A 60948-nucleotide genomic window follows, 5' to 3' on the forward strand; every position below is an offset into this window, starting at 1 on the left:
TTGGGTAACCGTAACAATTGAAAAATCGGTCGAAGAGCTTACAAACACTGCGTGTTGTTTTATCTCCCAAACGATCAGAGCAGATGAATCCGGAATACGCATCAATTAGAACTAACCAGTCATGACCGCCATATTCGTAGATGTCTGTCGAAACTCTTTGGAACGTATATTCCGGAGGTAAATCCTGCACAAGTGGCTCCTTTTGATTATTCCTTCGAAACTTCTCACAAACTGTGCAATTGGCGGTTATTTCCTTTATGTCATTAGTCATTCCAGGCCAGAAAAACTGTATCCTTGCTCGAGATAACGTTTTTTCCGCTCCTAAGTGCGGTGCGTGCAACCATTTGCATATGGTTGTTTGAAGTCCAGTCGGCACCACCAATCGATGATCCTTGAAAAGAAGTCCATTTTCAAAGTGGAGCTCTTCGCGATACTTGTAAAACAATTGACTGAAGTCGTCCAGTTTGTGATATGACGGCCATCCATTCTCAACATAGTTGACGATACGCAGAAACCGTTCATCTTGATTCAGCTTCTCTACATACAGATCGAAATTATCCTGCGACATGCAAGCTTTTTTAACGAGGGCATGAACAATGTTATCCAAATCTTCTTGGGCTTCACCAGTGTCCGGCAAAGCAGCTCGCGAAAGGCAATCGGCCACCAGCAAACTTTTTCCAGGAGTATACACTAGAGACAGTCCAGGATACTTCAGCAAAATCAAGAACATACGTTGAAGTCGAGGTGTAACGTCATCAATATTCCTTTTGATTAAAGTTTCAAGCGGCTTGTGATCCGATTGAACTACAAACTCTCGACCGTAAATAAAGTAATGAAATCTTTGACACGCAAATACCACCGCCAGCAGTTCTTTTTCTATTTGGGCCCATCGCTGTTCGCTCTTGGTTAAAGTTCTTGACGCGTAAGCTACGGGACCATGGTCCTGAAGCAAGACGCATCCCAAACCGTCCTTGGAACTATCGGTCTGTATAATGCAGGATTTTTCTGGATCAAAAATTGCCAAACTTGGTGCACACGAAATTGTTTTCAGAAGATCATTCATTTCGCTTTCGTGAACCTCACCCCAATCCCAAACAGCATCATTATGGGTCAACCTTCGGAGATTTGCTGTTCGCTGCGAAAGGTTTGGAATAAATTTAGCCAAATACTTGCATAGACCAAGAAATCGTGTGACATCTGCAACATTTTCCGGCCGTTGCATTTCAGTAATTGCCCTAACATCCTTCTCTAAGGGCTGCACCTCACCATCGTCTATGACATTTCCCATAAATTTTACACGGTTGGTACGAAATTGTAGCTTATCCAAGTTAAATTTGACATTATTTTCCCGAGCACGCTGCATAACCTGCGACAAAATGTAATCATGGTCCGCCTCATCCGCCCCAGTAATTGCCAAATCGTCAAAGTATATTTCTACACCCGGAATATCCCCGAAAATCTGAACCATTCGACGCTGAAACATCTCAGGAGCATTGTTTAGCCCAAACGGAACTCGCGTCCAGCGATACCGTCCAAATGGAGTCATGAATGTTGTCAAGTCAGAACTTTCTCTGTCTAATTCCATCTGCCAAAAACCACTACTCAAATCAAGCACCGTAAAAACACGCTTGCCCGAAAGACGACTGAACAAGTCTTGTTGTGTTGGGATCAGATAATGTTCACGTTTAATGCATTGGTTCAACGGTTTTGGATCAAGGCAAATTCGCAACGCACCATTAGATTTTTCAACCACCTGCATATTACTGACCCAATCGGTAGGGTAATCAACACTCGCAATAATACCCTGTTCCTCCATTCGTTTAAGCTCCGCCCTTACTCTGTCATGCAATGCCAATGGAATGCGCTTTCTGTAACACAGTGTGGGGACGGAATTTTCTTTTAGTACTATTGCACACTTGCCGGGAAACTTTCCAAGCCCCTCAAAGACATCACGGTACGCATCAACAAACTCGGCTTTAGTATTGGGAATCTGAGTAGAATTCTGCACCACACTCAATCGACTGATTAGCCCAAAGTCAACGCAAGACTGCAATCCCAAAAGTGGTTCAAACCGAGAATCGACTACCAAAAACTCAGCACTATGGAGACTGCCCTTGGCAACATCGGAGCAAAGCAAATTAACTACTCCATGAATTTTAACTTTATTTGAACTATAATCCAAAACATTGGTATTGCTCACATTTTGCATTGGTATGCCAATCTTCTTCACTACATCAATCGGGATACAATTCACGTCGGCGCCGGTGTCTAGTTTGAATAATACTCCCACACTTCCTACATGGTAAAGCTTTCGCCACGCCCTTGAACTTTTGCTCCCTTCGCAAGTTGAGTTTATTCTATACAAAGCAATATCATCATTATAACATCTCACACATGCATTGCCAACCTGATCTGTTATCAAACACTCACCTGCGTCACTCCAATTTACCGCGAGCACTGATTTTTGTTTATTCTGTTGTCTCATCTTCGACGGCTGCTTTGTTGCGTTGTCCTCCTTCTGTTGTTCACCCGATTCCAGTCGACGACGGCAGCACTTGCTGAAATGGCCTGCACCACCACACGTAAAACATTTCACACCAACTGCCGGGCAGCTGCGACGGTGAGCTTGGTTGAACGGCTTTCCACAATTGTAGCACTGTTTACGATTGACGACAGCTACCTCCCTTCCTCCTTCATCCAACTGCTTCTCGACTGACTTTACCTCTAGCGGTCTCACTTTGCGATCCAGAATCAGCTTATTCTCCGACGCAGCTTCAAACACCTTACAGGTCTCAATGATTTTTGCCAGCGGGTCATCTCGTCCATCGAGGAGTTTTAACTGCAGCTTTTTGTCTTGTACACCAATAATTATCCGATCTCGCAGCATGCGATCGGAGTAGGATGTTTGACACTGTTGGCACTTGAACTCACAATATTGTATTTGTGTGCGGAGTTCCGTTTCAAACTCGGTGAATGTTTGCCTCTCTTTCTGTGCGATGGTGTTGAATTTGAATGCCTCCATCGCGATGTTTTTCCGTGGAAGGCAATAATCGTCGAATGCAGCGATCACCTTTGCAAGAGTGTGCGAGTGCTCATTCACTGTTACATTTTCAACGGCATCATCAAACGCAGCATCTTCTTCTTCGTTGCCACCAACACCAAACAAACTATCAGCACTTGCGCTGTCGGGGTAGAGCGTGTTGAAAATTTCGACGCCGCGAGGCCCGATCAGCCACAGAAAAATGGCGATTTTGTTCTCCTCACTCTCCGCTATCTTACCGTTGGCACGCAAATAGATTCCGAATGCTTGCTTCCAACGAGGCCATTCTTTGGCTAGGTTGGCACAATCGAGAGGCTGTGGCAGTCGAAGGTCGAATCCGGATGCCATCTTCGGAAATTTTCTCACAAATCCGTTTCTTTAAAATTTCGTTTGCACTAAATCGCGATAAGCTTATCACGTACACACGAGTCCGCGAACTTCTGACACCATGTTTTAAGTTTGGTTTTATTCGAGGATTTTATTCGCGTCCGCGCGGTCAGAGTATGTACAGCTAACTGAAAAACTGGTGAGTGACGCAGTCCTCTCTAGCTTAACAATGTTTGGCCCTATGGCAATGCATGGTATGATTGTGTGTGTGTGTGTTACAGAAAGTGGGTATGATTATGTTAGGGATGTTTAAGTAAACAATTATTATTACAGAAACTCATTTCATTGCAAAAACCAAGTCAATGCCATACGTAAAGGGTCATATTATAACAACAGATTAAGATTAATTGAAAAAACCATTCGAAATCTTCAAAATTTCAGCTAAAACAAAAATCGCGCCGTTTACTCGCATTACCAGCAAACACGTCTGGTATTTAAGCCATTTGCTCAAAGCTATTAACACCATCGGATTTGTTTATATTTGTTAGCCAGAGTAATTCTGCTATGCGATATATCAAAAACCTAGTAAGAATATACATTTTAAAATAACTTGTAGCTATTTTTTCTAAATAGACAATATGAAGTGAACGGCTTAAAAACCAAGCAAACATTCCGCATGGTAGTTAAGGGCGCCAACAAAGGACTTAAAAACCACTATGGTGCAAATGGTTCATGTGACTTTCACTCAAAATGGCAATGAATGTGTTTCTTAAGAGATATTAAGAGCCAGTTCGCGAGAAGCGCGAACCCCTTTCCAAGGGAGGTTGCAACGATGTTCTCCGATTTGGATGAAATTTTCACGGTTTGTTGCAAGAGAAGACATTTTGCCAATTTTCAGATTTTTTCATTGAGGGGAAGTGGGGTAAAACGGCCCTTCAAAAATTATTGTTCAAAAATTGCCAAAACCAAAGAAATGCAATAACTTTGGCAATGACTGACTGATTTTGTTTAAATTTTGTAAGCCTTTTCTACTCAATTAGTACTTTATACCATGTGGTTAATATGGTTATAAAGTTGTTTACTTTTGGAGAAAATGAACTTTTTCGATAAAAAATTGTCGTTTTTCCAAAAGGAATATTTTTCACCAACAGATCTAGGATAAAAAACTAAACCCGTAAGGCAAATAAGGAACTAAAGAGCTTTCATCCCATATATAATTCAGAAGCGCCAACACAAGAATTTCTAAGAAAATCGCAGTTTTCTGCAACACTGTTTATTCAAAAGAAAGTTCGCATAAATTTCGACCCTACTTATGTTGATGTTTTCCGATCTGGTGAAAACAAAAATTTTTTGTCTACGTAGAAATTTAAAATCAGGATTTTTATTAGGGGAGTGTAGGGTAAAATAGCCCTTCAAAAAAAAATGTCAAAAAATACATCAATTTTTTATGTGAGTTCTGGCAGAAAATACATCAGTTTAAAAACACTATGTCTTCTTCCTTTCAATTCATCTATATTTTTCATCTCAATAGATACGTATATCCTTCGCTGATCTATATTAAATAGCAAACTATTTGCAGAAGTATTTTCAACAGAAGTAAAATAGGACCAAAATAAGTGCCTTAAACATTAGCACGTCTTTCGCACACTGAAACAAAAATGAACGGATTCGGCGAAAGTGCTTGTCGCTATTTTTTAATAAGCTACAATTACTGTAGGTACCGATACTGATGTTCATTTTACAGCTATGCGAAAAAAAAACAATTATTCTTAACGGCAAATGAGCAATTTCGTTAAATTGGGTAAAATAGTCTTGTTAAAATAAAATGTCAAAAATTCATAAATTTTTATATGTGAGCCCAAGCAGAATATACATTAGTTTAAAAACATGACGTATTTCCTTTCTAAGGGAAGATCCATTAATTACGTAACGCGAAAATTGGACTTTTTCAACCCCCCCCCCCCCCCATGTCACACTTTTTGTATGAAGCTTCTGAAAATTTAGTATGAATCGTCGCACTTCACTCAACGCCCCGCCCTCTCTAAGCGTTACGTAATTTGTGGACGTTCCCTAACTTGAAAATTTATTGAAACTTATTTCAGTCCGCCGAAGAACAATCAATCAAATTATAAGTTTCTGCACACTGCACTGTTTGTTTGCAAGCCAGTTTGTGAGAATCGCAACTTTATCGATGTTTCTGCATTTTATCGATGTTTCTGCATCTGGCTGAAACTTACAAGGTTTATTTCTATATGTTGATGAAACTATTTGGCAAAATATTATGATGGGCAGAGAGGGGGTAAAATAGATCTCCAAATATAAATAATGTTACGAAACTGTTACGTATCGTAACCACACTTCTTAGATTAGATTATTCCGACCCAACTGGCAACTAATCTAGCGATTTTGCTAGTTTGCTTCGAAATTCTCCCAAGCGTAGTAAAATAACATGAACTGGTTATCTATTCATGTCATTTATATAATATTCCAGCGGAGGTATTGTAAACTTAGCGCCGTTCTTCACTGCCGTTCACAAATATTTTCCCACCAGTTCCTCCATATATGAGTGACGTCTTAACTGCAAGAACGATGGTTCAAGAACGACGTAACGCAAAATCCAATGCTTTAGCTAGTTTCCATCCATTCGGAAGTGTGAACATTTATTTTGTTACTTCAACACGGTAGTCTATTCCTCGGTGGAAAAAGCAATAGATAGATTTCTCAAAAAGTATTGCAAGCTGTTACTACCCTAGTACTACTTCTTAGCAAACCACCCCTTGGATGGTTGGTTGGAAATATGTTCATATAAGGTTGGAAAAGATTTTAAGAGAAAAAGGCGGGTATTCAAAGCATCCTTTTTACACATCAACTACACAGTCTCATTGAGGTACTCAAGCACTTACAGGTGGTGTAAATTAAGCCGAGAATAAAACAATTTTGCTTGGTCATCTTTTAATTCATTGATTAAGCGATCTACAATTTATATACTTTATCTATGAGAGTAGATACGTGTATCCTAAAATTTTAAGTATTTTCATGAGGGGTGTGCTTTAAAATCGTCAGACACTAGTATACTCTATCCTATTCAATAGTGTACACGTTACATTGTTACGCTCTCCGTGTAAAAAAAATCAGCTCGTTGTAGAAAAAAAAGTTTTTTCTCGTATCGTGCAAAATGAATGCAACTTTGTTAAACTTTGGAGTGTTTTGCACACAGTTGTGTAAACTTAGAACTGAGGGTATTCCATTACCTATGAGATCAAATTGGCCAACCCTTGAAAATATATACACCCGATTAGAACTGGTATAGTCCATTCAGTCAAACATTTTGTTTAGATTGTATTTCTATAATATTGGCTAGCAGTTTGAAGGTTAGTAATTTAAAATGTATGAATGGTAAACGGTTTGACGTTTTTTGATAATTGATAATGATGGAGGATGAAGGAGAGTTATGAATACTGCACAATGGTTACAAGCTACAAAAACAAGCCTATAGTACAGAAGAAAAATATAATCTGAGAAGCAGACCCACCAACAAGCTATGTTTAAGGTGATTATACAATTAAACCAGAAATCGGCCATTTTGTAAACCACGTGCTTTTCCAATATTTTTTCAAGAGCACGAGATGAAAGAACCATAACGCGTATGGGGCTGAAATAATGGTAGATCGTTTGCTTAGTTATGCTGAACAATCATAATTTGAGTTTCGGCACTGTACGAAAACTATTACGCCAGATTTGGGGTTTTGGAAATGTATGTGGATAAACGTGTGGTGAATTTGAAATTCACCACGGGCTTCATTCTATAATCACCTTAAACACTACGAAATTGATCATTTGCCGTTAAGAATAATTGTTTTTTTTTTTGCGTATAGCTGTAAAAGCAACATTAGTACCGGTACCCACAGTAATTGTAGCTGATTCAAAAAATATATCAACAAGCACTTTCGCCGAATCCGTTCATTTTTGTTTCAGTGTGCGAAAGACGTGCTAATGTTTAAGGCACTTATTTTGGTCCTATTTTACTTCTGTTGAAAATTGTTCTGCAGCGAAGGATATACGTATCTATTGAGACGAAAAATATAGATGAATTGAAAGGAAGAAGATATAGTGTTTGTAAACCTATGTATTTTCTGCTAGAACTCACATAAAAAAATTGATGTATTTTTTGACATTTATTTTAGAAGGGCTATTTTACCCTACACTCCCCTAATAAAAATCCTGATTTTAAATTTCTACTTAGACAAAAAAGTTTGGACAGTTTTCACCAGATCGGAAAACATCAACATAATCGAAATTTATGCGAACTTTCTTTTGAATAAACAGTGTTGCAGAAAACTGCGATTTTCTTAAAAACTCTTGAGTTGGCGCTTCTGAATTATATATGAGATGAAAGCTCTTTAGTTCCATAATTGCCTTACGTGTTTAGTTTTTTATCCTAGATCTGTTGGTAAAAAATATTCTTTTTGGAAAAACGACAATTTTTAATCGAAAAAGTTCATTTTCTCCAAAAGTAAACAACTTTATAACCATATTAACCATTTGGTATAAAGTACTAATTGAGTAGAAAAAGCTTGCAAAATTTAAACAAAATCGGTCAATTATTGCCAAAGTTATTGCATTTTTTTTGGTTTTGGCAATTTTTGAACAATAATTTCTGAAGGGCTGTTTTACCCCACTTCCCCTCAATGAAAAAATCTGAAAATTTGCAAAATGTCTTCTCTTACATATGTGAACCAACCCTGAAAATTTCATCCGGGGTCGCGGGGTCATCAAGGGGTCGCGCTTCTCGCGAACTGGCTCTTAAGCGCTGTTGAAAGTTCTTCATTTTTTTCATCCTCATTTTCGTCATCGTCCTCATCATCTTAGTCCCGGTTACCATTTGCGTATCCTGTTTGCAGAAACTCATCCTCCAACTTTTCTAGTGTAGCTTGTTCAGTGTCATAAAACTGTGCGAATTCTGCCGACTGTTCGGCTATTAATGATTTGGGGACTATAGAAGAAGTTTGATTTTCACATTTTTGAATATTTTTTGTCGAAGAGCTATTTAATTAACTTTTCTTTTGAAAGATCCACTTGACTTGAATTTTTTCATCGTTTGGGTTCCATTTTCGACAGATATCAATTAGTTTTATTCTAGAACGTAATAATTTAAAACAGACTTGAAAGATTCATTACAGTTTTAATGTAAGTTTATTAAAAAGTAACATTTTATTCCAGTGTATCAAAAGAACTCTATAAGAAGCATTGTTTTGAAATTATTGTTCAAACTTTTATTGTATCTTGGAGAGTGTTTTAAAAACATTTATAAAAGCCTCCGCGCTAGATCAGTCATAGTTTTTATTGATAAACTGAAGAGACTTCCTATACTATTTTAAAAATCATAAAACTTTAATGCATCATTTTCTTATTGATAGCTCTTTTAAAACAAATCAGTATTTTGAAATCATTCTTAAAACCACTTCAAATTATGAATAAATTCAAATGGTTTCCGATTTGTTACTTGGGAGCGCACCGCTCAAACGTCAAACGTCAATGATGAACTCGGTGCATTAGGTTCTGCAGCATGACGTCACGAATGAATTCGGTCCTCGTCGAATGAACTTTTTTAACAGTTCAGTAGTACTATCCAAGATGAATACACCACTAGGTGTTCCAATCTGCCAAATTCACGATTCAGCCATCTTGGATTTTAGTATGGGAGAGCCAGCCGGTTTGTTTATGTTTTGCACCGAAAATGAATTTTTCACCCCCGCCGTCTTCTCGTCCATAAATTGGGCAGATTGAAACACCTAGCTGTGTATTCATCTTGGTACTATCCACTGACTCATTTTCATCAAAATCATCTGTCATTCCCATACAAAATCGTGTTCCAAACGAGCAGGAGACCTGTCAAAAGCGGCACATGTCGCCACTCTAAATTACATACACTCTGCTGTAAACCTGGGTGCTGCGGATAAAGCCGCTTTTCTGCGCTCAAGCGAGTTGAGGGATATTTTGAAATCACTCCCATAAACAAAATTATTTTGCAGTTACTTGGCTGTCAAAAATTTCCCGCTCTTCGAATTTCTCTTTTCATGCTGCATGAGGGCGCACAAATGCGCTAGACTCGACATAACTTTACGATTGTTTACATACATTCCTGCTTCAATCAGCTGCTGAATCTCGTGAAATTTCGTAACGAGTGCTTTTTAGTTGCATTCCTACTTATTTTCCACTCGAAATATAATGTGAAAATATGTTTTACAAAGAATACCAAACACAAACAAAGTTGATTTTTATTTTTTCCCCAAATAATAACAATACTTTTCAATATTAGATCGTAAACGAACATAACCACAATCTTCAATGTTTGGCTCCGGCACAATAGACAATTTTGGCTTCAGTTTGACAACCAAATCGATTCTATTCGCACAACCCAGCTGTAAACATCTTCTTAATTAGCAGTATTGCAATATCATTGAACATACTTGACACAAAATCAATTATACTGCTCTTTTTGATAAGAAAATTATTTTGAGCTTTTTAGTGGAATGTCTTCACTTGTCATGAGACGAGTTTATACAATCCCATTGAATTCCACCACTTAATTGTATTTTGACAGATACGTATTTCGACCTCAACAGTAAGGCCGTCTTCAGTGTCTCGTACTTGACTCGACTCAACAGAAGTCGAGTCAAGTACGAGACACTGAAGACGGCCTTACTGTTGAGGTCGAAATACGTATCTGTCAAGATACAATTAAGTGGTGGAATTCAATTGCATTGTATTAACTCGTCTTATAACAATATCATTAATTTTATTGTCACAACATCATTGATTACATTAGAGAATACCATAAAATGAGATGTAATTTTGCCAATAAAATCACATTAGCAATAATGGTTTTCCACCATAAAATGGATGGTAAATGGGACTTTTACAAAAGAAAATAGGGGTTGTTATGTACACAGAAAAAAAATCCATGGTAACGGTTACTATTTTGTAGACTACGCCATGTTTTTAAAACAACCACAAATTTTCAGTTAAATTAACCACGCATTCGGACAAATTCACCACTGATTCAGTTCATGCAACAACATTCCACCAGGACCACAGTTGATTTTCAATGCGCGCATGGTAAAATCAAACGGGTTTGTTGTCTGCTGAAAATCGTCGGTGCGTATTCTTAAATTAACCCTCGGAATGGTAGTTTCGACCGCAACATTTTTCTGCGTTTATCTTTACAATAAAATTTTCGAAAATTTTCCTTACAAAATTCAGAGCAAAACAATTGATTTTAATGTTGTTCTATGACATGATTTTTAAGGACAAAACAATAAAATTTAGTGTATTTGTAATGTTTTTTGTAGCTTTTTTTTATTGTATTACAATATAAATACATAAAGATTTGAAAACACTTGCCATAACACGAGTCAGTAATATCCCACTCAATTCCATCACTTTGTAATTTTACAGTTACGTATTATCACCAGTAAGGTCCAAATAAGTATCTGTAAAAATACAAAATATTGGGATTGAATTGAATAGTACATACATAGCAAGTGGAGGCTTTCCACTATAGAAGCTCTAACAATATTGCTGTTAAAATCAAATATATTCCAATATGACATAATTTTACTAACTGAAATTGTTACATTAATTCTAATATTGGTAAAGAAAAACATATACATTTATACAATGAAGATTGTGAAATACAGATGATGCAATATTATTTTAGTTTGTTTAAATTTTGATTTTATAATCTATATTCAATTTTAAATTGGGTTTCAATTTGTTATTATTATTAAAATCATTGTAAAACGTATTTCGGAATCAACAATTGGTAGTCACAACTCAGCTCGTCTTGGAGAAATGTGGTACTCAAACTGAGCTCATTACTACTTATACCATATAGTAAAAAGCAAACAATTTAACAATTTTCTATCGTTACGCTTAAAATTTAAATTAAAAAAAAAAACAAAATAGAATTTGTAAAATTAAAATTAAGTTGAAATTGAATAGAAATAAAACATAATTAAATTAAATTGAATTAAAGTTCAAAAAGAATACATTAATTCAAAATTCAAATTATATTAAATTAAACCACAGACAAACAGACATAACACTTGTCAAATTTCCATCGCTCACTGATTTACTGATCAATTCAAATAATCATTAGTTGGCCAATCGATCACTCGTGGCGCGCGCATCGGATTTGCTCTAGTTTGACGTTTGCTCACTACCGCCATCTGGTTCGTGATTTGCCCAACTAACTGAAATTAACAGATGTCGTTATTGTTTGAACGACGACGAATTTTACAAGTGAATGTTCAATGTGTTATGTCTGTTTGTCTGTGATTAAACTTTAATGAAACATAACTGATTGGTTGCAGGTCTTCTCCTATTTGTAATGTGTGTGACGCTAATGTTAAACATCTTTATGTAATCGACGCTGGACTTGGTATCGGTGGATGAAAATAACCGAAATAGGATAGTATGACCATTTCGTACATTTTTAACAGACAATAAAAAAAAAACAATATAAACATAATAGAATGAATTAGTAACCATTAAATGCATTGTTGTTATGACGTAAGTACAATAGATATATTTTTCTATTTTCAAAAATCTACAATAAATGTACAATAGATGGAATTGTCTCCCATATAAATTACAATAATCCAATTGGGTCCTAAAGCCCTACCTTGTTTATGATTACAAACGATAGTGCATCAGTCAAGAATACTTAAACCGATGTTATAAAAATTCTGGTAAAATTCTAAATCAGTAAAAATAATATTTTTGTGTATAAAACATTTTAAGACAAATTTTGGGCTGTGCAACATTTCAGAACGAATAAACCATTAGCATTAGCATTAGCATTGAGCAATTCGCACAAATTCGTAGGTGGTACAAGCCAAGACTATTGTATGAGAGTAGCATCACTTTCATCCGTTACCACAGATATTGATTTGGGACTAACCACTATCTCTTAGATGGAAGCAATGCACTTTCCAATAGTCGAGATCTGTCCTGGCCACGTCCTTGCGAATGCTGAGGAAGGGGAAGGATAGTTTGTTGAACACCTACTTAAGAGAGATGTAGAGAGCTCTACGACCTCTCATAGATGCCACGGGAGGTTTTGGGTTTGTTTGGAAGGTTATAACCAAGATGAATACACAGCTAGGTGTTGCAGTCTGCCCAATTTATGGACGAGAAGAAGGCGGGGGTGGAAAATTCATTTTCGGTGCAAAACATAAACAAACCGGCTGGCTCTCCCATACTAAAATCCAAGATGGCTGAATCGTGAATTTGGCAGATTGGAACACCTAGTGGTGTATTCATCTTGGTTATAACAGTAGGAATCGTTTTGGTAGAACGTGAAACACAGAAAGAACTAAGATAGAAATACAAAGTAGGAAAGGGACGAGCCTGGAATTGAACCCACAACCTCCTGCTTATAAGGCAGAAGCGGTAGCCACTAGACCACCAAGCTCGTTGCATTTCAGAACGAATAAACCATCAGCCCAAAACGTCAGGCCCATATATTAACTGTCAAAGGTTGAGTCAAGTGCCCTGCGGTGTTTTGCAAGTGCGTTTGAATCATTTTATTCCGTACGTCAAACAAGACCGAAAATGTCGAGGAAGCATTTTTCATCTATTTTTAAATTTCAAATCAAACAATGTTCTTTTCGATTTTTGGGTCGGAAGAAAAACTTGTTCGAACGTGTGTGAAGTTGTTCGAACAACCATTTGACAGTTGGCGGCTCGGTTGGGAAAAATTGAAACGGTTTGATTTTGGTTTGAGAATGTTGGTGCCGAATTATTCTGCTAAATATTAGGCTCTGCAGCATGACGTCACGAATGAATTCGGTCATCGTCAAATGAACTTTTTTGACAGTTCAGTAGTACTTTCCACTGACTCCGACAAGGGTCGAGTTCGTGATTGGCTAGCTGCCCCTGAGCGCAACAAAAATTACTACTAATCTGTCATCAGATTGAGGTTACAAACAGTCGCTGCAGAACCTAATTGGTACTAGTAACGGTAAAACTTATGTTTGGGTCTAGTCTTGTGTTTCGCCATTTAAATAATGTTGGTACAATCAATAACATAATATCTCATTATATCCCTATTTTAAGAAGTGTTACTTGGAGGTGGCAACGGTATCACCCTTTAGGCACTGATTGTCGACTCCAAGATGCTATAAACTAATCTTTACATTAAAATTGTGCACAAGTTTTACATTTCAAATCGATGGAAAATGGAAAAGGGTAAAAGGGAAATCTATACTACAACAGGGGGCCCTCCTTAGCCGTGCGGTAAGACGCGCGGCTACAAAGCAAGGCCATGCTGAGGGTGGCTGGGTTCGATTCCCGGTGCCGGTCTAGGCAATTTTCGGATTGGAAATTGTCTCGACTTCCCTGGGCATGAAAGTATCATCATGCTAGCCTCATGATATACGAATGCAAAAATGGTAACTTGGCTTAGAAACCTCGCAGTTAATAACTGTGGAAGTGCTTAATGAACACTAAGCTGCGAGGCGGCTCTGTCCCAGTGTGGGGATGTAATGCCAGTAAGAAGAAGAAGAAGAAGATACTACAACAGAAATTTTGAGATTCTGCTAGCTATCACAATACTAAAACAAATAGCGTCCAAGTGGTCAACATAGACTACACACTTAGTTCAGCTCGGCATTTTTTTTATTTTTTTGCCGAGATCCGCACAGCCGAGCACTCGGTTTGCGATTTTCTGCTGATATATCAGCTAAAAAAGCAGCCGCAAAAGCAGCACTCAAAGGAGCCTCCGTAATCATACGTCTAATCAGCCGATATTTCAGCTAACGAACTTTAACTGAAATTTGCACAGCCGAGATCGGTTTGCAGTTGACCAAACATGTCATATGGCCGAAAAAGTCGTTCGGCAGAAAGGGCGATGTGGTCGAAAATGTTGTTTCCGTTTCGGTCGTATGTTCTCTTTGGCCAAATGACATTTGCGGCCAATCCGTTTTGGGCTAATATCCGTTTCGGCCAAATAAAAATCATCGAAGTCATTCGGACAAATGGCTTTCGGTTGAATTATTTTTGGCCAAACTCAATAGATCAGTCCTATGGAAATCGTATAAGCCATTTCTCTCAGTGTATAGTATGTGTACTACGAGGAAAGGGTTCGATGGACACTCCAGTCGTAAAATAAGTGATAACTGGGTACTGTCCGTTTGTTTAAATGTTACACATTTTCTGGTATTCATTTTTCCAGTTCTTGAAGCTAACTCAAGTCCTTACGATTCAGATCGTAGTCTTGACTTTAACTTTTCAGAATATCTACAGTTTCCTAATATTTCTGCGTAATCCAGAGTCTGAGAATTCAAATGAGCTTTTGTTGATTTTTTTGAATCTCTAGATAATTTTATACTTACGGAAACTGGCTACATTCTTCAAAATAATCAAAACTTTATTCTCCAGGCTCAAAAGACCCTTGAAAGATTATTTTACAAATTTTCTCGATATCCTATTTTCAACAAATTTCACAAACTTCCCCGACTTAACAGATTCCTCATATAATTCGGGACGTTTTCCGGGACGCCTGGCAATGCGGGACAGGTAGGCTGAATCCGGGACTGTCCCGCATAATCCGGAACGTCTGGTCACTTTACTTTAAGACAGCTTCACTTCTCAAGAACCAAAATTATCACTTCATTAGTTTAACCTTTCTAGAGGATTGAAGTCTGTTTGGGCCCAGAGATGACTTAAAAACGTTGCAGTTTGGTAATGAAATTAGTTAAGTCTTTTACATTTTTTGACTTTTCATATCTTTTGAGACTAAAAGCACAGATCCGACTGCAGCAACCTTTGCGTGATCGATTAAAATATGAATCACAGAAACTCGTCTAAGACGAGTGTGCTACTAGGGATGCTTCAACAAAAGCAGATATACAAAGTGCATTGCAAGTAAAAAATTACCGCAACTTCATTTCGCTTCCACAAACTCATTTTTGAATCAATTTCAATCCTTTATAATCAAAGTGAAGGTATGGTTTCCGCGGATGTTGTTCCGGATTCCAGTTTGGCCATGCTGGTTCCTGAAATCGGTTTTTAAGGAATCTTTCAATTTTTTGCGTAATTTCGTGCGTTTCGAGTTATGGAAATGCTTACAACGTTCTGTAACAATGATCAAAAAAAATTACATTGTCTACTTCAGTGGTGCTCAGCACTTTGGGTGTTTTTTTCCTCAATTTGCTTGCCACACAGTAAAAATTAACTTTGACCATACAAATTAGCACTTGGTCGAAAGCTATCAAATATATCTATCTGCTGAGGGTAATAAAACTGATTTTGGTGCCTCACTCACTCCGTACGATACGATCAAAGCAAAACAAAAGTGCGGCCCGCGGGCCGCAGTGTAATTTTACTTTGATCAAGTCGTACGGAGTGATTTCAACACCATTATTTTTAATACCTTCAGCTGATAGATATACTTGAAAGCTTTCGCCCAAGTACTAACTTGATAGAAGAAGAGTTTTTTTCATTGTGTGACAAGCAAATCAGTGGGAAAAACGTCCAAAATGCTGAGCACCACTGGTCTACTTCCATGGCGTATTATGGTGCAACTCCGGGAGGAAAATACCATGCAATCATCAAAACCGATGCGAACACTCGATCGTGACCCAAGCGACAGTGCAATGGAGAAAACCACATCAGTTTCAAAACATCGGGATGGGAAGACATCCTCCAGCGCAACCCCATCGATGAAGACGGCAACTCCGCATCTCATACCATTCTGGCCAATAGGGGCACCACCTCTCTTCTGACATCAGGCAATATCAGCTGGAAACACCCGCCGTTGGGAAAAAGAAACCAACGAACGGAACCTATAACCTATATAATCGACTGCATTCTGGCAAATCAAGGAACATTCCATGGAACGATGCACATGTCCAGTTTTTCCCAAGCACCATGGTTGGATATTCCTAATAAATATTATTTGTTGTCCTAATTTATAATAATAAAGAATAAATAAAGAAAAATTTTACGTTTTCTTGGTAAAAACGCTGCGTTTCATTGATTTGTATGTGAATAACAAAAAGAAAAAGAAGAAAAGAAGCAATATGGTACCCACGTCTAGGAGAAATCTAGGAGACCCATGGTAATCGAGTCTAGAAGATATCGAGGTAATATCTAGGAGACCACACCTGTCAAATCCCTACCGGTTCAATCGGTCTACTCGTCTAAAATTTGAGGTAGACACCGGTTTAAACGGTTGTTGCATTTGAGGCGGATTTGAGGTCTGACAGGTTCTAGACATCGAAGAAAAATATCTAGGAGACTCATCTTTTTGTCTCAGAGATATCACGGTAGAAGTCTAGAAGATCTTTCCGAGCGGGAATTGTTTTCAGATTGAGCACTCACACACAAATATTATACACGGAAAATCAAATTTTTTTGAGTGTATTGAGTGTGAGAAAAAGATGACTGTGAGAAAAAAAATCTCGCAATACTCTTATAAAGTGCAAAAAGCGCAATACCTATCCAGCTTTTTACGAAGGCTAATGGCCGCCACAATCAAGCTCAGTTTTTGGTAGGGTGGACGCAGTTTGAAGTTTGGGTTGTGTCGTCTGACACAAAAACGATAAGTTTTCATCATCATGATGATTAATTCATAATGATTATGATCGCTACGATGTCAAACGACACAAGCCAAACGTCAAATCGATTGCACCCTACCAGAAAATGAGTTAAATTTTGGCGGCCATTACTGCACGTAAAATGCTGGATGGGCTTACTTTTTTATTTAAGCTCCGTTCGATGGTTAATCGATGAAATTATAAAATAAAAGCGAAACACGTTATTTTTTTTAATAAAGTCAAGTATCACCAATGATTATTTCTCACACAACTTTTCAAAAGGACCAAAGTAACATATTTAAAAAAAATCCAAAAATTTTAGAGCTTAGATTTCAGTCAATTCAAGTAGAATTTTCTGAATTGCTTAAAATGGTATTATTTCTAAGAATCTCATTTTTACCGGTATCGAATTGGTTAACGAATATCTTATCTGTTATATCTTTTGAAAAACATAGAGAAAAAAGAGAGTCAAAACAGATTTTTTTAAATATAGGTAATAGATCACATTTTTAGTTAGAATCTCTTAATTGAAAAAATGATGAACTAATATTGCTTTTGCATTGAAACTTTTCGTTTCGTCACTGAAATCATTGACACTTGTCTTCAGCGACTGCTTCCGCGATAGAGCATTTGCACATTTTATTCACTCATACATCTATATTACTGTCAAAATGTGCATTTGGCAATTAAATTTTCAGCTAAAAGCTCTATTTTTTGACACCGGTGCACTCACACAACCAGTCGCTGAAGACAAGTGTCAATGATTTCAGTGACGAAACGAAAAGTTTCAATGCAAAAGCAATATTAGTTCATCATTTTTTCAATTAAGAGATTCTAACTAAAAATGTGATCTATTACCTATATTTAAAAACAAATCTGTTTTGACTCTTTTTTTTTCTATGTTTTTCAAAAGATATAACAGATAAGATATTCGTTAACCAATTCGATACCGGTAAAAATGAGATTCTTAGAAATAATACCATTTTAAGCAATTCAGAAAATTCTACTTGAATTGACTGAAATCTAAGTATAAAATTTTTGGGTTTTTTTTAAATATGTTACTTTGGTCCTTTTGAAAAGTTGTGTGAGAAATAATCATTGGTGATACTTGACTTTATTAAAAAAAATAACGTGTTTCGCTTTTATTTTATAATTTCATCGATTAACCATCGAACGGAGCTTAAATAAAAAAGTAAGCCCATCCAGCATTTTACGTGCAGTAATGGCCGCCAAAATTTAACTCATTTTCTGGTAGGGTGCAATCGATTTGACGTTTGGCTTGTGTCGTTTGACATCGTAGCGATCATAATCATTATGAATTAATCATCATGATGATGAAAACTTATCGTTTTTGTGTCAGACGACACAACCCAAACTTCAAACTGCGTCCACCCTACCAAAAACTGAGCTTGATTGTGGCGGCCATTAGCCTTCGTAGAAAGCTGGATAGGTATTGCGCTTTTTGCACTTTATAAGAGTATTGCGAGATTTTTTTTCTCACAGTCATCTTTTTCTCACACTCAATCCCGCATTGAAAAATGTCTAAAAGCGAAGAGGAATCTACCTCAATAAGACACAAACCACCCTAGTCAAGTTTCATAACTAGTTTGGGCTCGAACCAAATGTATATCACATTTCGATTTTTGCGAGTGTGCTCATTTGTTTACTTCAACACAATCGCACTTGAATCGGTTTAGTCGTCAGTGTAGTTTTTTTGTGCTTTTTTAGCCGAAAAAAAAGTTAAAAAAATCTCGAGTTTCCCGGTTCTCGAGGTAGTTGAATAAATTTTCTTCGTACATGGCAACAATCGACCGGTTTATTCCACGAAAACGGTGTTCGGCTTGTGTATTTTGGTGAGGCGGCGGTGGCACTGGGAATTGTGTCTGCGCGAGTCCGTCGAAAGCGAAAAATGTGGTCAATACGAAGCTAATTCGTCGCATCGTTTTCGTACCGACAAAAAACGTTATGTTCCCGTACCGACGGAAAACCCGGTGGTAAGTGGAAAGTAAAAGTGATAATTCGACCTGTTTGTTTTTAAACTGAAAAACCCAGATTAATCCACCTAGCGGTGATGATGCCTTTCTCGCTCATTATAAAATGTTTCGAGAAAAGTACTTTAGAGGATTCAACATTGCACAAATATAAAGCAATTAATGATTTTTGACTGTCATATAGACTTCCAAAACATTTTGAATAATTCTTATTTTTTTTTTCGAGAGTTGACCAGTTGTAGTCTTAATAGACTGGTATCTCGGCTGGGCTCTCCATGTGATACACAATACTAGCAGACGACTCAAGCTATGTTGCTCACTAGGTCACTGCGGTCTGGGTTCGTATTGTGATCATACCGATACATTTCCCTTCCCGCAGTCTGTCAGTTTAAAAAACAAATAATAATAATAATGAAAGCTCATCACGCGCATGAATGTTTTCCGAATAATTAACATGTAAAGTTGATTTAATGTTTTCTTGGAGCCGACATTCAATACCGAATAGTAGTCTATGTTGACAACGGGTGTTACTGATACCATCTCCAAGTAAAGGCCGTTCTACAGCAATTAACGCAACGGCGCATCTTGACAGTAATTCTGTATTCTCTGTCAAAACGCGTCACCGCGCCCACCACCGCAGCCGAGCCATAACACTTTGATGTAATGTGATGGGATCATACTAGTGGACTTTGTTTCAACATGGAATAATTTAAATGGTATCGTAAATATACAATAAATTAATTTAAGTACTATTGCAATAAATCGACATATTAATCTGAGAGCTTCCATTATTTTGGCGGTTGATCAAGATTATGGCGTCATATCCTTCACAGTACTGTCTGATATCATAAATTTCAGTAGTCAAATGGTCATGTTCTATTCCGCTCTTCAAAATTCAAGTCTTTAAAGTCTGGTCCAAGATTCAGTTATCAATGGTATGGTAATGCTTCATTGCGTCTATTTCCTAGCTAAATGAATGAATTTTACGATTATGAAGCATTGATTTATATGAATAACATCATTAAAAATATGTACTACTCGTTGGATCTTTTGGTCACATAACTAAACATTGATATTTTGTTTTCGATTTTGTACTTTTAATGAAAACGTATTTTGAAACTAAAATATCGTATTACAATTTGATGAGTATCAATAATCGTCCAAAGTTTTGAAAATTACCTAGTGAAAGCAGTCAAAACTGAATCGAAAAGCCAAAATGGGCCACAGTTCAGAACCGTTCACCAAACAATCTTAAAAAAAATTGAGCCTGCAATTTTAACAACTACATATTTTGAACCTTGTTCCAAGAAAACGCCTAATACTATCTTTGTGGACTTATGACGGCCTTGCATAGCATCATCATCATCTCGGAACTAGATTCAGTAGGTAATGTTTTCAAACCATTTCGTGAACTTCCATTTGATGATGGGCTTAAAAAGACATTAGTTGATCCTCCTCACGACCTTAGGTGGTCGAACTATTAGGGCCGTTTTCTTCACCTCCGCTTAACTCTTAAGCGGTGCTTACCCATACGTTTAAACCGGGTTTAAGCACTAAGCGAAGGTGAAGAAATCGGCCCTTAGTCATGTAGAGAAAAGGATAGTGGATGAAAGCATCATATAGTATATTCTCATGTACATAGGTGGCTGTGGTCTCAGTTAAACGTGACTCTATCTCTTGTTTTACTATCTAGCGCTGATGATGAATTCATTCCCTATCGGTCATTTAATGTGTTATAAGGTTAGGGAAGATCCATAAAGTACGTCACGCAAAAAATGGCGATTCTCAACCTCCCCTCCCCCCTTCGTCACACTTTTTGTATTAAAACTCTAAAATTTTTGTATGAGTCGTCACGCTGCTCGGAACCCCCCCTCCCCCCTAGGAGCGTGACGTACTTTGTGGATGGCCCCTTATCTGTCTTTCAGAATACACTAAGTCACGTCTTCTATGTCCTTCAATTTTCTCTATATTAGAGTATGTCTTATTTTTTCCTAAACCGAAAAAAAATTAAAAGAGATACAGGTTTGTTTATACGTTGATCCATGCAATAAAAGTCAGAGTAAAAAAAAAAGATTACACAAAAGAAATAACAAATACATTCACCGTATAGAATGCAAAATAAGTAAATCTACAGTATCTACTTTTACTACTTACTGTATACTGAACTATGAACTACAATTGGTGCAATGGATGATCGTTTGCTTCCCAGTCTTTTGTGTTAGTATTTTGTTAGTTAAGACTGGTACTAGACCCTGCCGGAACCTCCGCAGCATATACTCAAGCAGATGTTGTTAGATCATGCGACACCTTCTCTAAGTATTTGCATGGAGGTATGATATATCAAGTGTTTAATTATTTTCTATATATTGGTAGAAATATTTGACGCGTTTCTGTTAAATTGAAATGTTACCGGGTTTAAAGTACTTACTTCAGTACTGCTTAATAGTGTAATCATACTCGGATGCAAATAAATTCATCTCGTTATCGTCTAACGGTAATGTGTTGGGTACTAATAATACTTTTATACTAGCAATGCGAACTATAAAAGAACAAATTATTTCACAATGTTAACAATATACAGACACTTGACTTATCAACGTTGACCCCATCATCCGTGGACAGGGAACATTTTGAATAATGCTTACTATACTTTTTAGACCTCCAAATTATTGAAATAATTCATTATAAGCAACAGGCGATGAAAATCTTTAGTTATTTTCAGTATTTTTTCTGAGAAAAAAATGTGGCAAAATTGGATCGTGAATAAATCATATCTTCTTCTTCTTATTATTGGCATTACATCCCCGCACTGAGACAGAGCCGGCTCGCAGCTTAGTGTTTAAGCACTTCCACAGTTATTAACTGCGAGGTTTCTAAGTCAGGTTACCATTTTTGCATTCGTATATCATGGCTAACACGATGATACTTTTATGCCCAGGGAAGTCGAGACAATTTCCAATCCGAAAATTGCCTAGACCGGCACCGGGAATCAAACCCAGCCACCCTCAGCATGGCCTTGCTTTGTAGCCGCGCGTCTTACCGCACGGCTAAGGAGGCCCTAAATCATATAAAAACTGTTATATAATCGAGTGTAGACAAAATCAGGAGTAGGCAAAATTTGGATATATTAAAAATCGGGTCTTCACATATTCAGTGGGGTCTCCAGTAGCCTTGTGAGCAAAGGCGTAGGATTGGTTTTTCGAACAGATATTTTAGTTAGATTGTCGCTTCTGTTCCCTTTGTTCTGCTGTCCGAAACATGTGTGGTACATACCTGTCCAATCGTATGGATTTTATCCTTCTTTGCCATTTAGGATTTAGCTCCCCTATCCTCGCCAGCAAAAGATGTTCCGGACAGCGACGACAGCGACAATCTTTATCTAGTAACTATCTATAAAATATCTAAAATATCTAAAATATCTTTTGTTTTTCGCCATCGTTTCATCGGAAACGAAAGATGATCAAACGTCAGCAACCCTTATACGATGGGATGGGAAGGGCCTTTTCATGTGACATCATGATGCTGAGACTGAACTTGTTTATGCTGTCAGTTTTGAATTTGTGTCTTGCACTGAAAACCAAAACTACCCAAAAGTGGGTTGTTTGCAATCAAAACCGTGGTTTGGGCCAATAACCCAAATTTGAGTAAAATGACTTTTCTGGCACTAAACGCTTAGTTAAGATTACCTAAAATTAGGTTTTTATTTTACCTAAAATTAGGTAATGGATGTTTACTAGAAATTTCGGTTAAAATTAGCGATAATTCTCGTTTCTTTTTACCTACTTTCAAGTATTTGACGTTTTCAGACGATGACGTTATTTTTTACCTAAAATTAGATTTTTCTTGACTTTGTAAAAACAAGTGCTTCTGCCGGGTCTTTTCCTATCAAAATCTTCTTGTTCCTGCCGCGGAATCCTTCGGGCAATATCGAGATAATCAGCGATTTGAAACTGATGGTAAGTGGTTGATTGATAAGGGACAACTTCCGGGATCAATATTGCTTTTTGCATTGAAACTTTTCGTTTCGTCACTGAAACCATTGACACTTGTCTTCAGCGACTGCTTCCGCGATAGAGCATTTGCACATTTGATACACTCATACATCTATATTGCTGTCAAAATGTGCATTTGACAATTAAATTTCCAGCTAAAGTTCTATTTTTGACACCGATGCACTCACACAACCAATCGACATCAGTTATCAAAATCAGGAGTACCAACTTGACCACTATCTCCTTGTCGCCGAGTCTGGCGCTGAGTGCTCGGCGCGGAAACCCAAAGGTGGGAATAAAATTTTGGGGCTTATGCGCAATATATTAACTTCTATTTATTTTCAGAATTACGGAAAATGGTTTTTTGGTCTCACATTTCCGAAAAACTTCCAAAATGGATCATGGCTCGACCGCCTGTCACCTTCAATAAGGTCTCATTTGCAGTGCACGTTGTTGGTTGGGAATGTCGGTAACGGGTTTGCTCGCTGGCATTCGGACGATGATCAGCCGCCCTTAACGTGGGAAACAGACGCTCCTACCATGAGGAACAGACGCTCCATCCATGAGGAATAGACGCTCGATCAGGTTAACACCGCCGGAGTGGAGCCAACCCCCTACCTGTTAGCATACGACCATAGTTTCTACCGGGATTAGTTACCTGATCTTCCCAACGCTTCCAAGACGCTCGATCAGGTGAGCACCTCCGGAGAGGAGCTGACTACACCCCCCCTTATAGCAGACGACAATAGTTCCCACCGGGGTTAGTTACCAAAGGTCTTCCAAAAGAGTGCTCGTATCCCGGCCAGCACCACGGGTAGGTAGGTCAGTGGCTAAGGACCCAGCATTTGCAATGCCATACAACAGGGATCATATTCCGGTGGAAATTTATTCGATTTCTGAATTCTTCTCAATAAAAAATAAATGAATCAATTGAAGAATTTTGTTTTTCTTTAAACAAAACACTAAATAATAACCGAATATTCGGTAATTTTCAACGTTTTTGTGTGACCAAAACAAACAACCAAAACCTATTTTTAGGTAAAAATAAACGATCGAAATCGGTAATTTTTAACGATAATTCTTGATAACCACCACTACCTAACTTTAGGTAATCGATGATTACCTACAGTTTAGGCAGGAACTAATAACCGGGACATCTTTGTCCCGAAGAACGGATTAAAAATTCATGCAACCTCAAAAGAGCTGACGAGACCAGCACCGCCAGAGGCGCTAGTGTATTTTACTCACATTTTGGTAAATGTATTTAGAAGTGTTTGCTGTGAGTTTTGACAGGTTCTTAACCTCAACACTTGTACCGCCAACCTTATTGTTTACGTTTATTTATGTTTTCCGTCCAACGTATAAACATTAAATTCCGGTGATGAAAGTGTATACTGGTGCTGGCTGAGTTATTCGAAGCAGAATTTCCAGCGCTCAAACTGAACTAGAGCGACCACTACGACCCATTCGATGCACCAGCTACTAATGCGCTACGCCAAGACTATTGCCGATTTTGGCACGAATATGTTGGATTTCTGTGCAATGCGTTGGAAATGCAAAGAGCTGGCTACCGATAATGCAGAACGTGCCGAACCAAATCACCGGGACGAACACCTGCGGCGATGGGAAATTACTGCAAGTGAACTATCAGGTTAGTCTCCGTTTTATAGTTTGGATTTAGTCATCCTGGGTAGATGTTTTTCTTATCCAATTTGAACCAAAATAATATTTCATGGCTGCTTCTGGAGCGATTGTTGTCATGATTTTAAGAATCTACCCTCTTGACGATTCTGCAAGCTCACATAATCACATCTACAAATCATCTTACATACATTTTATTCTTTTCGCAGCTCAATCTGATGAAGCATTCGTGCAAACAAGCAAAAACAGAGTGGACGCAACCCAAATTAAAAGCTATCTCTAAATGCAATTCGAAGAAAAAAAACGCGGTCTGACTGTCAGAAATTTAAAAGCTCAATGAAGGAACCTACCACCACAGTGAGATTGGAGATGCATTCGGTTCTGCAGGCTTTTTTTCGGTGCCACCAAAGTCGATTAAAAGACCAAACAAATAATGGAACAGGGGAAATTGGCTTTGAAAACTTGTCTCCGAAGAAGAAGTTTATTCAGTATCCTGCTAGTCCGGCCAAGAGCTCTACTGCAACGCCTGAACAAGCGCACAGAGCTCTCAGCTGAAAACAATTCCAGCGTTGTTGAACAAAGCATGCGAACCCTGGCCAATCAAGCTCCCACACTAGCAGTGAACCCAGGCAAGCATGTGGCGGCGGCCAAAGCAACTGGCTTTAGACGACCCAGAGCAAAAGCGCACGTTAAGCCGAGTTGAGGACATCCCTTAACAAGCAGAATCGTTTCGGCAAATTGGTTTGAGAAGGTTTGCCAAGAGGACAACTTTAAGCCACCGGTGCCCCCGAGTTCAACCACCGCTACCCGTAACCCGAAAGAACTTGTACAAAAGAAATCTGGCACAAATTAAAACCATAATAAACCCCAAACCTTCAATTACTATTCAGCAATCTTTCGCCCTAGTCTGCCCAGAGCCCTACCGATGCGCTTGCAATACTGAACCCTAGGTTTCCCCCATTATTTCGTATCCCGAACCCAAGGTTTGACCCGACCCAACGGCGATCTTCTTAGCAATTCATCAGCATATGGGGCCATCCAGTGTCGCAAATCGGCCACAAAGTGTTAGAATAAATCCGATTATTGTTGAACGATCATCGGTACATGTTCCTTCGATGTTCATAACTATTTACGCCACTGTTCCTCGACTGTCCCGATCGTTTGTGTCGTTGCGAATCCTTCAAGTCCTTCCAAGCCAAGTCCAATCCTATGATGATAAGTTTTGTGGCAGCAGACAAATATTACGCGTGGTTAACCAAAGACCAATTCCAATCAGAGTCCAGCAATTGAGTAACCACTACGATCGCTATTGATTGGATTTGCCCACGTTTTGATCAATATGTGGTTACATATTTGGTTGCAGTGCCTTACGGAGTTACCAAATTATACAACGCTTCAAGGCAAAATTGACTGCCCCGAAATTATTCTGAAATGAGTACTTGAATTTTCGACCTAGGACACTATGAAATAACGTAATGCTGAAGAAACCTGTTTGAAGAACAAATTACGGACAACGTGGAGTTGTTGGTTGGTGTACAACGGGCATTCAACGAGGTTGCCCCAGGGTTTTTCTGTTATTCTGTTATTATCAACGTATCCCCAAGCCTCAGCAAATATGCGAAATTTTAACACTAGCCAACTATCTTTGGAGTTCAGTGTAGGACCTGTGCTGAAACCTATCAGAACAGCCTGAACCACCTTCGATTGGTAAAATCTTATATAAATGACAATTATATTAATGTAATATAAGACAAAATCTTATGTAAATGTAAAGTGAAAGGGAAAATGTAATAATCTACTGGCAAATCTCACCAGTGATTGGTGATTGTTGCACTAACTCTCTAATTCATTGGTAGGTATCAAATGAAATTATATTTCATAAGAAATAAATTTAAGATTGGATAGTTACTAAAATTATTGATTGTGCTAGTTTACATCATTCTGTTTTAGAAAGTGCGTTTCATTGCATAGCATAAGGGTTTACTTTGCTTTTGGGATGGCCGCCTCCAACTTGCTGTCCAGATTATGATTTCTTCAACAGGATGTCGCTTAAAATAGAGTTATTAAAAATAAATTATTTGTGGCAAGAGTAATTAGTTAATTGTTCTTGACACTAGGATCTATTCGCTAAAAAAAACTTACGCGGATACATTCGTGCAGACAATCGTTGTAACTAAATTTTCAAATGGCTATATCTCAGTGGTTTTTCAACCGATTTTCTCAGTTTTTCACCAACCTCTTAGCCATCTCTTCTAGTTTGTGGAAATTACAAATTGTATCTAGGGAGTGAAGCAAAGGATTTAGAAAATGCGACTTTGGAGATATACCCATATTTTATTACCAAAATGATATAAATTTATATAGTGATGATGGCAATATTGAAATAACACATAAAATACATCACCTGGAACATAAGAACACATGCTGGGCATCCCTACGATGGAAATTCGGTACCTGATGGAACCACTTTGTACTACAGGATGTATGAAGCTTCAGAAAATGTTCTCAAGCATGTTGTCTTCTGTGAACTTGTTAGAATAAATGTAAACTATACACGAAACATGTGTGATAATAAATTATGATGATCTAGGATCTCCGAACTGTCCTGGAATTTGAATCAAACGGTCTACCGAATCAACCAAGGCTTCCATGATGTCCCCAGCCGCGGTATCAACCCAATTATGCCCTCCGAGTATTTATCTTTTACTTACGTCTCAAATCCAGGCATATGAGATGTTGTAAGATCTCCTAATGGTTCTAGAGTTTGAATCAACCAAGGCTTTCATGATGTCCCTGGCGCGGTACCAACCCAATAATTTCCTCCGAGTATTTGTCTTTCACTTGCGTCTCAATACCAGACATATGAGATGTTGTAAGATCTTCAAATTGTCTTGGAGTTTGAGTAAAATGGTCTGTCGAATCAACCAAGGCTTTCATGATATCCCCAACCACGGTATCAAACCAGTTATGTCCCCCGAGTATTTGTCCTCACTTGTGTTTACAATCCAGGCATATGAGATGTTGTAAAATCTCCAAATTGTCCTGGAGTTTGAATCAAATGGTCTATCGAATCAACCAAGGTTTCCATGATATTACCCGCTGCGGTATACACCCAGGTTTTTTTTACACGGTTTGGTTTTTGTCGTTTAAGACCTTCAACGTCAATGAAACAATGAGTTAGCCCCACAAAAAATTCGCAAAAAATCAAAGAAAATTCAGGTGGTATTTAAAAAGCTGTGAATGTTCGGGTTAACCGAGAAATTAAAGAATTCCAACCGAGTAAAAAAAAACCCTGGTGTACACCCAATTATGTCCTCCGAGTATTTGTATTTCACTTGCGTCTCAAGTAGAGGCATATGAGATGTTGTAAGATCTCCACATTGTCATTGAGTGTGAATCAAATGATCTACCGAATCAACCAAGGCTTCCATCATGTCTCCAGCCACGGTATCAATCCAATTATATCCTCCGAGTATCGCATCTCGCATCTTCATGTACAAAACATGTGCATGGGCTTGGAGGACGCGATTGGCTGCACACTTTTGCTAGAACATATGGCATTTTGAGGGACTTGGAACATGTCATTTTCATGAACAAAGTTTGTACATGAGCTCGGATGACGCAAATGGAAACACACCTTCGCTGGAGAGATAGTTCCAGGCAAGGCTGATTTGATTGACTGTTTGATTCCTGCTCTAGGGCAATTCGGAGGATCGCAAGTAAAACATGAATACTAGGAGAACACAATTGGAGTGATAACGTTGCTAAGGACATCATGCAAGTCGGGGTTAATTTGGTAAGAAATCTAAATACACTTAGCGCCAATTTCTTCACCTCCGCTTAACTCTTAAGCGGTGCTTATCCATATGCCTAAACCTGGTTTAGGCACTAAGCGGAGGTGAAGAAATCGGCCCTTAGTGGACATAATTGCGTTGATATCGTGGCTAAAGACGTCATGGAAGCCTTGGTTGATTCGGTAGACCATTTAACTTAAACTCCAGGACAATTTGGAGATCTTATAACATCTTATATACATGCTTTTGAAAGGTAAGTACAAGACAAATATTCAGAGGACATAATTGGGTTGATAACGCGGTATGGGACATCATGGAAGTCATTGTTGATTCGGTAGACCATTTTACTCAAACTCGAAGACAATTTGGAGATCTTACAATATCTCATATGCCTGGAATTGAGATGCAAGTTAAAGACAAATATTCGGAGGACATAATTGGGTTGATACCGCAACGGGGAATATCATGGAAGCCTTGGTTGACTTGGTGTGCCGTTTGATTCAAATTATACTATTTAACAAAGACAAATATTCAGACGACATAATTGGGTTGATACCGCGACAGGTGACATTATGGAAGCCTTGGTTGATTTGATAGACCATTTTACTCAAACTCCAAGACAATTTGGAGATCTTACAATATCTCATATGCCTGGAATTGAGATGCAAGTTAAAGAGAAATACTCGGAGGACATAATTGGGTTGATACCGCAGCGGGTAATATCATGGAAGCCTTGGTTGACTTGGTAGACCGTTTGATTCAAATTCCAGGACAGTTTTGAGATCCTAGAACATCATAATTTATTATCACACATGCTTCGTATATAGTTTTCATTTATTTTAACAAGTTCACGGAAGACAACATGCTTGAAAACATTTTCTGAAGACTCATATATCCTGTACCGTCGTCGGGGGTGACAACGGGTCAAATGGGGATGATAATGGGTCACTGTTTCAAGTACTTAAAATGCTTGTAGAATAGATTAAATGTATCTGAGACCTACACACTTAATTTTTTACTAAACTTTTACCGAGTTTCGCACAGCCGTGCCCCAGCAAACATGTTTTTTGCCGAGATTTCTGTCAAAATTGCTGAAAATCAGCAAATAATTTGCCGAAAATCAGCTAACAAACGTCATTTTTGCCGAGATATCAGTTTTTATTTTGCTGGGAAGACGGCTGTGCGGATTTTTGCCGAGCTGCAAAATTAAAAACTGAGTGTGTAGATACCTTGAACCATTTTGCTATCCGACCTCCAGGCTGCCGGTGAGAGCGATGACCTATTCTCATCCCACATACCCATTGTCACCCCCGATGGCGGTAATATAAAGTGGTTCCATCAGGCACAGAATTATCATCGTATGGATAGTAGGGATGCTCAAAATGTGTTCTTATGTTCCAGGTGATGTCTTTTATATATAATTCCAATATTTTTATCATCACTTTATGAATAGATATTATTTTTGGTAATGAAATATGAGTATATCTCGGGGTCGTACACTTAGTACGTAAGCAATTTTTCTGGGTTTTTCGAAACCCCCTCCCCCCTATGTAAGTTTTTTTTCATACAAATGAATTTTTATTAATATGGAGCGTAAGATATTGACCGCCCCCCCCCCCCCTCCCCCCATAAGTGCTTACGTGATATGTGTACGGCCCCTAAAATCGCATTTTTCTAAATCTGTTGCTTTACTCCCATAGCTTTAGTTAAAAATTGAACACTCCTAGATGCAATATTTTGTAATGTCCAGAAACAAGAAGAGATGGCTAAGAGGTTGATGAAAAAACTGAGAAAATCGTCAAGAAAATTATTTTGAGCTTTTTAGTGGAATGTCTTCACTTGTCATAAGACGAGTTTGTACAATCTCATTTAATTCCACCACTTAATTGTACCTTGACAGATACGTATTTCGACCTCAACAGTAAGGTCGTCTTCAGTGTCTCGTACTTGACGACGACTAAGGGCGAAGTCAGAGTAAACGCGACGTGCGATGCGACGCGACGCGACAGTGCAATTTGACAGCCTGTTGATAATGATTGTTATTCTTTTACGTGAGTCGCGTCGCGTCGCATCGCACGTCGCGTCTACTCTGGCGGGCACCTAAGTCGAGTCAAGTACGAGACACTGAAGACGACCTTACTGTTGAGGTCGAAATACGTATCTGTCAAGGTACAATTAAGTGGTGGAATTAAATGGGATTGTACAAACTCGTCTTATGACAAGTGACAAAATCGGTTGAGATTATGAGATATAGCCATTTGAAAATTTAGTTAATACAACGATTTTATGAACGAATGAATCCTATTGGTTATTAGGTTTTGAAAAAAAATATGGTGAACACAAATGACGAATGAAGTACATATACAAATAATCATATGATAAACATTTTAATAAATGTCAAAACCTAATCCCAACTGCCCCGAAACAGTTATCACCACACCGCCGCCACATGGCACCCATGGGCGATGCCCTCCACCGCCTTTGACGACCTTCAAAATTTCACTTGAAAACGAAAAAGGTACCTGACTACCCTGTCGGTAACATAAGGAAACACGTGACAACCATGCCTCACGCGACAGTGCAGCAAATCAGCAATACACCGAATCAGGAGCTGCCCACAATATACTGTAAAACGCAGAGTTTACACCCTGTCTTGCGTTATGCGATGCTGGAAACAAGCTCCTTATTATCTTATGCTTAGAAAATAAAACCTAGCGGCACAGAAAGTCGACAAAATACAACGCAGAGTTATACCACAAACATATTTAGTTATAACCTCTCTTGCGATATTTCGAAGATAGATTTGATATTATTATAAGGCAGCATCCATAAATTACGTAACACTTTGAGGAGGGGGGAGGGTTGCTCGAAATGTGACAATCCATAAATTTTCAGATGCTTCATACAAAAAGTGTGACATGGGGAGAGGGAGTGGCCAATTTTTGCGTTACGTAATTAATGGATCTTCCCTAAGTTTAGGATATTACATTAAGCAAGGCTTCAAAAACGAAATTCCTGGATTAAAATAAAACGATTCAATCAAACTATTATATAGGTATATGTTCCGTTGATTTATTTGTCCTCGCCCGGCGGACACCTGATCTGGGCACTTATTTCTTTCAAATATTATTTCAATTCTCGTATGCCCCCCACATTATTTATTTATAAGTGCTGACCACAATACAGAAGATTATGAGCAGAAAGGAGGTAGGCACAACTTCTAGAAATCAACCACCGCCAACGAGGTTGCCCCAGGTTTTAACAATGTTTTCATTATCATGACTTTTATTAGTATTAATTAGAATAAGCATCGTTAGGACCTGAGTCGTCTGTTGATGTATCAAACAACAATATGGTCCACGTCCACGTGTGGGAACGTGCCCGTTTCACCTCACCTCTTAGATATTTCTCAAAAGTATAATTTTGATATAAATCCTCAATACAATCTTTGAATACATTAAGGCAGAGCTTCCAAAACTTTTGGGTATGCGACCCACCTATCAAAATTATATATGTCTCGCGACCCACCTATAAAAAAGGCATTTTACCAAGTAGTATTAGGCATTAATTGAATCAGAATGTCATCTGTTTCGGCTTCTTCCACATACAAAATATTCACGTTACCTGTACAAATGCAAAAAATGACGAACATGGTATTGTTTGTCAAAATGTTAGCGTTTTTATTTTACTACATTAGGGGACAGCTTTTAGGCATAAATGTTTGAATAAAATAGCGTGGTGATGGATATTTAAAATAAAATGCGGTTTGAACTTGAAATAATGTTCCTGAAAAAATGATCAAAAGGTTCGGCATTCGAGCTGCAATTAATATTTGTTCTGCGCGACCCCCCTGGGGGTCGGGATCCACAGTTTGGGAAACCATGCATTAAGGTTTTGATCCTTGAGGATGATAGGGATTTATTTAGACGATTTCTATTTTAGAAGCTTAAATACTGTACCTAAAAAAATAGATCACCATGGCATTTCAGTGAATTCAATTATTAATAAACAGAGTATTTTTGAATTTTAGTAATAAAATATGTCGTACTCCTATTATCTGAAATAACCAACGATCCAGATCTCCCTGCTTGGGCTCACAAGTGACAGATGAGAACGATACCTGCAGAGCAATTCGATACGTGCGATCCTTTCCTCTACAAATGATCGGGAATGGCGCTGTTACGAACTGTCTTCTCAGGTAGGGATGGGGCCGGGTGCAGTCCCTGGAAAGTGACAGTGTTTACCACTTGGGCCAACTCCGGCGGCAGTTTTTCAATGTGCAGATACAGTCGCTCGGATGCGATACTCAACCAACGAGGTGGGAATCGTGGGCTTCCTGCTGTCCGATTGGTTGTCCTCGATGCAATCCTTGGAGAAAACTTTTCACTCACTGTGGCGGCCGTAGTTTGAAATTTGGACCAAATTCCTTAAAATTACTTTCTACTCATGTGACCGACAGGACCAACGATACATCAAATCCATTTCTGGAGTAAGTTTTATGGTAGCGCACAGTCCAGCTGTATGAAAATCCCGATTGTGTCATCGTTGTCATCATTAAACCCTTTTCTTCGATCGTGGCTTCGGAAAGGTTAAGCAATTTCAGAGTTAATAGCGTCCATGCGATTCGGACTTGAAGAATCCGCCTGCGCGAAGGGAAGTCATCAAAGGATGCAGAAATATCCGAAGAAAAATTCAGCCGCTAGGCGCGATTCTTGCAAGGACGCTGCTGTGCTGCCGTGTTTAAGTCCAGATCCGGCTGTAGAGCGTGATTGTAAAACCGGATAACCGCTGACGAGCGTCCTTGGAACGGAAATTAAATCAATGTTATTTCACGTCTTATATTGAAAATTACTTACGAAATACTTACAAAAATCACAGATCGAAGAGAGAAAAAACCGGGCGTTTGACAAGCATAACAAAAACATCATGCTGTCAGTAATGCACGGTGAGAGAAACACGCGGAAAAGTGACAGCGTCTTTAGTGTCTTTTCAGTTGTATACCTACACGGTTAAATGACTTTACCCATTAATGGGTACTATTTTATTGTTGATATTATTCCCACCGTGAAAAATTCACCCATTTTCTTGAAAAAGCTTTTTCAAGAAAATGGGTGAATTTTTCACGGTGGGAATAATATCAACAATAACATAGTACCCATTAATGGGTAAAGTCATCTAACCGTGTAGGATTCCTACACACCGATTGAGAATTAAGCGCAACACGAGAAAATCGCGACTGTCGGATCCCGGTATTAGTCCCTGGTAGCGGGACTGACAGGCGACCAAATTTGGTAGCGCGGTAAGAGCGCTGCTATTTGATGTATTGCGCATAAGCCCCAAAATTTTATTCCCACCTTTGGGTTTCCGCGCCGAGCACTCAGCGCCAGACTCGGCGACAAGGAGATAGTCGTAAAGTTGGTACTCCTGATTTTTTGACAACTGATGTCGATTGGTTGTGTGAGTGCACCGGTGTCAAAAAATAGAGCTTTTAGCTGAAAATTTAGTTGTCAAATGCACATTTTGACAGCAATATAGATGTATGAGTTGATGAAATGTGCAAATGCTCTATCGCGGAAGCAGTCGCTGAAGACAAGTGTCAATGGTTTCAGTGACGAAACGAAAAGTTTCAATGCAAAAAGCAATACTGTCAAACGTCACCGGTACGGAATACAGCAACCCAATTGAGAGCCGAAAATAGTGACCTATACAGAAACGAGTGACGAAACTAAAATGACAGCGCTGCGCGAGTGATTAAAATGCTCGCGACCGATAATGATGCCACAGACAAACAGACGTAACAGCTTAAATATTTTTCTGAAAAATCCATCGTTCAACTCCTCTACCACCATCTTGCGAGAATGTTACACGAAACAATGATTCATATGACATTGTCACCAGAAGGCGCTGAAGTGAAATGTCAAACTCGAAGGATTAAGTTAAAAGATATTTTAGTTACTAGATAAAGATTGTTGCTTCGGTTCCCTTTGTTCTGCTGTCCGAAACATGTGTGGTACTAAACTGTCAAATCGTATGTATTTTTTCTTCATTGACATTTAGATCCCCTACCCTCGCCAGCAAAAGATGTTCCGGACAGCAACAATCTTTATTTAGTAACTAAAATATCTTGTATCAAGTTAGTTAAGGATCAGCGGGGGGATACTGTATACAATTTCGAAAAGTGAAAAACACCCGAATAAAAAGTCCAATAGAATTACAATAAAAGTATTGTAACAATACGATAAATTTAATTGTAATTACAATAAACTCTATTGTGGCTCACAATAGAACACAATTAAAGAATATTATTTTTAACCATAAATCCTATTGTAAATGGAAGTTTTACAATAGAAAATAGGGTTGTTAGTTACCGTAACAATAAAAAAATCGTTTGTTTCTCGAACAAATTTTTGCAATTACAATAGAATTTATTGTAATTCTATTGTCAACATTTTTCGGTCAATAGATTTTATTGTACGTTTATTGGAACAACAATAAGGAAAATTAATTGGTACAATAGCAGAACAATAGAATTGGTTGTTCATAAATAAAATGTATAGTAATTTTATGATATTTTAATGTTATTCTATTGTATTTTCTATTCAGGTACTCCTCGGTAATAACAATTCTAGATTGCTTTGAGAATAGGTCGTATGTGCAAAAGAGAGATTCTCTTTGATCACGCTCTCTTTCGCTAATATATCGGCTAGTTTGGCATGTTTTGCTACATTTCTACTTCAGCATGATAGACAAAGCTATTGTCTTTGTATACCTGCCAAGAAATTCGAAGTAAACTGTTGTATAGTTTCGTAATAATCGAAAGAGAATAGATCCAAAGAGGGAATACGACCTATTTTCAAAGCACTCTAGAAATATGAAGGATCGCATTTTTAGGTATGAGCCTGTTCATATATTACGTAACGTGGAAAATGTTGTTTTTGAGAACCCCCCATTCCCTCGTAACAATCCATTACAATTTTCAGAACCATCCCCACCCCTATGCGTAACGCGTAACAAATGCTATTTTATGAAAAAGATCCTAATTTGTGTAGAATTTGAAGGTTCCGTCGACGATGCAATAAATTATTATCTATTGTATGATTCATGCTTTTTTAAAGATAATGAATATTTTTGGAATAATTTTTTTTTTCTCTGTGAAAATAACTTCTTCCGCGTAACAATGTTTCGAAGGACCCCCACTGCTATATTTTGCTTAATAAAGCGTAACAAAAATCGAACAACCCCCCACCCCCTATTGCGTTACGTAATATTTGAACAGACTCCATTTTTATTTAAATTGATTAGTACTCCGAAAATTGAAAGTACTCCGAAAATTAGTATTCCAATTTTACCGTGCATAAAACCTCAAAATGGGTATTTTTTTATCTCATTATGGGTTTATATTTTTCTGTGTAGCTACATTTTCTTCCGGTGTACGATGGAAAAGGCCTTTTCATGTGACATCATGATGCTGAGACTGAACTTGTTATAAAACTGAATGCTGTCAGTTTCGAATTGTGTCTTGGGAGAACATAACCTTGTCATCCGAGAGCATTTCATACCGAAATAATCATATGTGATAACTATTTGAATATTTACTATTTTTTGCGAAGTTCAACCGTTTTGAAATTCAATAGTGAACAAAAAGAAAACATTCTCCATCGAATGCAACTTGCTGCGGTAAAATCGATTAAGGTTTAGTACTAGAAAAGTTGGCTAATGTTTTAGTGTGCACACACATACGCACACACACACACACGGACACACACACGGACAGACAGACATTTGCTCAGTTCGTCGAGCTGAGTCGATTGGTATATAACACTAGGGTCTACGAGTCCTAGATAAAAAGGTCGTTTTCGGAGTGAAATGATAGCCTTTTCGGTACAACTTTGTTGTACGAGAAAGGCAAAAAATGTGGCAAAATTGGATCGTGAATAAATCATATCTTCTTCTTCTTATTATTGGCATTACATCCCCGCACTGAGACAGAGCCGGCTCGCAGCTTAGTGTTTAAGCACTTCCACAGTTATTAACTGCGAGGTTTCTAAGTCAGGTTACCATTTTTGCATTCGTATATCATGGCTAACACGATGATACTTTTATGCCCAGGGAAGTCGAGACAATTTCCAATCCGAAAATTGCCTAGACCGGCACCGGGAATCAAACCCAGCCACCCTCAGCATGGCCTTGCTTTGTAGCCGCGCGTCTTACCGCACGGCTAAGGAGGGCCCCTAAATCATATAAAAACTGTTATATAATCGAGTGTAGACAAAATCAGGAGTAGGCAAAATTTGGATATATTAAAAATCGGGTCTTCACATATTCAGTGGGGTCTCCAGTAGCCTTGTGAGCAAAGGCGTAGGATTGGTTTTTCGAACAGATATTTTAGTTAGATTGTCGCTTCTGTTCCCTTTGTTCTGCTGTCCGAAACATGTGTGGTACATACCTGGGAGGGAGATCCAGATACTACACACGAAATAACAATAAAATTAAACGTCATGACGCAAGAAAATTATCGACGAGCAAAATATACCAAAGCAAGCGTCACACGGACTGACCAATTTTTGTTTTGCGTGTCATCGATGTTTTCGTTGATTTCATTGAAGCCGGTGCGTGACTTTCTCAAGTTTCATATAACGTTCCGAGTGCGGGAATTTGAAATATGAAGTGTCTCGTGAAACTCTCTCTCTCCCGGAGTATTTAATTAAGAAGTGTCCGGAACATAGTCGTTTTTCGCTTCCCTATGGAGGGAATCACAAAATGCGGCGGATTAAATTCAGTATAAATAAAATACGAATCTCTTGTCAGCATCTTTCTCGACCAACTCAACAACCAAAACTCATTCAAATTCATTTATATAAAATTTAATGATTTTGTCGATATTTTTTCACACTAATTTATTCCTAATCTTATATATAAAAATGAAATGGTCTGTGTTCGTATCCGCATAACTCGAAAACGGCTGCATGGATTTTTTTCATTTCTTCAGCAGAAACATTCGTTATAGTTTCCGACGGGTTTGTATGATATTTCCTAATGGGAAAATTACGAGTGAGGTTGAGCAAACCGTGAATAACTAAAATTGTGATTCCTATGCGAACTTTGCATGGGCAGTACGAAATGCACAATCTCGCCTACTATGCAGGACAACGTCTGCCGGGTCAACTAGTAATGATATAAATTTCAATGAATCATTATCTAAATTCTCGTAAAGTATGACAATGATATATTTTGGCAAATAATTTCATAAATGATCACCACTACACCTTTATCCCTTTTTGTTCATCGAATCATCGGTATTTTGGCGTTTGTTTATCTCCGTTATCTTCTTTATTTTTGAGATAAAAATTTATTGAATGAAACGACATCAGCTTGTCGTTGTCGTCATGAAGAACCATTTCACAAGGACATTGCCGGTAATTGATGTTTTGGGGTAAGGAAAATAATTCCCCTACATATTGATTATATTTGAATGAAAATTATATGGGATAGAATGTTAATGCAATTTAGCTATTACCAATAAAAACTACATTGTGGTCTTATGATTAAGATCTCTGAGCAAAGGTTCTACAGTATTCTTTCTTCCAGGTTCGATGAACGATTAACCAAATAAATAAATAAATAAAAATCTGCATAAAAGATAACTCTCGATGTTCCTCTGAAGAACACTTAAACCAAAGTTCTTATCAAAATTCTGACATATCGATAAAGTATAACGTTCAAAATCATATCGTTTTAACCGTTTTAACGGTATCGATATTTTGGAAAAGATCCTTTGCAATTTTTGATTAATTTAAAATTCTATCGCTATCGATGGTTCATAAGAAAACTTTTGAAATTGGATATGAAGAATTTTGAAGAAACTTCAAGAAATGGTTGGCTAGGATTGATTATTCATGTTGGCAAATGTGTTTTTGTTTTCTTTGCATTTCGAAGTAGCTTGTTTCATAACGGGTAGGAAAAGAAAGAAGTTGCAAAGCGAAATCTCTCTTCCATTCTTTCATCATATATGCCAGATTCGGACGACAAACACTTTACAGATTTGTTCAAATCGTCAAAATCCGACTATTCACGATTAAAATTACGAAAATTTTGTTTACTGTAGCTGCGGATTGGGTTGACTTTGAAGAATGTGAAACGAGCGATGCAGATAATGAATTAATAAGCGATAAGCGAAGGAAATCATTGCAAGAAGATGTATCCTAGACGTCTCCTTTTCTCTTTACAATGGACACCATTTTCGAACGAGTTTCACAGTTCGATTGTATTAGGCATTTTTTTTGTTCAACAACCGTCGTTTCAAATATAGATTGATAATGTTCAATATAATTTTCTGCTTTTTATAGTTTTCAAGCAAATGATCAATACCGATACTCCCCATTTATTAAACATTTTCAGCTAGGTCTGCGGTGACGTTTCATGACAACTAAAGTTAGGTCTGCACTGACATTCATATTTTTTGAATCTGAATCTCCCTCCCAGGTACATACCTGTCCAATCGTATGGATTTTATCCTTCTTTGCCATTTAGGATTTAGCTCCCCTATCCTCGCCAGCAAAAGATGTTCCGGACAGCGACGACAGCGACAATCTTTATCTAGTAACTATCTATAAAATATCTAAAATATCTAAAATATCTTTTGTTTTTCGCCATCGTTTCATCGGAAACGAAAGATGATCAAACGTCAGCAACCCTTATACGATGGGATGGGAAGGGCCTTTTCATGTGACATCATGATGCTGAGACTGAACTTGTTTATGCTGTCAGTTTTGAATTTGTGTCTTGCACTGAAAACCAAAACTACCCAAAAGTGGGTTGTTTGCAATCAAAACCGTGGTTTGGGCCAATAACCCAAATTTGAGTAAAATGACTTTTCTGGCACTAAACGCTTAGTTAAGATTACCTAAAATTAGGTTTTTATTTTACCTAAAATTAGGTAATGGATGTTTACTAGAAATTTCGGTTAAAATTAGCGATAATTCTCGTTTCTTTTTACCTACTTTCAAGTATTTGACGTTTTCAGACGATGACGTTATTTTTTACCTAAAATTAGATTTTTCTTGACTTTGTAAAAACAAGTGCTTCTGCCGGGTCTTTTCCTATCAAAATCTTCTTGTTCCTGCCGCGGAATCCTTCGGGCAATATCGAGATAATCAGCGATTTGAAACTGATGGTAAGTGGTTGATTGATAAGGGACAACTTCCGGGATCAATATTGCTTTTTGCATTGAAACTTTTCGTTTCGTCACTGAAACCATTGACACTTGTCTTCAGCGACTGCTTCCGCGATAGAGCATTTGCACATTTGATACACTCATACATCTATATTGCTGTCAAAATGTGCATTTGACAATTAAATTTCCAGCTAAAAGTTCTATTTTTTGACACCGATGCACTCACACAACCAATCGACATCAGTTGTCAAAAAATCAGGAGTACCAACTTGACCACTATCTCCTTGTCGCCGAGTCTGGCGCTGAGTGCTCGGCGCGGAAACCCAAAGGTGGGAATAAAATTTTGGGGCTTATGCGCAATATATTAACTTCTATTTATTTTCAGAATTACGGAAAATGGTTTTTTGGTCTCACATTTCCGAAAAACTTCCAAAATGGATCATGGCTCGACCGCCTGTCACCTTCAATAAGGTCTCATTTGCAGTGCACGTTGTTGGTTGGGAATGTCGGTAACGGGTTTGCTCGCTGGCATTCGGACGATGATCAGCCGCCCTTAACGTGGGAAACAGACGCTCCTACCATGAGGAACAGACGCTCCATCCATGAGGAATAGACGCTCGATCAGGTTAACACCGCCGGAGTGGAGCCAACCCCCTACCTGTTAGCATACGACCATAGTTTCTACCGGGATTAGTTACCTGATCTTCCCAACGCTTCCAAGACGCTCGATCAGGTGAGCACCTCCGGAGAGGAGCTGACTACACCCCCCCTTATAGCAGACGACAATAGTTCCCACCGGGGTTAGTTACCAAAGGTCTTCCAAAAGAGTGCTCGTATCCCGGCCAGCACCACGGGTAGGTAGGTCAGTGGCTAAGGACCCAGCATTTGCAATGCCATACAACAGGGATCATATTCCGGTGGAAATTTATTCGATTTCTGAATTCTTCTCAATAAAAATAAATGAATCAATTGAAGAATTTTGTTTTCTTTAAACAAAACACTAAATAATAACCGAATATTCGGTAATTTTCAACGTTTTTGTGTGACCAAAACAAACAACCAAAACCTATTTTTAGGTAAAATAAACGATCGAAATCGGTAATTTTTAACGATAATTCTTGATAACCACCACTACCTAACTTTAGGTAATCGATGATTACCTACAGTTTAGGCAGGAACTAATAACCGGGACATCTTTGTCCCGAAGAACGGATTAAAAATTCATGCAACCTCAAAAGAGCTGACGAGACCAGCACCGCCAGAGGCGCTAGTGTATTTTACTCACATTTTGGTAAATGTATTTAGAAGTGTTTGCTGTGAGTTTTGACAGGTTCTTAACCTCAACACTTGTACCGCCAACCTTATTGTTTACGTTTATTTATGTTTTCCGTCCAACGTATAAACATTAAATTCCGGTGATGAAAGTGTATACTGGTGCTGGCTGAGTTATTCGAAGCAGAATTTCCAGCGCTCAAACTGAACTAGAGCGACCACTACGACCCATTCGATGCACCAGCTACTAATGCGCTACGCCAAGACTATTGCCGATTTTGGCACGAATATGTTGGATTTCTGTGCAATGCGTTGGAAATGCAAAGAGCTGGCTACCGATAATGCAGAACGTGCCGAACCAAATCACTGGGACGAACACCTACGGCGATGGGAAATTACTGCAAGTGAACTATCAGGTTAGTCTCCGTTTTATAGTTTGGATTTAGTCATCCTGGGTAGATGTTTTTCTTATCCAATTTGAACCAAAATAATATTTCATGGCTGCTTCTGGAGCGATTGTTGTCATGATTTTAAGAATCTACCCTCTTGACGATTCTGCAAGCTCACATAATCACATCTACAAATCATCTTACATACATTTTATTCTTTTCGCAGCTCAATCTGATGAAGCATTCGTGCAAACAAGCAAAAACAGAGTGGACGCAACCCAAATTAAAAGCTATCTCTAAATGCAATTCGAAGAAAAAAAACGCGGTCTGACTGTCAGAAATTTAAAAGCTCAATGAAGGAACCTACCACCACAGTGAGATTGGAGATGCATTCGGTTCTGCAGGCTTTTTTTCGGTGCCACCAAAGTCGATTAAAAGACCAAACAAATAATGGAACAGGGGAAATTGGCTTTGAAAACTTGTCTCCGAAGAAGAAGTTTATTCAGTATCCTGCTAGTCCGGCCAAGAGCTCTACTGCAACGCCTGAACAAGCGCACAGAGCTCTCAGCTGAAAACAATTCCAGCGTTGTTGAACAAAGCATGCGAACCCTGGCCAATCAAGCTCCCACACTAGCAGTGAACCCAGGCAAGCATGTGGCGGCGGCCAAAGCAACTGGCTTTAGACGACCCAGAGCAAAAGCGCACGTTAAGCCGAGTTGAGGACATCCCTTAACAAGCAGAATCGTTTCGGCAAATTGGTTTGAGAAGGTTTGCCAAGAGGACAACTTTAAGCCACCGGTGCCCCCGAGTTCAACCACCGCTACCCGTAACCCGAAAGAACTTGTACAAAAGAAATCTGGCACAAATTAAAACCATAATAAACCCCAAACCTTCAATTACTATTCAGCAATCTTTCGCCCTAGTCTGCCCAGAGCCCTACCGATGCGCTTGCAATACTGAACCCTAGGTTTCCCCCATTATTTCGTATCCCGAACCCAAGGTTTGACCCGACCCAACGGCGATCTTCTTAGCAATTCATCAGCATATGGGGCCATCCAGTGTCGCAAATCGGCCACAAAGTGTTAGAATAAATCCGATTATTGTTGAACGATCATCGGTACATGTTCCTTCGATGTTCATAACTATTTACGCCACTGTTCCTCGACTGTCCCGATCGTTTGTGTCGTTGCGAATCCTTCAAGTCCTTCCAAGCCAAGTCCAATCCTATGATGATAAGTTTTGTGGCAGCAGACAAATATTACGCGTGGTTAACCAAAGACCAATTCCAATCAGAGTCCAGCAATTGAGTAACCACTACGATCGCTATTGATTGGATTTGCCCACGTTTTTGATCAATATGTGGTTACATATTTGGTTGCAGTGCCTTACGGAGTTACCAAATTATACAACGCTTCAAGGCAAAATTGACTGCCCCGAAATTATTCTGAAATGAGTACTTGAATTTTCGACCTAGGACACTATGAAATAACGTAATGCTGAAGAAACCTGTTTGAAGAACAAATTACGGACAACGTGGAGTTGTTGGTTGGTGTACAACGGGCATTCAACGAGGTTGCCCCAGGGTTTTTCTGTTATTCTGTTATTATCAACGTATCCCCAAGCCTCAGCAAATATGCGAAATTTTAACACTAGCCAACTATCTTTGGAGTTCAGTGTAGGACCTGTGCTGAAACCTATCAGAACAGCCTGAACCACCTTCGATTGGTAAAATCTTATATAAATGACAATTATATTAATGTAATATAAGACAAAATCTTATGTAAAATGTAAAGTGAAAGGAAAATGTAATAATCTACTGGCAAATCTCACCAGTGATTGGTGATTGTTGCACTAACTCTCTAATTCATTGGTAGGTATCAAATGAAATTATATTTCATAAGAAATAAATTTAAGATTGGATAGTTACTAAAATTATTGATTGTGCTAGTTTACATCATTCTGTTTTAGAAAGTGCGTTTCATTGCATAGCATAAGGGTTTACTTTGCTTTTGGGATGGCCGCCTCCAACTTGCTGTCCAGATTATGATTTCTTCAACAGGATGTCGCTTAAAATAGAGTTATTAAAAATAAATTATTTGTGGCAAGAGTAATTAGTTAATTGTTCTTGACACTAGGATCTATTCGCTAAAAAAAACTTACGCGGATACATTCGTGCAGACAATCGTTGTAACTAAATTTTCAAATGGCTATATCTCAGTGGTTTTTCAACCGATTTTCTCAGTTTTTTCACCAACCTCTTAGCCATCTCTTCTAGTTTGTGGAAATTACAAATTGTATCTAGGGGAGTGAAGCAAAGGATTTAGAAAAATGCGACTTTGGAGATATACCCATATTTTATTACCAAAAATGATATAAATTTATATAGTGATGATGGCAATATTGAAATAACACATAAAATACATCACCTGGAACATAAGAACACATGCTGGGCATCCCTACGATGGAAATTCGGTACCTGATGGAACCACTTTGTACTACAGGATGTATGAAGCTTCAGAAAATGTTCTCAAGCATGTTGTCTTCTGTGAACTTGTTAGAATAAATGTAAACTATACACGAAACATGTGTGATAATAAATTATGATGATCTAGGATCTCCGAACTGTCCTGGAATTTGAATCAAACGGTCTACCGAATCAACCAAGGCTTCCATGATGTCCCCAGCCGCGGTATCAACCCAATTATGCCCTCCGAGTATTTATCTTTTACTTACGTCTCAAATCCAGGCATATGAGATGTTGTAAGATCTCCTAATGGTTCTAGAGTTTGAATCAACCAAGGCTTTCATGATGTCCCCTGGCGCGGTACCAACCCAATAATTTCCTCCGAGTATTTGTCTTTCACTTGCGTCTCAATACCAGACATATGAGATGTTGTAAGATCTTCAAATTGTCTTGGAGTTTGAGTAAAATGGTCTGTCGAATCAACCAAGGCTTTCATGATATCCCCAACCACGGTATCAAACCAGTTATGTCCCCCGAGTATTTGTCCTCACTTGTGTTTACAATCCAGGCATATGAGATGTTGTAAAATCTCCAAATTGTCCTGGAGTTTGAATCAAATGGTCTATCGAATCAACCAAGGTTTCCATGATATTACCCGCTGCGGTATACACCCAGGTTTTTTTTTACACGGTTTGGTTTTTGTCGTTTAAGACCTTCAACGTCAATGAAACAATGAGTTAGCCCCACAAAAAATTCGCAAAAAATCAAAGAAAATTCAGGGGGTATTAAAAAGCTGTGAATGTTCGGGTTAACCGAGAAATTAAAGAATTCCAACCGAGTAAAAAAAAACCCTGGTGTACACCCAATTATGTCCTCCGAGTATTTGTATTTCACTTGCGTCTCAAGTAGAGGCATATGAGATGTTGTAAGATCTCCACATTGTCATTGAGTGTGAATCAAATGATCTACCGAATCAACCAAGGCTTCCATCATGTCTCCAGCCACGGTATCAATCCAATTATATCCTCCGAGTATCGCATCTCGCATCTTCATGTACAAAACATGTGCATGGGCTTGGAGGACGCGATTGGCTGCACACTTTTGCTAGAACATATGGCATTTTGAGGGACTTGGAACATGTCATTTTCATGAACAAAGTTTGTACATGAGCTCGGATGACGCAAATGGAAACACACCTTCGCTGGAGAGATAGTTCCAGGCAAGGCTGATTTGATTGACTGTTTGATTCCTGCTCTAGGGCAATTCGGAGGATCGCAAGTAAAACATGAATACTAGGAGAACACAATTGGAGTGATAACGTTGCTAAGGACATCATGCAAGTCGGGGTTAATTTGGTAAGAAATCTAAATACACTTAGCGCCAATTTCTTCACCTCCGCTTAACTCTTAAGCGGTGCTTATCCATATGCCTAAACCTGGTTTAGGCACTAAGCGGAGGTGAAGAAATCGGCCCTTAGTGGACATAATTGCGTTGATATCGTGGCTAAAGACGTCATGGAAGCCTTGGTTGATTCGGTAGACCATTTAACTTAAACTCCAGGACAATTTGGAGATCTTATAACATCTTATATACATGCTTTTGAAAGGTAAGTACAAGACAAATATTCAGAGGACATAATTGGGTTGATACCGCGGCAGGGGGACATTATGGACGCCTTGGTTGATTCGATAGACCATTTTACTCAAACTCGAAGACAATTTGGAGATCTTACAATATCTCATATGCCTGGAATTGAGATGCAAGTTAAAGACAAATATTCGGAGGACATAATTGGGTTGATACCGCAACGGGGAATATCATGGAAGCCTTGGTTGACTTGGTGTGCCGTTTGATTCAAATTATACTATTTAACAAAGACAAATATTCAGACGACATAATTGGGTTGATACCGCGACAGGTGACATGATGGAAGCCTTGGTTGATTTGATAGACCATTTTACTCAAACTCCAAGACAATTTGGAGATCTTACAATATCTCATATGCCTGGAATTGAGATGCAAGTTAAAGAGAAATACTCGGAGGACATAATTGGGTTGATACCGCAGCGGGTAATATCATGGAAGCCTTGGTTGACTTGGTAGACCGTTTGATTCAAATTCCAGGACAGTTTTGAGATCCTAGAACATCATAATTTATTATCACACATGCTTCGTATATAGTTTTCATTTATTTTAACAAGTTCACGGAAGACAACATGCTTGAAAACATTTTCTGAAGACTCATATATCCTGTACCGTCGTCGGGGGTGACAACGGGTCAAATGGGGATGATAATGGGTCACTGTTTCAAGTACTTAAAATGCTTGTAGAATAGATTAAATGTATCTGAGACCTACACACTTAATTTTTTACTAAACTTTTACCGAGTTTCGCACAGCCGTGCCCCAGCAAACATGTTTTTTGCCGAGGTTTATGTCAAAATTGCTGAAAATCGGCAAATAATTTGCCGAAAATCAGCTAAGAAACGCCATTTTGCCGAGATATCAGTTTTATTTTGCTGGGAAGACGGCTGTGCGGATTTTTGCCGAGCTGCAAAATTAAAAACTGAGTGTGTAGATACCTTGAACCATTTTGCTATCCGACCTCCAGGCTGCCGGTGAGAGCGATGACCTATTCTCATCCCACATACCCATTGTCACCCCCGATGGCGGTAATATAAAGTGGTTCCATCAGGCACAGAATTATCATCGTATGGATAGTAGGGATGCTCAAAATGTGTTCTTATGTTTCAGGTGATGTCTTTTATGTATAATTCCAATATTTTTATCATCACTTTATGAATAGATATTATTTTTGGTAATGAAATATGAGTATATCTCGGGGTCGTACACTTATTACGTAAGCAATTTTTCTGGGTTTTTCGAAACCCCCTCCCCCCTATGTAAGTTTTTTTTTCATACAGATGAATTTTTATTAATATGGAGCGTAAGATATTGACCGACCCCCCCTCCCCCCCTAAGTGCTTACGTGATATGTGTACGGCCCCTAAAATCGCATTTTTCTAAATCCGTTGCTTTACTCCCATAGCTTTAGTAAAAAATTGAACACTCCTAGATGCAATATTTTGTAATGTCCAGAAACAAGAAGAGATGGCTAAGAGGTTGATGAAAAAACTGAGAAAATCGTCAAGAAAATTATTTTGAGCTTTTTAGTGGAATGTCTTCACTTGTCATAAGACGAGTTTGTACAATCTCATTTAATTCCACCACTTAATTGTACCTTGACAGATACGTATTTCGACCTCAACAGTAAGGTCGTCTTCAGTGTCTCGTACTTGACGACGACTAAGGGCGAAGTCAGAGTAAACGCGACGTGCGATGCGACGCGACGCGACAGTGCAATTTGACAGCCTGTTGATAATGATTGTTATTCTTTACGTGAGTCGCGTCGCGTCGCATCGCACGTCGCGTCTACTCTGGCGGGCACCTAAGTCGAGTCAAGTACGAGACACTGAAGACGACCTTACTGTTGAGGTCGAAATACGTATCTGTCAAGGTACAATTAAGTGGTGGAATTAAATGGGATTGTACAAACTCGTCTTATGACAAGTGACAAAATCGGTTGAGATTATGAGATATAGCCATTTGAAAATTTAGTTAATACAACGATTTTATGAACGAATGAATCCTATTGGTTATTAGGTTTTGAAAAAAAATATGGTGAACACAAATGACGAATGAAGTACATATACAAATAATCATATGATAAACATTTTAATAAATGTCAAAACCTAATCCCAACTGCCCCGAAACAGTTATCACCACACCGCCGCCACATGGCACCCATGGGCGATGCCCTCCACCGCCTTGACGACCTTCAAAATTTCACTTGAAAACGAAAAAGGTACCTGACTACCCTGTCGGTAACATAAGGGAAACACGTGACAACCATGCCTCACGCGACAGTGCAGCAAATCAGCAATACACCGAATCGGGAGCTGCCCACAATATACTGTAAAACGCAGAGTTTACACCCCGTCTTGCGTTATGCGATGCTGGAAACAAGCTCCTTATTATCTTATGCTTAGAAAATAAAACCTAGCGGCACAGAAAGTCGACAAAATACAACGCAGAGTTATACCACAAACATATTTAGTTATAACCTCTCTTGCGATATTTCGAAGATAGATTTGATATTATTATAAGGCAGCATCCATAAATTACGTAACACTTTGAGGAGGGGGGAGGGTTGCTCGAAATGTGACAATCCATAAATTTTCAGATGCTTCATACAAAAAGTGTGACATGGGGAGAGGGAGTGGCCAATTTTTGCGTTACGTAATTAATGGATCTTCCCTAAGTTTAGGATATTACATTAAGCAAGGCTTCAAAAACGAAATTCCTGGATTAAAATAAAACGATTCAATCAAACTATTATATAGGTATATGTTCCGTTGATTTATTTGTCCTCGCCCGGCGGACACCTGATCTGGGCACTTATTTCTTTCAAATATTATTTCAATTCTCGTATGCCCCCCACATTATTTATTTATAAGTGCTGACCACAATACAGAAGATTATGAGCAGAAAGGAGGTAGGCACAACTTCTAGAAATCAACCACCGCCAACGAGGTTGCCCCAGGTTTTAACAATGTTTTCATTATCATGACTTTTATTAGTATTAATTAGAATAAGCATCGTTAGGACCTGAGTCGTCTGTTGATGTATCAAACAACAATATGGTCCACGTCCACGTGTGGGAACGTGCCCGTTTCACCTCACCTCTTAGATATTTCTCAAAAGTATAATTTTGATATAAATCCTCAATACAATCTTTGAATACATTAAGGCAGAGCTTCCAAAACTTTTGGGTATGCGACCCACCTATCAAAATTATATATGTCTCGCGACCCACCTATAAAAAAGGCATTTTACCAAGTAGTATTAGGCATTAATTGAATCAGAATGTCATCTGTTTCGGCTTCTTCCACATACAAAATATTCACGTTACCTGTACAAATGCAAAAAATGACGAACATGGTATTGTTTGTCAAAATGTTAGCGTTTTTATTTTACTACATTAGGGGACAGCTTTTAGGCATAAATGTTTGAATAAAATAGCGTGGTGATGGATATTTAAAATAAAATGCGGTTTGAACTTGAAATAATGTTCCTGAAAAAATGATCAAAAGGTTCGGCATTCGAGCTGCAATTAATATTTGTTCTGCGCGACTTCTGGGGTCGGGATCCACAGTTTGGGAAACCATGCATTAAGGTTTTGATCCTTGAGGATGATAGGGATTTATTTAGACGATTTCTATTTTAGAAGCTTAAATACTGTACCTAAAAAAATAGATCACCATGGCATTTCAGTGAATTCAATTATTAATAAACAGAGTATTTTTGAATTTTAGTAATAAAATATGTCGTACTCCTATTATCTGAAATAACCAACGATCCAGATCTCCCCTGCTTGGGCTCACAAGTGACAGATGAGAACGATACCTGCAGAGCAATTCGATACGTGCGATCCTTTCCTCTACAAATGATCGGGAATGGCGCTGTTACGAACTGTCTTCTCAGGTAGGGATGGGGCCGGGTGCAGTCCCTGGAAAGTGACAGTGTTTACCACTTGGGCCAACTCCGGCGGCAGTTTTCAATGTGCAGATACAGTCGCTCGGATGCGATACTCAACCAACGAGGTGGGAATCGTGGGCTTCCCGCTGTCCGATTGGTTGTCCTCGATGCAATCCTTGGAGAAAACTTTTCACTCACTGTGGCGGCCATAGTTTGAAATTTGGACCAAATTCCTTAAAATTACTTTCTACTCATGTGACCGACAGGACCAACGATACATCAAATCCATTTCTGGAGTAAGTTTTATGGTAGCGCACAGTCCAGCTGTATGAAAATCCCGATTGTGTCATCGTTGTCATCATTAAACCCTTTTCTTCGATCGTGGCTTCGGAAAGGTTAAGCAATTTCAGAGTTAATAGCGTCCATGCGATTCGGACTTGAAGAATCCGCCTGCGCGAAGGGAAGTCATCAAAGGATGCAGAAATATCCGAAGAAAAATTCAGCCGCTAGGCGCGATTCTTGCAAGGACGCTGCTGTGCTGCCGTGTTTAAGTCCAGATCCGGCTGTAGAGCGTAATTGTAAAACCGGATAACCGCTGACGAGCGTCCTTGGAACGGAAATTAAATCAATGTTATTTCAAGTTTTATATTGAAAATTACTAACGAAATACTTACAATCAAAGAGAGAAAAAAACCGGGCGTTTGACAAGCATAACATAAACATCATGCTGTCAGTAATGCACGGTGAGAGAAACACGCGAAAAGTGACAGCGTCTTTAGTGTCTTTTCAGTTGTATACCTACACGGTTAATGATTTGTTTCATTAATGGGTACTATTTTATTGTTGATATTATTTCACCGTGAAAAATTCACCCATTTTCTTGAAAAGCTTTTCAAGAAAATGGGTGAATTTTTCACGGTGGAATAATATCAATAACATAGTACCCATTAATGGGTAAAGTCATCTAACCGTGTAGGATTCCTACACCGATTGAGAATTAAGCGCAACACGAGAAAATCGCGACTGTCGGATCCCGGTATTAGTCCCTGGTAGCGGGACTGACAGGCGACCAAATTTGGTAGCGCGGTAAGAGCGCTGCTATTTGATGTATTGCGCATAAGCCCCAAAATTTTATTCCCACCTTTGGGTTTCCGCGCCGAGCACTCAGCGCCAGACTCGGCGACAAGGAGATAGTCGTAAAGTTGGTACTCCTGATTTTTTGACAACTGATGTCGATTGGTTGTGTGAGTGCACCGGTGTCAAAAATAGAGCTTTTAGCTGAAAATTTAGTTGTCAAATGCACATTTTGACAGCAATATAGATGTATGAGTTGATGAAATGTGCAAATGCTCTATCGCGGAAGCAGTCGCTGAAGACAAGTGTCAATGGTTTCAGTGACGAAACGAAAAGTTTCAATGCAAAAGCAATACTGTCAAACGTCACCGGTACGGAATACAGCAACCCAATTGAGAGCCGAAAATAGTGACCTATACAGAAACGAGTGACGAAACTAAAATGACAGCGCTGCGCGAGTGATTAAAATGCTCGCGACCGATAATGATGCCACAGACAAACAGACGTAACAGCTTAAATATTTTTCTGAAAAATCCATCGTTCAACTCCTCTACCACCATCTTGCGAGAATGTTACACGAAACAATGATTCATATGACATTGTCACCAGAAGGCGCTGAAGTGAAATGTCAAACTCGAAGGATTAAGTTAAAAGATATTTTAGTTACTAGATAAAGATTGTTGCTTCGGTTCCCTTTGTTCTGCTGTCCGAAACATGTGTGGTACTAAACTGTCAAATCGTATGTATTTTTTCTTCATTGACATTTAGATCCCCTACCCTCGCCAGCAAAAGATGTTCCGGACAGCAACAATCTTTATTTAGTAACTAAAATATCTTGTATCAAGTTAGTTAAGGATCAGCGGGGGGATACTGTATACAATTTCGAAAAAGTGAAAAACACCCGAATAAAAAAGTCCAATAGAATTACAATAAAAAGTATTGTAACAATACGATAAATTTAATTGTAATTACAATAAACTCTATTGTGGCTCACAATAGAATAACAATTAAGAATATTGTTTTCCACCATAAATCCTATTGTAAATGGAAGTTTTACAATAGAAAATAGGGGTTGTTAGTTACCGTAACAATAAAAAAATCGTTTGTTTCTCGAACAAATTTTTGCAATTACAATAGAATTTATTGTAATTCTATTGTCAACATTTTTCTGTCAATAGATTTTATTGTACGTTTATTGGAACAACAATAAGGAAAATTAATTGGTACAATAGAAGAACAATAGAATTGGTTGTTCATAAATAAAATCTATAGTAATTTTATAATATTTTAATGTAATTCTATTGTATTTTCTATTCGGGTACTCCTCGGTAATAATAAATCTAGATTGCTTTGAGAATAGGTCGTATGTGCAAAAGAGAGATTCTCTTTGATCACGCTCTCTTTCGCTAATATATCGGCTAGTTTGGCATGTTTTGCTACATTTCTACTTCAGCATGATAGACAAAGCTATTGTCTTTGTATACCTGCCAAGAAATTCGAAGTAAACTGTTGTATAGTTTCGTAATAATCGAAAGAGAATAGATCCAAAGAGAGACTCTCTTTTGCACATACGACCTATTTTCAAAGCACTCTAGAAATATGAAGGATCGCATTTTTTAGGTATGAGCCTGTTCATATATTACGTAACGTGGAAAATGTTGTTTTTGAGAACCCCCCATCCCCTCGTAACAATCCATTACAATTTTCAGAACCATCCCCACCCCTATGCGTAACGCGTAACAAATGCTATTTTATGAAAAAGATCCTAATTTGTGTAGAATTTGAAGGTTCCGTCGACGATGCAATAAATTATTATCTATTGTATGATTCATGCTTTTTTAAAGATAATGAATATTTTTGGAATATTTTTTTTTTTCAGTGAAAATAACTTCTTCCGCGTAACAATATTTCGAAGGACCCCCACTGCTATATTTTGCGTAATAAAGCGTAACAAAAATCGAACAACCCCCCACCCCCTATTGCGTTACGTAATATTTGAACAGACTCCATTTTTATTTAAATTGATTAGTACTCCGAAAATTGAAAGTACTCCGAAAATTAGTATTCCAATTTTACCGTGCGTAAAACCTTAAAATGGGTATTTTTTATCTCATTATGGGTTTATATTTTTCTGTGTAGCTACATTTTCTTCCGGTGTACGATGGAAAAGGCCTTTTCATGTGACATCATGATGCTGAGACTGAACTTGTTATAAAACTGAATGCTGTCAGTTTCGAATTGTGTCTTGGGAGAACATAACCTTGTCATCCGAGAGCATTTCATACCGAAATAATCATATGTGATAACTATTTGAATATTTACTATTTTTTGCGAAGTTCAACCGTTTTGAAATTCAATAGTGAACAAAAAGAAAACATTCTCCATCGAATGCAACTTGCTGCGGTAAAATCGATTAAGGTTTAGTACTAGAAAAGTTGGCTAATGTTTTAGTGTGCACACACATACGCACACACACACACGGACACACACACGGACAGACAGACATTTGCTCAGTTCGTCGAGCTGAGTCGATTGGTATATAACACTAGGGTCTACGAGTCCTAGATAAAAAGGTCGTTTTCGGAGTGAAATGATAGCCTTTTCGGTACAACTTTGTTGTACGAGAAAGGCAAAAAGTGAGAAGATTTGGTTTGTGTTTCAGTGAGGTGGCGGTTGCGTGGAAGGTGTCCATTGGAAGCAGAAAACACGGAGAAAATGAAGCTGATTCGGTTAATCATAACCGTTCACTACCGACGATAAATCCGATGGAAGTTAAAATTGTGATAATTCGTCCGGTTGATTTCGCGAAAAACCGAGAGAAGATACGGGATTTGTCTCATGTGTTACAGTGAGGCGGCGGTGGTAGTGACACCCCAACGGATGCGAAATAACATGTGGACAAAACGAAGCTGATTCGTCGTATAAACCATTCCCTACCGACGGAAAACCCAATGGTTAGTTTGAAGTCAGATAAATGGCTATCAACGGTTGCTATTAGAAACCCTGGTTAAACCACAAAGGAAGTACTGTTTGATATGATCAGCTAGTTGCAATCATTTCATCCCACGAACTGTAAAAGCAACAGGATGAGTTCACCGATCTGAAGCAGCAACATCAGTGGACCATAGTTCCTGTTCATCATCCACGGAAGCGAAAAAATCGCCATTGCACTACGGTGACTCTCACAAGGGTAAGTGTCAGAACATTTTCCTTCGGGAATCCAGTAGGGATTCCTTCGGGAATCCAGTAGGGATTCCTTCGGGAATCCAGTAGGGATTCCTTCGGGAATCCAGTAGGGATTCCTTCGGGAATCCAGTAGGGATTCCTTCAGGGAATCCAGTAGGGATTCCTTCGAATCAGTAGGGATTCCTTCGGGAATCAGTAAGGGATTCCTTCGGGAATCCAGTAAGAGTTCTTCCGGAAATCAATCCAGTAGGGATTCCTTCGGGAATCCAGTAGGGATTCTTCCGGAAATCCAGTAGGGATTCCTTCGGGACTCCAGTAGGGATTCCTTCGGGACTCCAGTAGGGATTCCTTCGGGACTCCAGTAGGGATTCCTTCGGGACTCCAGTAGGGATTCCTTCGGGACTCCAGTAGGGATTCCTTCGGGAATCCAGTAGGGATTCCTCCGGGAATCCAGTAGGGATTCCTCCGGGAATCCAGTAGGGATTCCTCCGAATCCAGTAGGGATTCCTCCGAATCCAGTAGGGATTCCTCCGAATCCAGTAGGGATTCCTCCGAATCCAGTAGGGATTCCTCCGAATCCAGTAGGGATTCCTCCGAATCCAGGAGGGATTCCTCCGGGAATCCAGGAGGATTCCTCCGAATCCAGTAGGATTCCTCCGAATCCAGTAGAGATTCCTCCGAATCCAGTAGGGATTCCTCCGGGAATCCAGTAGGGATTCCTCCGAATCCAGTAGGATTCCTCCGGGAATCCAGTAGGGATTCCTCCGGGAATCCAGTAGGATTCCTCCGGGAATCCAGTAGGATTCCTCCGAATCCAGTAGGATTCCTCCGGGAATCCAGTAGGGATTCCTCCGAATCCAGTAGGATTCCTCCGAATCCAGTAGGGATTCCTCCGGGAATCCAGTAGGGATTCCTCCGGGAATCCAGTAGGGATTCCTCCGGGAATCCAGTAGGGATTCCTCCGGGATTCCTCCGGGAATCCAGTAGGGATTCCTCCGGGAATCCAGTAGGGATTCCTCCGGGAATCCAGTAGGGATTCCTCCGGGAATCCAGTAGGGATTCCTCCGGGAATCCAGTAGGGATTCCTCCGGGAATCCAGTAGGGATTCCTCCGGGAATCCAGTAGGGATTCCTCCGGGAATCCAGTAGGGATTCCTCCGGGAATCCAGTAGGGATTCTTCCGGGAATCCAGTAGGGATTCCTCCGGGAATCCAGTAGGGATTCCTCCGGGAATCCAGTAGGATTCCTCCGAATCCAGTAGGATTCCTCCGGGAATCCAGTAGGGATTCCTCCGAATCCAGTAGGATTCCTCCGAATCCAGTAGGGATTCCTCCGGGAATCCAGTAGGATTCCTCCGGGAATCCAGTAGGATTCTTTGGGGAATCCAGTAGGATTCCTTCCGAATCCAGCAGGGATTCCTTCGAATCCAGTAGGATTCCTTCGAATCCAGTAGGATCTTCGGGAATCCAGCAGGGACCCTTCGAATCCAGTAGGATTCCTTCGGGAATCCAGTAGGGATCCTTCTGAATCCAGTAGGACCTTCTGAATCCAGCAGGGATCCCTTCGAATCCAGTAGGATTCCTTCGAATCCAGTAGGATTCCTTCGAATCCAGTAGGGATTCCTTCGAATCCAGTAGGATTCCTTCGAATCCAGTAGGAATCCAGTAGGGATTCCTCCGGGAATCCAGTAGGGATTCCTCCGGGAATCCAGTAGGGATTCCTTCGGGAATCCAGTAGGGATTCCTTCGGGAATCCAGTAGGGATTCCTTCGGGAATCCAGTAGGGATTCCTTCGGGAATCCAGTAGGGATTCCTTCGGGAATCCAGTAGGGATTCCTCCGGAAATCCAGTAGGGATTCCTCCGGAAATCCAGCAGGGATTCCTCCGGAAATCCAGCAGGGATTCCTTCGGGAATCCAGTAGGGATTCCTCCGGAAATCCAGCAGGGATTCCTTCGGGAATCCAGTAGGGATTCCTTCGGGAATCCAGTAGGGATTCCTTCGGAAATCCAGCAGGGATTCCTCCGGAAATCCAGCAGGGACTCCTCCGGGAATCCAGTAGGGATTTCTTCGGGACTTCAGTAGGGATTCCTTTGGGAGTCCAGTTGGGATTCCTTCTGGAGTCTAGTAGGGATTCCTTCGGGAGTCCAGTAGGGATTCCTTCGGGAATCCAGTAGAGATTCCTCCGGAAATCCAGCAGGGATTCCTCCGGAAATCCAGCAGGGATTCCTTCGGGAATCCAGTAGGGATTCCTCCGGAAATCCAGCAGGGATTCCTTCGGGAATCCAGTAGGGATTCCATCGGGAATCCAGTAGGGATTCCATCGGGAATCCAGTAGGGATTCCTTCGGAAATCCAGCAGGGATTCCTCCGGAAATCCAGCAGGGACTCCTCCGGGAATCCAGTAGGGATTTCTTCGGGACTTCAGTAGGGATTCCTTTGGGAGTCCAGTTGGGATTCCTTCTGGAGTCTAGTAGGGATTCCTTCGGGAGTCCAGTAGGGATTCCTTCGGGAGTCCAGTAAGAGTTCCTTTGGGAATCCAGAAGGAGTTCCTTTGGGAATCCAGAAGGAGTTCCTTTGGGAATCCAGAAGGAGTTCCTATGGGAATCCATGAGGGATTCCTTCAGGCATAGTGTTTCAGTAGTGATTCTTTTGACAATTCAGTTCAGTTCCTCTCGAGATTTCTTCGGGAATCCATTAGTGATTCCTCCAGAAACCAGTAGGGATTCTTTCGGAAATCCAGTTAACTTTTTTTTCGGGAACTCAGTAGGAGTTCCTTTGGAAATCCAGTAGGGATTCATTCGGAAATCCGGTAGGGGTGCTATCGGTAATCCAGCAGGGATTCCTTCAGGCATTGTGTTTCAGTAGTGATTCCTCCAAAAATTCAGTAGAGTTTCTCTGGGGATTTCTTCGGGAATCCAGTAGGGATTCCTCCGGCGTAAGGCATTTAGAATGCAATGGGAATAGTTGAAACCTACTCTGCTGTCTAATGAGCAGCTTGAAGTAGCTCGAAGTTGTTCCTGTCCTGCTCGTTTTTTTTTTGTCAACAAATAGACATGAGAGCGATGGGAATAACTTCGAGCTACTTTGAGCTACTTATTGGACAGCATTAGGTTGTGTGAAAAGTAAGTCTAAACTAAGTCTAAACGTGGTATTGTCTTACAGATTCGCAGGAGTTAGTAGAAGCAACAATTTCAATTTCAATGGAGACGGAAGTGAAGCAATGGCAACACCAAGCCTCCGCATTTGGGACGTCATGTCAGCACGATCAAGTGTAACTCGTCGGCACGCCTTAAACCAAACGATTAATCCCGGACATCCGGAGGACACCACACCAGCTTCAAAACGTCGATCTCGAAACGAGACACTCTTTAATACTACCCCCTCAGTGATGGCACCTTCGATCGCGATGACACCAACTCTGCATGGCACATGGCAACATCAAACCCAACTCCGACAGGAACCCATCCTTGTTTTTTGCTCAAGTCAAGGACAACAGCGTCAAATTTACCATCAACCAACCCAAAGGGAGTATACCTTTTATGAAACCGGAAGTTTCGGCAAGCTCTCAGCTCAAGCTCAAGCCCTGAATAGCAAACGGAAGCAAAATTATGAAACTGCTTTTTTAAATCCAAGTACGGAACTCCTCCGATGTAAAAGTCATCTGTCCACCAAATTATCGATAAAGCACTTGAGTTCGGCACTGGACCGCTGCTCAACCGAATCGTCTCACTTCTCAAAAGTCAGGAACGTCACATGCTGGTCAAAGTCATCGAGCAAATCCTGTATAAGCAGGTGCACGTTTATGGCGTTGGCCTTGGTGGAATCTGGCGCACCGTACTGTATCGAGTAATTCGATTTTGTATGGCCATTAGGTTTTTAATACGAGGCTAGACTCTCAGTATATGTTGATATGGTATGTGGAAACACGGCTCTTCACTGTGAAGCAGATTTTGTCGCACATAACGAGCCGGCCATCAGCTCGGTGTCACAGCAGGTGAGTTGGATTCAGATTACCCTAAAACATATTTTTAAGATCTTATATTTATAATCTGTCTCTCTTCTCCCTCCTAATTTCAGACTGTGGATTTGATTCGACTGCGGTTGACAAGAATCGGTAACGGTGGAACGATTGACATCGGTAGAGCCCTGGAGACACGGTTGATTTTGGAGATGAGTTTATGTTACCCACCAGCGGAGAGAGGCCGATAGGTTTTCATTTTGTTTTTCACTAAGGCTAAGGAGGACTTTTTTTCCACATTTCCCACCGCTCTATTGAATGTGGCTGTAAAAAATTAGGAGACTGAAACCCCCCTACTAGAAAGTCCAAAACAGACCTAATTTTTGCACGCAATTGCGCACAATTTCCATTGTTATTTCTGTATGGAATTAATACAAATCAATTTCCACTTTTCGTAAGACGAGTTCCTACTATCCTATTTAATTCCACCGCGAAGACATTCCACTAAAAGTTCAGTTTTGTTAATTTTATGCTTACTTTTTCAAGCATACTCATTTGTTAAACAAAATTAATCACTTCATTTTTGGAATAAGGTAAATAAACCCAAAAATACAAACAAGACTAATCAGACAATTATAAGTCAAATAAGACAAACAAGACAAGTAAGGCAAATAATACAAAGAAGACAAAAGAGACAAGTAAGACAATTGAAACATGTAAGCTAAATAATACATGAGACAAGTAAGCCAAATAAGTCAATTAAGCAAAATAGGACAAATAAACCAAAATAGACAAACGAGACTAACGAGACAAAGTAAGCCAAATAAGACAAATGAGACAATTAAGAGAAATAAGACGAAAATAAGACAAACTAGAAAAGTAACCTGTCGAGTCGAGTCAAGTACGAGACACTGAAGACGGCCTTACTATTGAGGTCGAAATACGTATCTGTCAAGATACAATTAAGTGGTGGAATTCAATGGGATTGTATAAACTCGTCTTATGACAGGTGAAAACATTCCACTAAAAAGCTCAAAATAATTTTCTTATAGAAAAGTAAGCCAAATAAGACAAACAAGACAATTAGCAATATAAGACAAATATGCCATATAAGACAAATGAGACTAGTAAAGTAAGCCAAATAAATGAATAAATGAAGAAGGAAGAAGAAAAACGGAAGAGGGAAGAAATAAAAAGAAAGATGGAATAAATAATAAGGAAGAATGGAGAAGAAAGAAGGAAAAATAAGGAAGGAAGAAGTAAATAGAAAGAAGAACGAAGGAAAAAGGAAGAATAGTAAAGGGAGAAGGAAAAAGGAAGACGGAATACGGAATAAAGAATAAAGAATAAAGAACAAGGAATAAGGAGCAACGAAGAAGGAAGAATGAAGAAGGATCAAGAAAGAAAGAAAATAGAAGAATGAAGAAGAGATAAAGAAGAAGGAAGAAGAAAGATTGTAGAAAGATGAGGGAAGAAAGAGAAGGAAAAAAGAAAAGAAAAAAAAAGAATGGAGAAAGATGGAAAAATAAAGAATTAAAGTAAGAAGAAGGAAGAAAGTAGAGCGAATAAGAAAGAAGAAATAGCGGAGAACAAAGAAGGGAGAAGAAAGAAGGAAGAAGCAAGAATGAAGAAGGAAGAATGACCAATGACCGGTCGGCCTAATGGTCTGACACCAATAAGACAAGTAAGTCAGAAGTCAAACAAGACAATTAAAATAAATAAGACAAATAAATCAAATAAGACAAATAAACCAAAATATACAAACGTGACTTATGAGACAAGTAAGCCAAATAAGACAAACACGACAATTAAGCGAAATAAGACAAAAAAGACAAATGAGGCAAATAAGCCAAATAAAGAAAAACAAGACAATTAAGCGAAATAAGACAAACAAGACTATTAGGCTAAGGGCCAATTTCTTCACCTCCGCGGTGCTTACCCATACGCTTAAACCTGGTTTAAGAACTAAGCGGAGGTGAAGAAATCGGCTCTAAATATGACAAATAAACCAAAATAGACCAACGAGATTAATGAGACAAGTAAGCCAAATAAGACCAACAAGACAAGTAAACCATCTAATACTAAGGACACACCTGTGGTACTTGTACCATGGTACAAGAGGACAAGAAAATTATTTCAAGACTATCTTTGATGAAGACAATAATCGGTACGTTACTCATTTCAAGATTCTTATATCATGGTACTTATACCACCAGTGTGTCATTATATAAGATGAGTTTAATACTTTCCATTAAATTCCACTACGCTTTGTTATCTTTGCAGATACGTATTTCGACCTCACAGTTGAGGTCGAAATACGTATCTGCAAAGATAACAAAACGTAGTGGAATTCAATGGAAAGTACTAAACGGCCGTTTCACGCATATTTGTCCCATGTTTGTTGGGATTTCCTATATACATGGGACAGTTATGCGTATAACGGCAGTAAATTCGTCTTAGACGGTTGAATACATTCTTCTAAAAAGAGCTTAAAAAAATTATTTTTGAAGACAAGTAAGCCAAATAGGACAAATGAGTGAAGTAAGAAAAATGGGAGAAGCCAAATAAGACAAACATGACAATCAAGCGAAATAAGACAAATTAAACAATGAAGCGAAATAAAACAATAAGATAAGTAAACCAAAGAAAACCAACAATACATATGAGACAAATAAGCCAAATGAGACAAGTAAGACAAATTAAGCCAAATAAGACAAATAAGGGTCGTTTTCTTCAACTTCGCTTAAGGCTTCATGACATGTCATTCAGAATGGCTGCCTTGCGGCTTACCAACACAGTCAAACAATCACCCACCCCACCCACTCGGATATGCACCGATAATTTTAATTCATATACTGACTACATACCTGACTATTTTCTCACTAAAAAAGTAAATCTGGACTTAGTTCGAAGTTCAATTTACGCGGCGGTACGATGATATTATTACATATCGCTTATTTAGGGAAGATATATAAGCAAGTGAACAAAGTGAAAAAATTCCCCCAGTAATGCACCATGCCAACGACGGCGCCGGTTTCAACACTCTGCACGTCGCCGGTAGCGTCGTATGCAAGCAATCATTGATCAGTAACAGACAGTGATGTCGATATGAACTATTATGAAATCATAGCGGAAACATGTTCTTCTTCTTCTTCTTATTGGCATTACATCCCCACACTGGGACAGAGCCGCCTCGCAGCTTAGTGTTCATTAAGCACTTCCACAGTTATTAACTGCGAGGTTTCTAAGCCAAGTTACCATTTTTGCATTCGTATATCATGGGGCTAACACGATGATACTTTTATGCCCAGGAAAGTCGAGACAATTTCCAATCCGAAAATTGCCTAGACTGGCACCGGGAATCGAACCCAGACACCCTCAGCATGGTCTTGCTTTGTAGCCGCGCGTCTTACCGCACAACTAAGGAGGGCCCGGAAACATGTAAAATATCGATAAAATTAATCAATCTTTCCCTAACGCATTATGTATTGATGCAGTAATAATATCT

At 39.0% G+C, this 60948-nt stretch overlaps 1 long non-coding RNA gene across 4 annotated transcripts; it reads left to right on the plus strand.

The window, feature by feature from the left end:
- The first annotated feature begins 18646 nt into the window (after positions 1-18646).
- Positions 18647-59701, plus strand: LOC134208653 (uncharacterized). Of its 4 annotated transcripts, none has more exons than XR_009978686.1 (4): positions 18647-18965; positions 52936-53488; positions 56645-57476; positions 57560-59701. It is a non-coding gene; the product is annotated as an uncharacterized LOC134208653 (long non-coding RNA). The 4 variants fall into 4 exon arrangements; XR_009978688.1 differs by having other exon boundaries at positions 18648-18976; positions 52961-53488; XR_009978687.1 differs by having other exon boundaries at positions 18648-18965; positions 52943-53488.
- Positions 59702-60948: the final 1247 nt, after the last annotated feature.

This window comes from Armigeres subalbatus, chromosome 2 (genome assembly GCF_024139115.2).
Source record: "Armigeres subalbatus isolate Guangzhou_Male chromosome 2, GZ_Asu_2, whole genome shotgun sequence".
Lineage (NCBI taxonomy): Eukaryota > Metazoa > Arthropoda > Insecta > Diptera > Culicidae > Armigeres > Armigeres subalbatus.